Raw genomic sequence first — 63,638 nt, forward strand, 5'->3', positions numbered from 1 at the left:
ATGGATTCGGACTCCATACCTACTGGGTGGATGGCCTAAAGGCCTAGCCAGTCCACGGCCAAGAAAGTATCCCAACCCTGTCTGCTTGGCTTGCTTTTACCTAAGCAGTGTTTTTTTTTTTTTCTTTTGGTAGAACCCCCACCACAGTGGAGATTACTGCATGAGGTAACTTGGAAATTTTCCAAGCACATGCATGACTGTCACATTCCCCGGCACAATTCCCTGGTGCAGTTCCTTGCCACATGGTAACTTCTGCAGCTTCCAGTTTGTGCTCCCTGCCTATGAGTTCTGGGTTTCTTGCTCTGTGTATGGAATTGATTTAATTGCTTTTAATTTGTCAAGCAAAGCCTATTTCTCAGTATTTATCCAGTACCAAGGTGGGAAAATAAAGCAGCTCAGGACCATTCCTGTCACCACAACTCTGCAACCACGACATCTGCTGGACAAAAAAGATTATTACAACTAAAACAATTTACCAGATCTCATAACAGATAATTTAATAAATCAATATGGCAGACTACATTAATATTGAAACTTTTAGTAACTTTTTTGCTAATACTCTGGATTGTATTCTATGAGGCTTATATGGTTATGGTGATACTTCAATTTATTGAATATTGTGACTCAGTTTTTTTCTCCATATTATATCATTAAGAAAGAATGAGGCACTTTTAGGAATGATACACTCTTTACAGACTAATAATGAACAGCTAGTTGTCATGATTAATACTATCAAAAATCAAAAGTTACCTGAAAAATTAATACTATTAAAATGGATAACATTAATTTGACAGACAAAATTGAATCCATATCTAAGAGTATTGAGAAATTATCTGAAAGAATTTATACTGTTGAATTTGACAATCAAAATTTGTTAAAAAGTTATGATATGTTAGCAGATAGAGTATCTCTCCAGGATGGCAATGCGCATGCTATCCAAATAACATTCAAGGATAAGGTGTTATTTTTAAAGGTGAAACTTCAGACCTTGAAATCACATGTGCAGAATGAGGAGCTTGTTCTAATTTTTTGGGAGAAATTAATAGCAATTATACCCATAGCGATAGACTTAACCTTATAAAAAGAACTTCTTGGATTCTTCCCCAAATTTTATGTGATGCTCCAATAACTGGAGCCTGTACATTTTATACTGATGCAAGTAAACCAGGAAATGCAGGTTACAAATCAGAAGAATTAAGTAAGGTAGAACAAAGCCCTTATAATTCTGTCTGGAAGCCAGAATTATGCTATTCTCATGGTGCTAAGGGATTTAAAAGAACCTCTTAATATAATTACTGATTTACAGTATTCAGAAAGAATTGTCTTGCATATTGAAACTGCTGAATTCATACCAGATGATACAGAATTGACTTTATTATTTATCCAGGTGCAAGACATAATCAGGAATAGGCTTTGCCTGATGTACATAAAACACATCAAATCCCATATGGGTCTGCCAGGTCCTCTAGCACAAGGTAATGTAGAAATTGATCAGTTATTGATTGGAAGCATGCTGTAGGCCTCAGAATTTTATAAAAATCATCATGTTAATAGCAAAGGTTTAAAGAAAGAGTTTTCTATTACATGGCAGCAAGCAAAGGAGATTATAAAGAGATGCCCTACTTGCTCTTTTTATAACCAAACACCATTGCCTGCAGGGACTAACCTAAAGGGTACTTAAAGGAATAAAATCTGGCAGATGGATGTGTTCTACTTTTCAGAATTTGGAAAGTTAAAATATGTACACCACACCATTGACACTTATTCAGGGTTTCAGTGGGCAACTACTTTAAACTCAGAAAAGGCTGATTCAGTAATCACACATTTATTAGAAGTTATGGCCATCATGGGAATACCTGCACAAATAAAGACAGATAATGGTCCATCATATGTCTCTAAGAAAATGAAACAATTTTTGCTTATTATAATATTAAGCATATTACAGGTATACCACACAATCCTACAGGTCAGGCAGTTATAGAAAGATCAAATCAAACTACAAAGGATATGCTAAATGAACAAAAAGGGGTGGAAAATACCACCAGAAATAGATTACATAATGCTTTATTGACCTTGAGTTTTCTTAATGCAAATGAGGAAGGAACAACAGCAGTAGAGAGACGTTGGATAATAAAAAAGTCTTCTGAATTAAATCAATTGGTTTATTTCAAGGATGTGTTGACCTCACAATGGAAATCAGGAGATGTGCTACATTGGGGAAGGAGGTTCGCTCTTGTTTCCACAGAAAAAGAAAAAAAAATATGGATACCATCAAAATTAATAAAGATTAGCTTTGAAAAGAAGAAAACTTTTGAAAAAAAATGACAGCTCATCCACAATGATGACAACCATACATGTGGTAAGGAAACCTCATAAGGGCCGGGGCAAGGTTCTGCTCTTATCTTTATAGGAAAATACCATCTTGAAAAATTCAAGAGTCCCTGGATGTTTGGATGCTGACCAAAGGAAAAATAACTATCCAATAAGGATCATCAAGAAAAAGGAATACAACTTGTAAGGACAGTTGATCAAAACATATACATTATATATATGAATATATAGAGCTGGTTTTGGAGTTGGACAATGGCTATGTCCTTCTCTACATCCAAGCATGTTCTTAAAAGAAATATTCAGAGTTTCTGTCTCATGTCAACAGCTATCTGGTATGGGACAGAAAGAAGAAAGAATCTAGAAAAAATTTTACTTTTCTTCATACCTATTTTTGCCTCTATCATACCTTTTATTGAATATATATGTTTGTATATGTCTCTATAAATAATGTTTAAGTTTTCCACCATGAACAATGAATTTTCCTGTAGTAATCTTTGAAATTTTCAGGAAGAAGATGGGGCCTCACAACAACAACTCCATCTGGTTGATATGACATCATGATGCCGATAGCACCACTATTAGACCGTTTTGGGTACCAGCTGCTCAAGATGGTTCCAACTTGGTTAGCTGAAATGGTATACTTCTTTTTTTTTTCAATGTTTTGGCCAGAACTACAAATAGGAACCTCAGAAAAACCCTACCAATACTCAGAGACTATTTGCAATTATACCAGACAGTAATCTTGGAACTTAACTATCATTTTACTTTCACAGGATCCCATAGAAAGAATATCACCCCCATGACAGCTGGAAGTAATTCTCTCCCAACAAAGTTTGTTCTCAGGGTTAGGGACATCATTTAGGGGTTGATTATAATTGGTATAGGGTGGGGGTTGGGGGAAATTTTGTAGGCTCAGGGATCTCTTTGAAAAAAAAGGGGGGAAATTGGATTATTATTAGCTTATTTACACTAATAATAAAAGTGAGTAATAGAGTGAATACTTGTAAGCTATTATTTATAGGCAATTTACATTGGTATAGATTCTTGTATATTGATACAAACTTGAATTATATTGACTATGTTCCCATTTTTGTCTACAATATTTATATACCTAAGCAAAGTTATTTTGTCATATTTATGCATGCAAGCTTCTACCTCTGCTTAAAACATTTTTGTATATTGATACAATTTTAGATATAGTTATCATATTGCAATGTACATTTCTACATCTGATCAAGATACTTATACATTGTTTACATTTTGAGGTCATTGTCCTCATTTGTTGCACAGTTGTTTATTGCATAATCTTTTAATATGAAGTCTTAGTCTTTAAGTTATATAGGTATTAAGAATTATAGACCAATAGTCATCTATATTTGTCATACTTATAGTTAGACTAATCAGGTTCTTTAGATATATAGAGATTATATTTTGCATAGATAGATAATCTTCAACCACTTCAAAGAACTATAGAATATGGCATTTAAATAACTTAGGCTTCTGTTGGTGTGAGACACCATTGCTCCTGGCAACACCGATCTAGTCCTGCGAGAATGTTGAACACCAGACACTCCACTTGGAGCTTGTTTTCTTCTTGGCAAAATTGACTTTTGAGGCAAGGAACTGTCCATGCCTCAACCACTGACAAGGTACATGGTATCTGGAAATGGATAAGCAGGACACAAGGAAAAAGACTGTCAAATCTTGTCAAGGACAGGGTAAGACAGTTTTGAAAATTTTTCTGCCTCTGAAAATGGTCTGTCAGTTATGCTAGGCCTTAGCTAAAGTTGATTTCTTCAACACTACAAATGAGACTTTGGTTGATTGCCCAGGTAGCTTGTTTTCTTTGTTATTTGTTGTACATTTTTAGAAGTTGCTTGATTGCACTTCTTCCTTACCCAAGTAATATTATTTCCCTTCTAAGATCTTCAATGGGGTTGAAGACTAGATAGTTGTAGTTACTTTCCTCTTATGACTTGGCCAAGTTATTTATTATATAAGACTTCAACTCATTAGGATAGGAGAATTGGAATATTTATCATATATTTCTTGCTTGATATATTTGTTCTTATTGTATATAATTTTGCATTTGGCTTAGAACTATCTTATTTAAATAAAAGGGGGAGGTGCTGTAGAAATTACTACAGCTAGTAGCCTTTAAGTTATCTGCCCATTTGGGTGTGGCCTCTTATACTATTTATGCTGAAGTAAAGTGCTCTTCTAGCCTCTTTTCCAGCTGCAGGATTTGGTTGCTGTTCTCCATTCCAGCAGAGGATATTGATTTGTGAGTGTACCTCTAAATAAATAACCCTCTATTATTCTCAATTCTGAGCTAGTGTGGGATTTCTTTTAAATGTCCTTCTTCACAGGGACTTGACTTTGCTCTCTTTGATGAGCTCACAGCGCTGCAGTTGCTTGAGTTGCTGGTCCAGGCCTCTGATTTCAATTTCCACCATGGCCCACTCCTGCCTCCCACCCCCATGCAGGTCAGAGTCAGGCGCTGCCCCTTCCCGAGAGTCTTATTATTAATTATAAATGATCGGTCAATAGCTCAGGCTTATTACTATCTAACTTGTACCTTTAAATTAACCCACATTTTTTCTTTTTTTTAACCCATATTTCTTATCCATGCTTTGCCAAATGGCTTGGTACCTTTTTTTCAGTATGGCATGTTCATCTTGCTTCTCCTTGTTTCTGCTTACAACTCCTCTGACTCTGCCCTTCTTCCCAGCATTCTCTCTCTGTCAGGCTATTTGGCTCAATCTCTTCCTTCCCAGCTATCAGCCAGTCAGTTTTTTTATTAACAATGAGAATAACACATATTTACAGTGTACAAAGATTGTTACATAGCAGGGTTCTGTAGGATCTGTATAAAAAGGCCTTGATCAGAAAGTGAGTTTTTGTCCTTAGTCTTGTAAAATCTGTCCTGTGTAGAATGTTGATGTCGCCAAAGCAGAAAAGGCCATCAGGATGTTGAGAATAAGTGGAGGTTCATTTCTTACTATGAGGTTATTCACTTTGCTACTGAAACATCACACCCACCCTCCAGTATAGAGACACACAGGTATGTGTATATGTATGTGTGCATGTATGTACGTACATACACATGTATGTATGTGTGAATGTGTGTATGTATGTATGATGATATTGTCTGTGGAGAAGACAGAGAGAGGGAGGGAAGGGAAGAGAAAAAGAGAGGGGTAGGAGAGAAGGGAGAGAAAAGAGACCACAAAAAGATGGTCATATTTGTTTTGACTGACCATGTTAGATAACCAGGTAAGGGCTCCAGAAAGGCCCAGTAGTCAGGATGAACCCTTGCATGAAGGCAACATCAGCTCATGTAAACACCTTCAATGAAGTAAAAGTTATCCTGTTCGTCTAGCACCTACAAGGAGGAAATGTCGTGATGACCCTTGTAACTTTTTTTCCCACTGTGTCTGACTAAATTTGTATAGGTCAAACTTTCTCACCTCTGCGCAATTGAGTGTTCTACCTGCTGTTCCAGCAATCAACTCTCAGAACTTGGCCTTCAGACAGAGGTTCTGCTGGGTTTCATCTGACTACATAACCGCTATTGATGTCCTGCCAGCTACCAAGTGGAGCAGAAGTGCCCGTGAATCAGGATGTTTTACCAGTTAGTGTCAAGATGGACTTTGTTTTCATGCATATTTGACCTGTGCCTTTGACCCTTACAGTTGAGGTTACTGCTCTCTCTCAGGCAATGGTGCTTCCGAGAGGCACACTCTGTACTTGCCCCAGTTTTCAGGGTCAAGGGAAAATGTTCCAGGACTCAGAGTTTGCTCTTTGGAAAGGGTGTTTTGCTTTGCTTGTTTTGCACAAATCTAAGGGTAGGTTTTAAGTTAGTTGGAACCATATTTTAATTCATTCTCTCCTGTAATAGTCATAAGTATCAATACTGTAAAATGATGATTGCATTTGTTGTGGTGACCATACATTTCTAAATTTTGTGTTCATTTACATATTAACTTGCAATATTGTTCTTGATTGGCTTAAAGACCATATTATGAAATATAAAAGTGAATTTTTACTTCATAATTCCATAGATTACTTGGAATCATGTTCTTATAAAGCTTCAGTTCTCAACATTTAATAATGCCCCTGATTACTCTGACACACAATTTGTTTTTCTGACAGAAATATGACCTTAAGTGCTTCTTCAGACCTGACATGAAGGTCAAAAGAAAACTTCAAAACTTTTAGAAATTTGTGTCAAGCAATATTCTATACATAATTATCGTTGAATTAATAATGTGGGTATTATAAATCAGGAGCCCATTTCTATTATTTATGCTCATATGTATAAAGATCTTTTCTATACTATGTTCATATGTATCTTTCTCACATCTTATTATGCTTATTATTCCCCTCAGTCTTTCACATTGTTTAGGAATACTTATGGATATTTCCCGAAGGATTTTAAGTAAGTTCTGCATGGAGATTCTTCAGAAGGCCTAGGATCCCTCTCCACTGTAAGGTATATTTATTAGTTTCTCAATTTTTAAGTGATCTTTAAACTTGCAAATGAAATTGTATTTAGAGTTTTAAAAACCTGGAGCTGAGGATGAAGCTCATTTGGTAGAGTCTTACCTGTGAGGCACAGATCCAGATTTCAAACCCCAGCACCACACAGACTAAGAATGCACACCTTCAATTCCATTACTTGGAGGTGTAGGCAGGAGGAGCAGAAGTTGAAGGTCATCTTCAGCCATATAATGACCAGCCTGGGCTACTCAAGACCCTGTCTAAACACATGAACAAACAAACAAAACCAAAACCTAAAAGTTTGTTTACTTACAATTTGCAGGAAAAACAAAAATGGGCATTTTGGGTCCTATGTTTAACATGCTGGTAAAGTGTGACAAAGTCATGCGTGGTGAACAGAATCTTATTTTAAGTGTTCCCATTATTCGTTTTATACTTATATGTGCAGCAGCGAGTCACCCGTCTCAGGAAGGCACTACATCTGTCAGTCACAATTCCTTGTCTGTTTGCGCTCTCCCCATTGCATATCTCCAAAGCTTATCTACCTGTCAGACCCAGAGGAAACACCATTTCTCCTGATTCCAGAAGACAGAAGGAACAAAGGAACCTGTCTGTGCTGCCTGCTAGCATACTGACCAGAGTGCATGTTGGCTTCCAGGCTCCCTCAGTAACACAACGACCTGTTACACATTTCACCGTCCCTGCTAACCCCCTGCCATAAACTCTCCCAGCTCACAAACTTCCCCCAGCTACTCGTTCTCCTTATAACCCTGCTATTTTTGATATGCTCTCTTTCTCTCTCTCCTTCCCTTCCCTTCTGTTTCTTTATGTCTTCTCCCTTCCTCCATATCTCTAGTTTTCTCTACTCCCAACCCTCTCTCTAGCTCTCTGCACTGCTCCTGTTTTTCATGCCCAGGTCCAGTCAGCTGACTTTGTTTAGCTGCTCTGGACTTTCTCTCTCTCTCTCTCTCTCTCTCTCTCTCTCTCTCCCTTCCCTTTCACCATACCATGAACGGTCATGCTGTTAGTTTATACATTACCTTTTACACATCCCTGAATATTATGAGGGTGGGTCTCTTATTCTGTACCCCAGGAGTCAGTATCATAATTTTGAGGTTGATCCATATTGTTTTTGCATTAACTATTTGATCCTTCTCGTTGCAGATGGCGCCTCCTGTTTAGATAGTACATATTTCCTCTTCCATCTTATAAAGCTATCTGGGCTGTTTTCCCCCTTGACTCTTTTCCTTCAAAACAAAAGCTGGTACACCAACACCCCTGTAAAATATCCCAGCAGTCTCTGAAGTCTGAATTGACTTGGAAAAAAAACATCCAATTGAAGTGTGGTTATATGTACTCAAGCTTCAGGAATTAATAACTATTTTTAGGATTCTTGTTAAAGTGAAAGTTCACTGCATTTTGGTTACTTTTCGAGATTTCCTATTAAGGCTGACATCATTCACTCCTTCAGGCTTTATTCAGTGACATTGTCCTACTTTCCTATTGATGTGAGGGATAATCTGATAAGAAAACTTTGCTGTCCATCATGGTGAGGAAGACATAATAGCCATAAGCAAGAGAGGCCTGGTGTCAGGACCACCAGGTCCTCCCTCCCTCTGTTCATGCATCAAGTATCATATTTTGGGTGTATCTCAAATTGAATCCCAAGTGTATGTCTTCTTAAATAGGTAATGATGACTGTCATTATCTATAATTCATTTTTTTACAGGTCTCTTTTTCTATAAAAAAATACACGGAGAAAAATTTACAAATCTTTAATAGATATTATGTTGGAGAAATTCGTATTACCAGAGTAACTTGAGAGCTGTCAGCATCTGCCCTACACAGTACTACACAAGTGTGTCCCCTTCCTATGATCACAGGTTATTCCTTCTCATTACGGCGTGTGCTGCACGGGCCCTCGAGTCTGCCTTACTCCGCTCTGTGCTGTGGTTATGCGGTCACATTTCCCAGTGGAGCAGTGACTGTTCTTTTCCACTTCTGACACTAAGTCTCACCCACTGACTGCGTATCCCTGCTGAGTTTGCAGTCTTGAAAATTGTTCAGAATCAATGTGCTGAATTTGAGGGTACATGGAGACAAGTCGGGGGCCACCAGTCAAGGACATCATCAGAGCCATGGGGAACTCACTCAGGGGAATTGTCTTCATTCATCACTTCAGAATCTTAAAGAGTGGCATCATGAAACTTGAAAACTCCACACTGCTCATGTCTCTTTATCCTCCTCTTTAGCTTTCTTCAAGGACTAAGATGTGAGAATGTGATTATTTTAGAAGAAGGCCATCTTCTCTGTGTGTTTTGAAAGTTTCCTGATCTTTAAATAGTAAAAGTCACCTAGTCTAGGAGAAAAAATATGTGACTCGGAGCAATTGTTACAGTGTTGGATCCAAGAGCAGGTGGGGCCATGGTGAGCTGGGAATTGGCTTCATTCAGGTGCCCTCACACACAAGGCTAATAACGCCTTAGCCATGAGAGAAGCAGGAGGCCCAAGGTGTCTCCTTGGATTGCTGGTATCCACTGGAGCTGGCCAAGGGGAGGCAGCTCTCAGAGACTGATGCTGGCCTGTGAAGGATGGCTTTTTTTGGTAGCTGATGTGTTCTAAATATCTTAAGGTTTCTTATTTAAAATCACATCATCCCTATTGATCCATGTTTTCTATAACTTTTGCAACCTGGGTCTGAATTTCTTAGCTTCCCTAAGAAGCCTTTCATCGCTGCCTAGTTAAAATTTCTATATTATCCGTTTTCTTTTGCATAATCTTTCTGTGAACACACTTTAGCACATTATAAATGTAAGCTTAAAATTTATGCAGAGCTTGTTTCTGACCCACTTGCAAGCCCTGTTTCTTGGCTTAGAACCATCTCCATTCCCGTGGCATAGATGAAGAAACAGACTCGGGGCAGGAGCTGTAGCTAGGCAGAAAAATGGCTGAGAGAGACTTATGTCTGAGGCTCAGGGAAGTCTTGTAAGGGAGAGGAATAAGAGAAGCTTTGCTTATAGCCCAGATTCTATGGTTGGGTATGTGAGGCTGAGCCAATGTCCTTGTTTGTAGCTCAGTGCCTGTTTGTCACTTGTGTGGTTAGTCATTACTATAAGGACAATGACATCATCTGATAATTCTGACAGCTCATTGGAGATGGGGAGTGACACTATAGTTCTATGTCCAGGGTCTTGGGGGTACACTTTTATCATGGCCTATAAATCTTCTGAACCAAAAGCCACACTCCTCACTCTATGCCCACTCTGATCATGTGACCCTGTCTACAAGACCACTCTAATTAGACACTCTTTTGGGATCCAGTCGTAGCCCTACAGAATACCCTGCAGAGGTCCTTGCCCAGCACCATATTTAGAATCCAGAAGACACCACCTTCAATAAGAGTCTAAAGGCAGCAGGTCACATGAGAAATCATGTTATGTACGAAGCTGTGGAGGTGTTCCCAAGCAAGGCTGGGGCTGCTATATGTTCTGCTTGACTCTGTGCTTGCTGAATTGTATAATCCCCTGAGTGTGTGTATCTATCCAAGAATCAGGCAGATGTTGAAGGGAATCTCTCGATAATGACTTCCCTCTAAGGTGGGATAAAAGAAGAAAGGATGTTTCATTCCACAACTTCCCCTGACTGAGGACATTTCTCCTTCTGCTCTTCTTAACTTCTAGTTATACCAGATGGTCCAACCTCAGACCTCCAAAGGACCTGAGTGACAGAGAATCACAGAACTCAAGACCAGAAGGGGAAAAGGGCTTTGGGTCCCTAGAGAAGGTTATAGCGAGAAAAGAGATCCTATATGTAGAGGAATCTCGGCTGAAGAGTCCTGGGCCCTGGCAGTGAGTGAGTCCCCTGGAGGATGAAGTTCTCATTCTCATGCCTATGTTCACTCTGGAGGAAAGCCTGGGCTTAAGGCTTATGTCCTTGTGCAGGGGTAGAGGATACCTACATGATTCCTGGGTTCCCTGAAGCTGGGCCTCTCACTCACTCATGGTAGGTAAAGTTAAGTTAGGAAGCAGCAGCAGCATTGCTTGGGAGTGGGGCAAAAAAAAAAAAAAAAAATCCCGGACTCATCAAAAGCAGGAGGGACAGGATTGTTTGGCAGGTAAATGTTGTTACCAATTCGAAGCCGAGCTCAGTGGATTTCTTTCTGGACCGAGTCTCCTTCTGTCCCTCCATGTCCTGGCTGTGGAATGCATGTTCAGGGCTCCTCCAGAAGCTGCTGTCAAAGGGGAGAGTCTAACCCTGGAGTGTCTCAGATTGACAACTAGGATTATGGATGGAAGGCACTCATCCACAGAAGGCTGCATGGCTTCTTTAGGAGCAGGTCTTGGTTCACCAGCACAAAAGGCTCTGACTCTTTCAGGAAGTCTGGCTATGGAGCCAGACTTTAAATGGAGTTTGTGAGAAGTCAAACTTTCGTTATTTGCAGGTGATATGATAGTGTACATAAGTGACCCCCAAAAACTCTACCAAAGAACTCCTACAGCTGATAAATACCTTCAGTGATGTGGCAGGATACAAGATCAACTCAACAAAATCAGTATTCCTCCTATACACAGATTAATGGAGATGAGTTAGTTTAGGATATAAGAGCTAGCTAGAAATATGCTTAAGCTATTGGCCAAACAGTATTGCATATAATAATAGAGTTTTGTGTAATTATTTCAGGAGTTTGGGCGGCTGGGAAACAAACATGCGGCCTCCTCCAACAAGTGACCACACAGGATGCTATTCAGGTTAATATTTTATTGCCCACAAACCAGGTCTGAGAGCTCACTGTGGCCATCAGAAGGACAAATGACTCCCAGGAAGGGTGGTAGCTGAATTTGAAAACACAAAAATGTTGGTGGAGGGTCTTGCTTTCCTCTTCCAAACTTACCCTTGCTACAGTCCACCCCATATCCACCCCCAACAGTCAAAGACCTGTGTCAGGTCACAGGGATGCTTCTGATTTTGTTGCTGATCTCTGACTGAACTCCTTTATTCGAAGTTCCTTCCTTTTGATTTTGCCTGTGATGGTTTTGGGCAATTCAGGAACAAACTCAATCTGGAAGAGAAGAAAGTCATCCTGACTTAGGACTGCTGTGGCTTCCTTCGCGTTCCCATGCCCGGCTCCACCCCCACCCCCTGCACAGACTGGCACCTGAGGTGACCTCCATGGGCTCCACTGAGTCCTGCAGGTTTCTCCTGATTCCTGAAGGAGGGTGTAGTCATGTAACTTGCTTTGCCCCATGAACTGTGAGTGGAAGTGGAGTGTGTCCTCTCCAGTCAGAAGAGTTTGGAGCCAGGACGAGGCAGGCGCCTCTCTGGCCACCCTATCCCAGGGTGAGGGATGTGGGGCAGAGGTTGTAGAAGAGCCACGATAGACACGAACAAGAGACTATCAACCTCCATTGTTTGGGGGCATTGTGCTTGACTAATGTAGAAGGGTGGTCTTGTTGTCACACATCCTTTTGAATTCCAACCCTCCTCTTACATAGTGCAACCTCAGGTGACTTCCGTTTCGTCTCTATCAAACATGCGCACATGCTCTTGGACTGCGGTCAGGCTCGAATTGCAGTATTCTAGAACACGACACATGTTAGCCCTGCAGTTTTTTAACATGTGTGCCTTGGTGAACATGGGGATGGTGCAGGGGTGCACTACAGCAGAAGAAAGCAATGACTTTCTGACAGGCTAGTCTCTTCTTTTAAACCAGCAGGACAATACTACGCATCTTCCTTCAAAGCTTGCCTTTTCTCTTAATATACTGAGAAGGTGTTTTATGTCAAAGATAAAATAATATGAAACTTGACCTGATGGTTCATGCCCGTGATCCTGACACTCAGAAGGCTGAGGCAGGAGGATTGACAGTTTGAGGCCAGTCTGGCTACATAATGAGTTCTAGGCCAGCCTGGCTTACAAAGAGACACCGTCTCAAAAATAAAGGACAAAAATATAATGTAGCAGAATGATAAATAAAACAAAATTAAAAGAAACCTTTGCCACCCTCTGAAATTATAGGAAAAATTTCAATTAATGACTAAAACATTTCATTATTATTGGTTTTTTGTTTTACATACTGCACATGGCACTCGAAACGAATGTAGCAAAAGACGCATCCCAAAATAATTTTATGTTCTAAGAATAAATATTTTGTTTCTTTTTGTTTGCTTTATGTATGTATGTTATTGGGGTTGAAAATATGGTTTAATTTCTTACTATGAATCACATTTTAAAAGTATCAATTTTGACTTCTTAAATTTTATAGAATAATAAGTAACCTTAAAAATTCATTTTTTTTGGAAGCTTTTCTGATTTTTTTCTTTTGATTGGTGTGTATCAGTCAGTTCCTTTCTGGTACGGAGCAGAGACTTCCCCAAGAAACAAAACCTTTTGGCTGACTTCATTGTTCACCTCCACCTCACCATGGCTGCTCTGGGCTGGAGCCCAGAAACTGAAGTCACCATCTGGGTCCGTGTAGCCCGGCTCACCTTCCTGGGGTACTTGTATGGTGCTGTCACAGACTTCACATGCTGCTGCAGCTCTTTGACAAGCTTCTCCTGATCGCGTGACTGGAACTCCGGGGTCAGGACAACAAACGCCTTCACCACCTTCAGAGTGGGAGTGGAGGTTTAGATGCATGCCGGCTCACAGAGCTTGCTAGACAGTGTTTATTGAATGGACAAATCCACTGTAGCTTGAGTTGATGTTTGAGACTAAGGGTTACGTGGAAAAGGAAAGGGCCCGGTTCGAATCCGTGTCCTCCCCATTTCCACTGCATCTGACCTTGCCTCATCTTAACTTCCATCTCTGTGAAATGGGCACAATAGGAGTTTATTCCTTATGGGGGAGGTGAGGGTCGTAAAGCTTCTGTACCCCCTGGTGACCAAACTGTGTTAAATGCACACACACACACACACACACACACACACACACACACACACACCAGGAACCATTCTAGGTTCCCAGCTTCTGCATGCTAAGGCCTTTGAAGTCGCCCCACCCCCTTTCTCTCCAGTCCCTGCAAGCTGGCTTCTGTGTCCTCCTACCTCTCCTCTCTTCTGGTCCGGGCTGCCCACCACAGCCGACTCTGCCACCGCAGGGTGCTCCGCCAAGGCATTCTCCACCTCCGAAGGCCCGATGCGGTACCTGGAGAAGCAAGTGTTCTGAGCAGATGCCGGGCTGCAGAGAACGTAACCTTACACCTTGTACTTGAGGGTTATGGACACTTGACACCAAGGGTGGAGGTCATAGACAGCCAGAGACTCGATACTAATATTTTGGACACGCCCCCCCATGGAGTACTTAGTCCTAAAACTACCTGACTCAGGTGTTCCTGGGATGACTTTCTTGGTGTCTCTTGTGAAGGAGGTGGCAGAGTAATGGCTCCTTGAGGAGTGTGTGTCCCAAGCAGCTTCCCTCAGCACCAGAGCCCCTGAGATCCTCACGTTGTGTCCTAGAGAAGGCTGGGTCCTCTTAGCACCAGAACCCCTGAGATCCTCACACTGTGTCCTAGAGAAGACTGGGTCCTCTTAGCACCAGAACCCCTGAGATCCTCACATTGTGTCCTAGAGAAGGCTGGGTCCTCTTAGTACCAGAGCCCCCGAGATCCTCACACTGTGTCCTAGAGAAGGCTGTGTCTTCTCAGCGTGCTATTTCATCTTTTAGGCTTTGTTTCTCCTCCCCTCCTTTCCTTCCTTCCTTTCACGGTACTAGGGACTGACCTAGGCCCTCACACATGGAAGGCAAGCCCTTTATCACTGAAAGGTATCCTCAACCTCCCGTTAAAAAGTTGAGGTAGATAGTTTAGTCAGTTGTCCAGGTAGCCTTGGACTTGGGATCTTTTGCCTCAGTCTTGTGAGTACCTGGGATTATAGACCTGTGTCATTACCCTCTTGGTTCCTTCTCATCGCTATGGAATGTTTGATCCCCTTGAACTTCGTTTTAAATCCATCTTTGGTTACAGAGATGTGGAGGTGTCCACGCACCCAGGATATCTGAGACACGGCTCTGTGCAGAGTCAGGCTGATGGCCCCATCACCAAGGCATGAATGAATATCAAGCAGGCAAGGTGCCATGAGGCATTTGAGGGTGTCAAGAGCCAGCCCAGGGCCAGCCTCACCTACCCAGAAGCATTGATGACGTCGTCACCCCTGCCCAAGAACCAGAAGTAGCCGTCTTCGTCAACAGAGGCTCTGTCCCCGCTATTGTAAAAGTCTCCACACTCCACTTCAGCTGTCTTCTCCGGGTTATTCTGCACGGAGAGTGAAAGGAGTTGATGAGCATGGGGTCACATCTGGGTTTGAATTCTGTACCTGGTACCCGGACAAGTCCACACACTGTGGGTTGCAGCTCCAGCCATGAACATATTTAAAACACAGCATCTTACTTTTGTGGGACTCTCCACAGACCAAGTCTCCATTCTAGTGAGAACCCTGGTTTTATCTGCATAGTGCTGGGACAGCTGAGGGGGATCAGTAGACAGGAGAGAGTGAATTCCTTTCTCCAAGTGCTGCCTAACCTGATTCTCTGATTCTCGCTTGAATCCAGTGAGGCAGGGGCTTCATAACATATGCTTTCCTATGATACTACAGTACAATGTAAAGTAAGAAGAATAAGAACAGTACCTAGAAATTTGACATGCCCTTTATCTCGTTTCCTCCAATGGTAATGTTTTGCAAAGCTATTGTTCAATATCCCAATCAGGATATAGACATTGATCCTCTGATCTCTCTCAGATTTTCTGTGGTTTAAATGTGTATGTGTGTGTGTGTGTGTGTGTGTGTGTGTGTGTGTGTGTGCTATATAGTTTGCTCACAGGCATGGACTCCTCATCCTACCATAGCAATCAATGTATAAAGCAGCGCCATCACCAGGAGACCCTTCCCAAGGCTTTGGTAAGCACTCTCACCTCCCTCTGCTCCATCCTTCCTCCATTCACCAGCTCTAACCCCTAACAACAACTAATCTCTAGGTTTTTTTTCATTGATACATAATAACTGAATGTTTTGTGGGCTACAGCTGATAATTCAACACACATAAAATGGGTAAAGATCAAATATAGAAAAACAACTAAATTTAAAAAATTCACCGGGTTTTAAAAGCATATTAAAAAGGCAGAAAGAACTAAGTCACTGAAAGTATAGCAACTGAAAATAAAAAAATAAAATCCAAAGAGGAAAAAATGTAATGTAACAAAGTGAAGAGAGCCCAACGGACTTGTAGGATGCATCAAAGCTGCCAAGAATGCACTGTCAAAAATTTTGAAGAAGAGGAGGGGGTGGGGTGGTGTTCAAATACATTAGGGCAGAAAAAGCTTCCAAACTCAAGAAAAGTGAGATAAGTGTGCCACATGATCTCACTGCTATGGATTTTCTGAAACAGACAAATTCACAAACTCGGAAAAGGGCTGAGAGGTAATGAGATTTTGGGGGTGAGGGGTAGGCTGTGGGTCTATTTGTGCAATGAATACAGAGTTTTTGTTTAGGGTGTAGATTTTCTGGAGACAGATGATGTGAGGGGTTCACTCTGTCATGAAATCTTTAAATGCCACTGACGTGCACACTTGAAAATGGAGGAGTGAATTCTATATTCTAGTTTACTTCAAAACAAATTACAAAATGGAGGTCTCCTTGAAGAAGTGCTTAATCATGGAGCCTAGGGGGGCATTGCTTTATGTGATGGCTACCAAAACAAGAACATGACTCTTAGTCTTAATTCCCAGAAAAAAAAACTCTAAAAGGAAGGAAAGGAAAATTAAAGCACACAGACATATTATATGTTATATATAATATATGATACCTAGGTTTGGGAGCCATGGATGTGCATGTGTGTGTGACTCTCAAAACTGCCTATTGGAATAACTTGGGATTTATGAAAATACCCACAGTCATGCCCCTCGAGGCTGTGGTGTGAAGACAGCCATAGCTTCAGGTGAAAAGCATTTGGAGAAAGGAGATGGAGTCTGAGATTGGTTGCATTCTGGTCACCTATCCATGGTCCATCTTGAAGCCTATGAATCATGAATAATTTACATTGGTATGGATTTTAAGGTCAATTTTATTTTATGTATATGTATTTCTGATCTTGATTAAGGTATTGTGATCGTGTAGTTCATTTTAAAAGTATAATGTATAATTAGGAAATATAGGTTGCTAATGGATAATCATCAATAATAATAAAGCTTGTAGTCATGTTAGTTAGATTTTCTAGATATGCATAGATATATTTTAGATAGGCATTCTTCATATCTTTCAAAGACTATAGAACATGACATTTAAAATATTTTGATAACTTAGGGTTTTTCATGACAATGAGACACGTCTGCTCCTGGCAGCACCAGCTACTTCAAGAGGAAGATGGGCGTCAAAGAGGCTCCTTATGGAGTTTGATAGCCATTTGGACAAGAAACTGCTCTTGCCTGGACTGTTGCATGAACTGGACACAAAGAACCCACAGAGAAAGGACTGCTAAACTTGCCTAAAGATGAGATGGTCTTTTGGGGTTCCTGACTCATGAATGAGTCTGTGAGACATTCTGCAGGACACAACAGATAGTGACTAAACTGTCTTTGAAATTTCATGCTTCATGGAAATATCTGCTGGATACTATGGGCCTGTAGTCCAAAGATGGATACCCCAACGGTACAGAGGAACTTTGGGTGACTGTCCAGAAAATGAGATGTCTCTGTCATTTCTAGAGTTTTGGATTTCTTGTTTGCTTAGGTAATATTATATCCTTCTGGAGTCTTTGATGGAGTTAAAGAATGGATAGATAGTTGTAGTTTTCCTTAGTTATGATAAAAGTTAAAATAGATATAAATATTGTAACTGTAATTCTTACTTGATAACTTTTGTTATATGTAATCTTATTATGTTAAAGTGAAAGCCTTCTTTTTTGTTTAAACAGAAAAAGGGGAAATGATGTGGGAGTGATTTCTTTCTAATCTGTTGCTTTTATTGGTTAATTAATAAAGAAACTGCCTAGGCCCATTTGATAGGCCAACCCTTTGGTGGGTGGAGTAGACAGAACACAATGCTGGGAGAAATGCAGGTTAAGTTCTTTCCTGGTAAGCCAGCTCGTGGTGCTACACAGAATATTAGAAATGGGTTAGATCAATATGTAAGAGCTAGCCAATAAGAGGCTGAAACTGATGGGCCAGACAGTGTTTAAAAAAATACAGTTTCCGTGTAATTATTTCCGGGCATAAGCTAGCCATGCGGGCGGCTGGGAGCCAGGAATGTAGCCCCGCCGCTCCTATTACATCATAACCAGAATATCAGAGTTTGTTAGATTGGGAACTTCAGGAGGTTTTCTTATGGTTCAACCCAGCTTTCGGCAGTCCCCAGTTTCTCATTTAGGGCATGCATGACACCTAAAAGATGCATACTCTACTGGTCAGCTCAGTTGGCATGGGCAGGACATGTACCACTCCCAGCTTTCCCTCAGCAAAGGGACGGTTGGACTTAATGGAGGACCAGTCTGGTGATGCTGAAGACCATCCTCCTCCTCCCCCATCATTTAGTTCTTAAATCAGGAGTGGGCTAGAACAGAAAGAGCTGTGATAACGTGCCGAGGACTTAGCCTGTAGTTAAAATGGCTTTCTTCAGGTTGGTGTGAAGAGAAGATGGCTTGAAGAAGTCTCGGGATGCAGAACAACCTTGACACACTCTTGAGACAGGATGGGGTGGGATGCCATTACCTCATACTCCACAAAAAGGCCTAAAGGCCTGGTGGGCTTGATCCTGATGCCAAGGTAGCCTTCAGTGTTGGGTGGGAGGATGTTACCCTTCTCATCGATGATCTGGAACACAAAGTGACTCGCTCAGCCCTATGTGCTACTGGTTGGCCCCTCCCATGACCCTAACAGGATAAATGGGAACCACTCATGGAGAAACTGTCAGACAAGAGAATAAAACTGTCAAATTCTTTCAAATCAGGAAATATGGATCCCACCACCCGGGGTTCCTTGTTTCATGGGAATCTAGATATTACTGCCGTGTCTTCAAACTGGAAGACAGTATCCCTGGCAGGTATTATCTATTATTCTCTCACACGCATGTGCAATACATCTCCCTGCCAGACAAGCTGCATCAGGATCCACAGTAATAAATACACTTCTCACTGAAGCTCCCCCCGGAAATCAGGAAGAAATGGGAGGCAAGAACAGGGTGACCAGCGTGGGCGTGTGGCTGGTTCTACTACCTGCTGTCACACACAGCTCCAACCCCAGTTAAGCTATCCGCACCCAAAGACCAGACCTGGAAGTCGAAGGGTAATATGGCCTTCCCCATGGAGCCTTTCTTGATCTTCATATCCCGGAAGACACCAAGGCCAAGCCCCTGTTCACAAAAAAACACCAAGGTTGGCCAAAGCCAGGTCACACACATGACCTCTGATAGAAGCCATTTATTGAGATTAGGATTTAGGCTTGATATAAGCATTGACCCAACTCTATCCAATGGACACTTGTTATTCTCAATATGAGCTGCATCTGTACTATGTGTAGGGTTGATAGGCTCTAGTGACTAAGGGAAAGATAGAAACAAAGAGGTAAGACGGAGGCAGTGGCATTTCAGGTGGGGTGTGGAATGCCTACCAGGGTGTGTCAGTTTGCCACAGGAAGGCTGTGAGTCTGTTGACCAAGCATACCCCCTGGTTATTGGATAGTGATGGGGATCCTCCCTCAGCATCTTGGGGATAGGTTGAGAAGGTTTAGATTTTTATGCCACTCCCTCCCTCTGCCAGGACTCCTTGACATCATCTGCCTTCCCAGTGAATTCAGCTCTTCCCTATAGTTCTTTGTCTCTCTATTTTGAGTGCTTTCCAGCACACGGTAAAGTCTTTACCCAGTGGGTCTTCTCCTTTGTCAAAAAGAGGAAAGGGGCACACTTATTTCTCACTGTGCTTGAAAATGTATGAGAACAACTCTCCCCTCCCCCTTTCTTGGTATTTTGAGATAAGGTCTCTCTGTTGTGCCTAGGTAGGCTTGGAATTCACTACGCAGTGAATTCCAACTGGCTTTGAACTTGGGATCTTTTGCTTAGCCTCTTAAGTGACAGGCTATGAGTATACACAGCACACATGACTCTATGGGGAAACTTTTTTCATACAGCGTGAGGTACACACCAAACACCCAGTGAAAGATTATTACTTAGTATTATTAAAATCCCAAGGAGAATCCGTAGAACATTCTTATCCTGTGGTATTTTCTCCATACAGTATTTTTGTGCAGTTCAAGTTCACAGACGTTATGACTATTGTTTGGTTATCTGTTTCCTTCACTGGACAAGAATCCCCAGAGTGCTGACTGTCCCATTCACTTATGTACACTTAACATCTGGCACAACGCCTACCTAAAATACACAATGACCATAGTGACTTTTGTGTGACCTATGGGCTTAGCATTGCAGCCAGAACTTAATGTATGATGATTCATCAATAATAGCATTATAATAACTTCCACTTCAGAAAGCAGAGTGCTAACATTCAGAAAGATTGACCCACAGACCTATGGTCTTGATGTTTATAAAGGAAAGGGCTGAGCTTCTGGGTGAAGAAGCTGTTCACATCTGCTGTTCTATTGCTCTTACTGTAGGTCAGTGAGGCCACTGCTGTCACTGTAAGTGAGGGACAAAGGCATAAGTGAATGAAGAACACAGTGTGTTTGGAGGAAGAAAGTGCCATCTGCGCAAAGAAGCTGGAGTCACCAGTGAGGCACATTGTTCTCACCCACACTTCTCCTTGTCTCTCTCTAATATCTCTATAAGCCATTCATCAACAGGTCCAAAGTCATAACTATTTTTCAGGTTGGAAGCAAATCAACTTACTGCTTTGTTTGTTTGTTTTGGTAAATAAACAGCAGACAAATTTGTGAACAATGTCTCAAATGTTCAATGTATTTTAGGGCCTGAAATGGCAGATATTCCTTTATTAGCTCAAGGGATACTGGGAAGTGGCTCCACCCAGCTATTAGACCCTCTGTATGCTGTGAATAAAATAATAAAATAATAAAAAAGCTGTTTGGGGGCTGCATAGGACAGACTAGAGGCAGGCAGGGAAAACTAAACTGAATGCTGGAAGAAAGAAGGCAGAGTCAGGAAAAGCCATGTAGGCCCACTGGAGACAGATGCTGAATTTTACCCAGTAAGCCACAACCTCATGGTGATACACAGATTAATGGAGATGGGTTAATTTAAGATATGAGTTAGCCAGAAATACGCTTAAGCTATTGACCAAACAGAATTGCAAATAATATGGTTTTTGTGTGATTATTTCGGGGCTGAGCATCCGGGAACAAACAGGTGGCCTTCAAATAACTTTAGACATTAATGGTAAATGTGTTGGAATGAAAGACTAATGAAGTCTTTGAGATTCACAAGGTGCATGACACTGTAAATGCCATGACCATCTAGTTCAGTGACACTCTGGGATATCATTAAGTGTGTGCATGTGTATGTGCTCAGGAATACATGCTTGTATGCATGTGGTATATACAGAAAGTCTTTGATTAGTAATCTACAATTTCATAATTTAACCTGCATTGTCCTCCTCAACACCCAGACATGAACTTTGAAAGCCGGTTCCCAATCACCTCTTTGTGTAGTTGATCTAGGTTGTGATGGGGAAATTGGCAGGATCTGCTGATGGTCTCCGAACTACAGGAGAGATCATTGTTTCCAACACCTCATCTTCCCCATGTGGCTCCCCGAGCTAGCAATCCCAGGCACAGCATAAAAGTGTCTTTTTAACCTTCACCCAAGAACTTTCAATCCATTGGTTTCTCAGTAAGTTGATGAGATGTACATTTTTTTTCCCCTGCCAATTTGGGTAGCGTATCCTTGAACCCCAAAGCTCTCCACTGACTTTAAGCAGTGCTGTACACACAGAAGCACACCCCACCCCGGGTCATGAACAACCCATTGACTGTGCTCTGTAGCTGAGCCCATGCAAATGGTGCAGAAGGGGACTGCTCACCTACCATTTCTGACTGTCCGTACAGCTCATGAATGAAAATGCCTGTCCTTTCCTTCCATTGCTTGAACTCCTCGGGCAGGAGGCTCTCCCCGCCAGTGCTGCAATGCTCCAGGGTGGGAAACCTGAGACTTAAGGGAAGGCAAATATGTCAGGCATTGGATGCTCTGCTGGAAATACAAAGCATCGAGAGCTTGACGCTTTGTCGTTGAGAGCATTCTTCTGTCTGCTTGCTCACTTGTAAATCCACCTTCTGTCATGCTACTGATGGCCATGAATAGATGGATGGCACACCCTGTCTGTAAGTTAATGTCCTGTAAGTTACTGTTTCTGAGCAGGGACTCGGTGGGTGATGCTGAAGATGCTGGGGCATATCAATGATGCTTTGGTTAGGTTTGGATATTGATGTGACAAAGAGACAAGGGTACTCATAAGAACTCATGCTAGAACATTTTCCTATGGATCCAAATTGGACACCTTGATAGACCTTACGAGGAAGGGGAGGAGACCCCCAGGGACACTAGGGTGAAACAGAGCCATACTGCCTTATGTGGGGAGTGCGCGGTGCTGACTGAGGGTCTTTCTATTTCTGTGTGGAGGCTGAAAGTCAGGGCTGGAAAAGATTCGTGTAGGACATCATGGCAGGCTGGATCATTTGTAGGAAAATACAGAAAAATGACAGGAAACAGAATTTAAGAGAGGTCAGAAATCCAGAGAGGAAGGATTTCAGGGCAGCGCTTTAGGTGAGCATTTACCTTGGGTACATCATCATCTCTTTCCCATTTCCCTCATAGAATGTCCCTAGAGGGACGCCATAAAACAATAATTGGATTATTTGAGGAAAATGGGAGGGAAATATTGAGTTGGCTTGGTTTGGAGCCTATCCGTCTGTTGAGGTTAGAGAGGTATGGGCTTCCTAGTTCTAGAATATATGTACATACCCATATCCAGGAAGATTCCAAATTAGCTAAAGACCAACCCCCATCCCCCAAAACCAGGAAGTGAAAAGTAAAATTCCAATAAGAGAATACTACATATACATCCATTGGGTTGTCAAACATTAACTGATGGAAGCAGATGGTGAAAATAATGTGGACAATGGAAATCCTTTATCTCGATGAAGACAGCATAATATGGTGTAATACTTTGGAAAGCATTTAAGTTGTCTGGCATGACCTAGGGATCTGTGCCCTAGAAAAACATTAGAAAGCCTATTTATCTTCACCTGGGTTGCGAGGGCCACAGTTAAGTGTAGCACTGGTCATCAACAGCCCCAGGCAAAGGCTAACCCCATCTCCATCAAAGATTGTGATCAAAAATTGTAGGATGATCAAAGAAATTGTGATACTTTCATAAAACAGGATATTAAATAGCAACAAAGATAAACTAACCACAAAGGCACACAATATGAATATATCAGAGATAGATTATCACAAATAATAAACCCACACACAAATGAATAAAACTGCAAGGTTACAGGACCGGTTCTTTTTTTTTTTTTTTTACAGGACCGGGTCTTGAACTAACTAATTAGATTGAAAATCATTGCTAAACGTGCGCGTGCGCGCGCGCGCGCGCACACACACACACCAAAAACACAAAGGGGAAACAAACCATGGCACATCAGACACTTTAAAAATCCTAACCAGAGGGGGCTGGAGAAATGGCTCAGTAGTTAAGAGCACTGCCTGCTCTTCCAAAGGTCCTGAGTTCAATTCCCAGCAACCACATGGTGGCTCACAACCATCCGTAAGGATATCTGGTGTCCTCTTCTGTCCTGTAGGCACACATGCAGACAGAATACTGACAGTACTATATACATAATAAATAAATAAATCTTGAGAGAGAGAGAGAGAGAGAGAGAGAGAGAGAGAGAGAGAGGATCCTAACCAGAGACTGCTGTTCCCAGCCAGGGTTACATACTTGTCAACTTTCTGCTGAAGAATCATTCGGTAAACGGCAGGCGCAGCAAGGCACTGAGTGATGGGGTATTTGAACAGTGTCTGGAAATGAAGAGATAGGGAATTTTATTCTTGTAGCTAAGGTTACAAACATCAGCCAATTATTAACCCTTAGGTTATGATCTTTTCTCCAGGAAGGCCTACTTATTTTTGTGTTAATTCCTTTAATACGCGCACACTAGGCGTGGATTTCATACAAGGCATTGTGTCAGGTACTGGCAAGAACGAATCAATGTGCTAGACAGTGGAAAGGGTACAGACGAACAGAGGAGACGAAAAAGGCAGGCACGATAAGGTGGAAGTTGGCAGATGTCGTAAAAGAGATGTGGGGTTCTGTCAAGTACACAGCAGAGGGCAATGGATTGGGTGGGTGCTCCAAGCTTATGGAGGAGACAGCATTTAGTAGGGCATCATGAAACTAACATGGTGTTGACAGAGAGGTGGGAATGCTCATGCAACGGAGACAGAGGATACATAGGAAAGAAGTCTCATGAGTTAACAAACAATTCTCTCTCTCTCTCTTTCTTTCTCTCTCTCTCTCTCTCTCTCTCTCTCTCTCTCTCTCTGTGTATGTGTGTGTGTGTGTGTGTGTGTGTGTGTATGTGTGTGTGCACATGCATGTGTGATTCTATTTACGGCTGACTGGAAATTCACAGTATTTTATTCTCTGTAATCTGACCAATTGTGAGTCTCTGTATTGAGGGCCCCTGCAGCCACACACACACTGGCCATACTAAATGGTCTGGGTGCGTTAAAAAAAAAAAAGAGTACACAGGGTTGGGAGGGAGATGTGGTGAAGGGCATGGAAGGAACTGGAGGGGAGGCAGTGGGGGATGGATTTGACCAAAAGGCATTGTAAACATGTATGATATCAAACAAGAAATAAAAGTATATTTCAAAAGCCTACTCGAAAGGAAGCTAAGGCTGTGACTGGAAACTAACATGCTAACCAATATCAAAGGTGGAGTAAGAAGCTTGTCTTGTATTCCAAGGGCTTAATTTTTACACTTTGTTGTAATGAGTAGCACCCCACCCCACCCCCACACCTGCTACTTGGCCCTAGCAGAACAGCACCCAGAAATTTGGGCTCATCTTCCTTGCTTTAGTTTCTCACCATGAATATTATGCGTTTCCTACCCACAAAGTCTGATCTATAGATCTACGGAATAGCTAAGAAAGATGCACTTTTATTCTAGCTTACATTGCGACCCTGATACCGTGACTCTGCTTCAGTGTCCCACGTGGTGGGCAGCTCAAAACCAGGACGACTTGAATTACACAGTCTTCATGGGTTTACCTGAGCTGTGGGAAACCTGTATATCCTCTGAGAGGGTTTCGACTTTGGGAAGTTGGTTTTCTTACCTCTATAATGACTTTGGGGTCGAACTGAGGGAGGTGGTGGATGAAGATGGTAGCCCCTGATGCCCATGGTTCAGTGACGGCCCCCACGCTAGCCAGAATCCATCCTGGGTCTGACATGCACCACAGGATGTCAGATGTCTTCAGTTTCAACACATTCCTGCTAACTCCAAAAGACAGAGGCCTCAGCTATGCCACCATGGGGGCATGGTGACAAGAGCTGAGGAGCACTTTTAGCTAAGGAATCACCTCTTTCGCTCACTTCAAGTGAGCTGTGGGGAGGTGGGGGGAAGCGATCCAGAACACCAAAGGTGTTCCACCATGCCTTACTTCCTGGACAGAAGTCATTGAAAGCAGTGCTCTGACAATGGCCCCTTAGACCTTTGCTAGAAAAGCTGGGGCAAAGTCTTCAGCTGTCTTGCTGGGTCTGGATCAGTCACTGATATAACACTTGGGGACTCCGGAAGCATCTATGTGGCATAAACCATGGTGGTCTGGCACAATGAAAACCCAGTCTAACCAGAAATGCATGAAGCATGACTGTGGACTGCTTCTAGGCCACGAGCCAATACATCCTCCTATTTGTTCTTTGGCTTAAATTGTTTGGTTTGGGCTCTCCATCCTTTGCAAGGAGGAGGCAAGGAGTCAAAGGGCAATGACCGGGAGCTGAAGAGGAGGGGTTCTCGCTTGTCTGCCTTCTCCTGTTCCTGTTCTGGTTAATAAGCTAGAGATCAGTGCTCAGCCTGTTTGTTCTGAATATTGCCAGTTGGAGAGGAAGTGGGTAAGGGGTAGAGACAATCGGCTGAAGGTTATTGAAATGATTCACCAGGGCTCCGCATATTTTTGTTCAAAGCCAGAGCTGACGCCCTGCTGGAGTTCAGTTCCAGGTACTCCATTAGTGAGAAATGCCAGGTCTGTCTTTCCCATACTACAGAAGGGAGGGGGGTTCTCAGGACAGGTGTCTTGAGGACACAGCAACCTGTTACTTGTGTGGCTTGCAGAATGTCCTCCTGTGAGAGCGCTCAATAGGATCCAAAGGATCCTCTTGTGTTCCCCTGGGTCTCTGTCCGCTAGTACTCAGGGCCCCAGACTCTCCTCTCTCAGACCCTCAGAGATGGAGACACTTCTATTCAGATGACCATCTCCTCCACATGCCCATGGGCACACACCTCTTGCCTTAGAGCTGGAACCCAGCCCCGAAACAAGTGTTCTTTCCCTACCATGAAGTGACACAGGAACGGAAAGCAAGTCCCTGGTTGTGCTTTGCCATCTTGGGGTGACCTGTGGTCCCACTGGTAAAGAAGATGGCCATGGGGTCCTTCATCTTTGTATTAATGCAGTTGTGGTCCGCGGATACTGATCTGCAAAGAGAGTTGAAGCAAGAGAAGAAGAATCACACTGTTGCGTTCACATCTTCCAACAAAGCAACATGGAGCGTCCAGTGGGGAAGCCTGGTAAGCTGCAAGGCTGGAGGCTGGACTGGTGTTCCTGCCGGCAGACAGTAGCCTGGCTGTGGAGTGATTGGACAAATGGGGCTGGTGTGTCTTTAGTTGAAAATGGGAAAACATGTATGGACTAAGAAATTGCAGAACCCTTAGCTAGCACCGTCTGTACTGCAGCATATCCCAAGGGAGTGGGGAATGGGAACTTGTTCAATGCTCCCAGCAGGTCTGGGTGGTGAGCTCGGGAAGCTGTGTCCCTTTGGTCAGCTTGCTCTCGGGGATCTTCCCCACAGATGCTTCTGAGCCTTCTCTGATTGTAGAACAAGTTGTCTAAGTATTATTTTTTTTTAATCCTGAAGATAACTTTAACGCCGAGGAAACACCAGCACTGCTGGCTGTTAACTAGTGCACGGCACCACATTGGCACTGGGTAATTTGAATGATTTCCCAAGCATTTTCTGTGAAGTCTCTGGTTTTATGAGAGGTCATTCCTCTTCACTGTTGAAACAAATGGCTTAAGAATTGGAGATGTTACTCCAAGGAAGCAAGCCTCACATGGTTCATGGGTCCTGCCATGCTGTGAGTATTGTGGGATGCACCCCCATGTTCACAGGAGTTTTCCTGGGGGGGGGAGAGTCTTTCTCCAGTCCTTCCTTAGGCTTGCTAGTAAGATGCCCCCAAAGGCAACAAGGAGAGGGACAGTCTTTGCCCCCAAAGTTGCTATCCCACTGTCCCACTGACATTATAAATTCAGTTTCTTATTCTCATTCTCTTTTGTTTTTGAGAAATGATCTCACTGTTTGTACATCCTTGATTGTCCTGGAACTTGCTGTGTCTGACTTTGAGCTCACAGGGATCCGCTTGTCCCTGCCTCCCGAGCGCTGGTATTAAAGTCGTGCACTACCACACCGTCTCAAGGTGTTTTCAAGTTTCACATTTCACCTTGAAAACTCATTTTCATTAAATTTCTTCATATATGTGTTTATGCACACACACACATGTATGTATAAATGTTCCTTATTTACATGGAATAGGCAACACCCTTGTCCCTGATTTTATAATGCTCCTTTGTGTGGCTTCAGGGCTGAGCGTACATTTAATGACCAAACATGGAAGTTCAACTTCCTGATTTTACAAAGCACTAAGAGCTAAGGAAATCCAGGGAGGAGAAGCAAGATGCCCAGGGCTTCACAGCAGGTGGATAGCATGGCTAGGAAGAGAGTTTCCAGCACCCGGTCTTGCGGGCCTCCTGTCCTAGCTACTTGTCTCCAGTGCTCGGTTGTAGATGGTCTCCTCCCCCAGTCTGTTCAGAAACCACATTTATCAGACCAGAAACTCACTTCATCAGTGACTGAAAGTTGAGCCATCCATCATGGCTGTGATCAGACACCACCAGCTTGGTTTTCAGGGCAGGACACTCAGAAGCCACAGAATCTACTTCCGGGATGAGGCTCCCTGTGGTCACAATGGCTTTGGCTTGAGATGCCTGTAGTCGGTAGAGGATGTCCTTGGCTTTCAGCTGCGTAGTCCCAGGCATGACGACGATCCCTGGGGTTGAGAAAGGATGGCTTACTTTCACATCCAGGGGCTTAGGCCTGGGTCACCTGCTGAGAATTTCCACACTACTATGAAAAGTATGATCCACAGACCACCAGCCTCTACACCATGGGGAATACAGAATCTCACATCCTGCACCAAGTCAGCTCAGTCATAATCTGAATCTTAATAACTCATTTATATGAACATAGAGATCGCAAAGCTCTTCCATAGTCCTTTTTAGACGAGCTCAGACAGAGGGTGGCCGGACCCTGGTTTGCACACACTAAAGCCAGATCAGAGGAGAGTGTTGTTGATGCTTAGGGCTGGCTGCATCTCAGCCTGCGTCATTTCCTCTTCCTCTCATTGGTCCCTTGAAGTCATCTTCAAGTCACCTTTGTTCCTTTTACCTCAAATTTAGCCACGCTGTCCTGTGAGTGTTTCTGTGTTCTCTTTATCAATGCCAACACAGCTACCAGCAGTGAGTGTGCCTGTGTGCACATGCCCACTCACGCATGTGTATGTGGACACATGCATACTAATCCTGACTTTGCATGTGGGGAGCTCATTAAGGACAGCCTTTCTTTACTTCTAACCTTCTTTAATTCTCACCTCAGAGGACTCAGCTGCAGTCTTGGGCTTCCCACCGACCATTTCTTGGTTCTATAGATGCCTGTTTTTTTTCTATATTCTCTCTGTCTTTGCTATTAGTTCTTGGTTTCATATTACATTCTGTTAGATAATGAAAGGGAGGGAATATGGAAGGAAAGAAGGAAGGAAGGAAGGAAGGAAAGAAGGAAGGAAAGAAGTAAGGAAGGTACAGGAATATGCATGAATGGACGGAGGGGGGAGGACCTAGGACTTACCACAGGGCAGGGAACCCTGACTGCTCTTTGGGCTGGAGAGGGAGGGGGAGAGGAGTGGGGGGAGGGGGAGAAGCGTGGGAGGAGGGGGAGAAGGGTGGGAGGAGGGGGAGGGAAATGAGAGGCTGGGAGGAGGAGGAAATTTGTTTTTTGTTTTTTTTTCCTTTTCTCAATAAAAAAAAGTTAAAAAAAAAAGAAATAAGAAGGGTGATTTAAAATAGAGACTCCACAAGTCTTGCCACAGTTTGCAGATCAAGTATCCCCCAAAAGGCTCATATTTTGAAGGCTTGATTCCCAGTTGGCAGATTAAAGATTGGTGTTAAGGGGTATTTGGATGACAAGGTCTGTGAGTCAATGGTTAATCTATAGATGAACTCATAATAGAGTGAGTTTTTGGAGGTGATGGGAAGTGGGTCTTTGTTGAAGTAGGTCGTTGAAGGTTATCTTGTTCCTGGTCTCCTCTAGACTCTTGTGTTTTGCTTCCTGGTCTCATGAGGTAGGTTACTTTGTTCCAGCACATGAGCCCATAAGGATTTGCCTTACCTCAAGCAGCCATGGAACTGCCATGGGCTGGAATCATGAGACCAGGCAGACATTTCCACCTCTAACTAAATGTCTCCTCAACTATTGGCCACAGCAATGAAAGTCTAAAATACAAAGCCCCACATGGGTTCCAAATTACACATAAACATGGACAAGTAATTTTAAAAGGAAGGGGAATCCCTGTATGCGATTTTTAACATGTAGATGCCATGCTACAAATGAAAACCCTCCCTATGAGCCTACCATAATTGTACTCAGCATAGTTAAGAGCTATCAGTGCAGAGCCAAACCATATAGAAAGCCTATTGGGGAAAAAGAGTCACAGCCTCATGCAGGAGGAGTCAGGTGAATAGTGTCTGGCTTGAGTGTTGAGCCCACTTCACACACACGCTGACATGGTGCACCGAGGGAGACATAACCTGGTTTTGTAGGATTGCAGTCAAATACAGTTAAGCTGAAGAGAACTGCAAAGAAAGAATTGTAAGTCCAAAAACTGAGCTGTAGTCTGCCAAGCAACTGACTTGGACATTTGAAAAATGTTGCCACATAGAGAAGTCTGAAACACTGTAGATCAAAGGGGGTGGAGGGGACCTGAGAACTACATGCAATGCATGGTTCTTGACCAAATTTAAAGAAAGATTGGTTCTAAAGGACACTGTTTGGATAATAGTAGAATGTATGTTACTAAGGTGTATGGGTTACTAACTGCAGGGCACCAATGCTGGGCTTTGGGCTGTAACTCCATTGTGAGTTTATGAAGGGGACACCTTAGGTTTTAGCAGATGCTCACGGGTACTTACCTGGTGCTTGTATGCCCCACAATAATCACAACAGATTCTTGAGAAAGAAAAGTAGGGGTACACGCTATGTTTAGGGCATATTAATGCCAGTGTGGTAGGAAAAGAGAAGAAAGTGTGTGGATGTATTTGAGCAGAAGGAAGGACTGGAAGAATAAGGAAGGAACAGGGAAGAGGAAATATTTTGTCTGCACCTGAGATGTCGGCCCTCAGAGGGAGGGGCAGAGGCTTCCTCCGTGGTTCCAGCATAGACGCCAAGGCTGGAGCCCCAGAACTTCATCTGTACCCGGCTGGATGCAGGGCACCCACCATCCAGCCCTCGGGTCCAGTGGGTCCCGTGTAAATCACTTACCTGTTCGAAAGCAGGCCACTGTCACCAGCCACCACTCGGGCACGCGGGGCAGAATCAAGGCCAGGCGGTCTCCCTGCTTCAGGCCACAGCTCTGCACAAAGACGTTGGCGGTGCGGCGGCTTAGGTCCCTCAGCTCTCGGAAGCTCCACTTTATCTCATCTCCTTGGCTGTTCACCCACCACAGGGCTGGACCTGGGCCTTTCTTGCCCTCCTGGTTAAGATTATATACCAAGCATCACTTCCTGCTTCCAAGGAAAAGGACAATTCACTCCCACAGTTACACTCCACTGTGAGCCTAGCACAGTGAGATCCCATCTTAAGACATCAACAGAGAAGTAGGAAACCAGATTGTGGACTATCTGAAGTCAAATGTGACCTTGAATACCCTTAAAGCCTCCCACTGAAGACAAGCAAATTCCCCTCTCCGTGTGTCTATTCTAGGTTCATACAGGCCTGTGGCTGGTTCTCAACCTGTGGGTTGCAACAATTGGAAAACACATATTTCTGATGATCTTAGGAACTGAGACACTGCTCAACAGCAAAATTACAGTTATGAAGTAGCAATAAAAATAAATTTATGGTTGGGTGTTCCCAAGACCATTGGAAATATATGTTTTCTGATGGTCACTACTCACAGGTTGAGAACTGCTGATTAACACGGTGAGTTCCTCTCTCCACCTCAGTTTTCCCTCCTATGAAATGGGGACAACAATATTGCCTAAGCAATTTTAGATAAATAAACCACATTAATAGTGTTTGGCACAAAGTAGTTGCTCAATAAGATAGTATCCTAACAAAAGAAGAGAGGCTAAGGTAGTTCCTAAATGTTTGGTTAGTGTTTTAAAATGAAGGTATTTTCTAGTGGTTAGGATTTAAAGACGGAAGAGCCAAAGCCTACATATTCTTGTTTCCTCACAGGAACATCAAAGAAGCAGTAACAAATCGACCAAAGCAGCTTTGTGAGAACTCTCGACCATTCAGCAACTGCCCACAGTTAAAGCCACGCTTAGAATGTAGGGCATTTTGTGGCATTCTCCCTTGCCCCTGCTCCCGAGTCTCTGGTGTGGTGCAGCACAATCAAGGGGAAGCCATCCAATGCTGGCTCATGGAAAAGACTGGAACTGGCCTATTCAGGAGCCACTGGGTGAATGGGTTTTTCTGCTGCCTGATCTGGAGGCCACAGGGAAGCAGCACCATGGAGTGATTCTTAGGTAGATGTCTTTGTACCCGCAGTGGGGTCCACGATGTGTAAAGATTTGTGGGCACCAAACGCCAAGAGATGATGGAGGACGTCACTCGACAGAACTGCCAAGGCCCTGAGAAGAAGCACAGGCGAATTCCTAGAAGGAAGTAGGGTTAGTAGCCCTGGCCATGTAAATGTGAAAACTGTAGCATGGGGAGGACACACAAATAGGACCAGGGGAGACAAATGTCAGAAAGACTTGAGATGACCTTACGTCTCAACATGACCACATTGGTGACGATGGTCTTTCCTTACACAAGCTAGTGTGCATGACTGGGAAAAAAGGGGGGGGCTTTCCCTCTACATGTCCAACTTTCAACCAACGACCATAAGGCAAACAAAAGAACAGAGATGCTGTCTATTCAAAGGGACAAAACAGATCCCCAGACACAGAAGCCCAAGCTATGTCAACTTTAGCTGTTAGACAAAGATGGTTTCAAAGACCTGTGTTTAATTTGCTCCAACAGCTAAAGAAAACCCCAAAGATGAAAAGGAGAACAGAAACACTCCAAATGAATCAAATGGCAATATCAATAGAGGGGTAATCTTCTAAAAGAGAGATGAATTAAATTCTAGGACCAAAAGTATAGTTGTTGAATAATCATATGCTCGGGGTTCATCAGGAGATCCAAACAGGTAGGAGAAAGAATGGCTGAAGATGAATGCAGGTCATTTGAAATGGTTGAACCTAAGAAGCACAAAAAAAAAAAAAAAAAAACAACCCTGCAGTTTCCAGACCCATATTCGTATTTGTGGAGTCTCTCAGAAGAGTCGTTCAGTTCATCTGAGGAAATGATGGCCCCAAACTCCTGGTTTGAGGAAAGGCGTACATCATCTAATACAAGCGGCTTAGCAACTCCAGGACAAGCCCAAGGAGACCCCTGTGAATTGTAATTCAAATGCAAAGGCTGGAAACACAGGAGTGATCTACTGCTGTGGGATAATGCTTTTGTACACTGTAAAGATTTGTCACTTATATTGGTTTAATAAAATACTGTTTGGCTGGCTAGGCAGGAAGTGTAGGCTGGGCAACCAGACTAAGAGAATTCTGGGAAAAGGAAAGGCAGAGATGCAGTCACCAGTCAGATGTAGAGAAAACAAGATGAGAATGCCTCACTGACGAAAGGTACCAAGGCATGTGGCTAAACATAGACAAGAATTATGCGCTAATTTAAGTTGTAAGAGCTAGTTAATAATAAGCCTGAACTAATAGGTCAAATAGTTTATAATTAATATAAGCCTTGGTGTGTTTCTCTGGGACTAAACAGCTGCAGGACCAGGCAGGACAGAAATTTCCATCTATAAATGGCACCTGACATGGGGTAAGAATTTCCACATGAAGCCTGAGAAAGCTTTAAAAAAAAAAAAACAAACCAAAGGATTCTAGACAGACAATAACAGAGTCAAGCACAGCTTCTTGGTAACTGTCTTTGTTCAGGTAGGCTCTGTTTGCTGGACCCTGAGGACTGAACTCAGGTTGTCAGGTCTGACAGCAGCAAGGCCTTACCTGCTAAGCCATAGCACTTTTATTCTTTAGTTACATTTAAAAGACAATGGAAAGCCCACATTAAAGTGGGTACACTATAAAAAGGTGGAATTTGTGACATCAGGATCATCAAGTTGGGGTTGAATAGGATAGGACTGTGGAGGACTAGGGTTTCTTTCTTCTGTGTTTGAGGCTCAGCAGTTGATAGTTACAAATAGACTCTTGATGCACAGAGTGTTTTATGCGATCTTCATGGTAAGCACAAGGAAAGTAACTATAGAATACATGCAAAAGGAAATAAAAAGAAAACCACACAAGTTGCCATAGAAACTCCACATAAAATAACAAAGGACAGATTGAAGAAAGAAACAGAAAGTGGCAGGAAAAATGGAGCATTGTCTGTCTCTTTTACTGTCTTATCCCCATGTTGGGTGCTCCTCAAATCTTAATTCTATGAATAAACAATCAAGTGAAGAGTGTAAAAGACAGAATAGAAACAAGCTGATGTGAATGTGGTCTCTCATGAACACATCTGGGGACTGTTTCAGGACTCAGTAGAAACTGTATACATAAAGTGCCTGCGGATTTGATGATAATACATGCTTTAATTTCCAAGAACAACCAGGCTTATACATTGACAGCCTTAGAGTAACTGCATCCACTGTAAGCTGTATAGCTTACAGCTCAATTTTTGTTTTCTAATAAATAATCTGCCCAAATCCCAGACTATTACACAGGGGTACATTCTATCTCCATCTTATATCTTACAAGTTAAATACGTTCTAAAGCAAGTGGCGTAAACAGTGGTGGTTTGGGCAGAGCTGTCGAGTTAACCAGGGATCAGTTTCCGAGTGATGCCTACCAGAGGTGGTGCAGAAAGTGGCAGCTTTCACAGGAACGCCAACAAGAAGGACCCAAAGTCAACCCAACCCACAAGTGTTTCCACCAAATGTCACTCCAGGCTGACAGTGAACGGGTCTGAGTTACTAACCATGAGTGCGGCAGTTGGAAAGGTTGAAGCAGACAGATCCAAGATATTGGAAATGAATATTCATGAGAAGGGGTGCTTATAAATGGGCTTGGCGGTGTTGGAGATACAGATGATATGGCAGTAGCTGACTATGATATTATGAAATCCAGTCATCCTAGACTTCCCTACAGGAAGATTTGCTTGTTTGTCAATCACATAAACTGATTTACAAGCTCACTAACCTGAACTCTATGGAGAAAACACGGAACAAGCTAATACCATCGTCTCCTTATCGCCACTTCCTTCTTTCCCAACCCATCGCACGCTCTCAATATTCTTAACTAGACCTACGGTCTTGGCCTGTTTATCTCGGAAGCAGAGGTGCTCTGGCCTCTTAGAGACTAGGTTAGATTGTGGAATCAGTCGCCTGGATCCAGATCTTGTTCCCTTGTTTGTTAGATAGGTAGGCGTTTCCTGTGGGCCACAGAGATTGGCCTTCTGGAAAAATCCTAGAACCACTTGTAAGATCGTAGTCTCAGGGAGACTTGCCACCTTCAGTGGATGACAGGTGACATGATTTAGATAATTGTGGTAGATACTCCTGTGTGATTTCTGAAAGCCTGTCCCTTCTCTAGGCATGGCTCCCAGACTAGCCCGAGTGTGACGAGCTGAACAGTTCGACTCTCCCATGAACTGAAGCGGAGAATTCGGACCACCGGTAACCTGCCTATTGGAACTTTGCACTAGATCATAGTTATGGAAGAATAAACATTCATCAAATGATTCTACCTACGGTACAAGTGAGTTTTAAGAATAAATCTACCCCAATTTTGCAGAAAAACAAACAACAAACAAGTCCACTGAAGCTCAGAGGAGTGAGAAAAATACCCGGACTAGGAATCAAGTCCTCAGATGTAAGCCTTTTCCACGATACAGCTGCCTTGAAGAAGCTCTCCACCCCTCTGTCTCTCTTTACCTAGTTAGAGCAAGACAAAGCCACCAGGCCACTCCTGTTCCAATGTTCCATCACCATGGCCCCCTTACCTCCTCCATTTGAGCCCAGTAGTCCAGCACGTCTCTCGCAAAGTTAAATTCCTCAGGCGAATCATAGTCATTCCATCTTTGAGGCCATACTCCTGCTGTGGAGACGCTGTGTTGCTGAGACGGGCTTGAGGAGAAGCTGTGGAAGAACTTGTAGATGCTTCGCGGGATCTGAAACTTCTTCAGCCACAGCATATCGAGGTGGTCCTCTGGTGTGAAACACAGAACCTTCAAGTGACTGCCTGCCTTGGGAAGAGATGGTTTATATGCCCATCACCCCGCAGGCACCTTCTCCATGTAGTGTTGATGTGTGGTCACTATCTGTTGCTAGGCTTGCCTCTTGCTTCGGATGGGGATTTCTCTACCCAGCTGAGGGGCCACAGGGTGCAAAATGCTAGTGAATGGCTGTAGCTGCTACGTGGGATTGGGAAACTTTCCTGGAATTCCCTTGCACCTCCCTCTGATTTGATGTGGTATTCCCAATTGCAAATCCTGTCCCATGGGACAAGTTATCTTTACTCTGGAGAACTTTCTTCCAGTCAAGCCCAATCTTGTGGTTTCCATGGAAACTGTCATATCATCTAAACCCCATCCCCAACAGCTGATGCTGGGTCAGAATCTCAATAGTTTTCCCTGTGATTTTTAAACACAAGCTAGAGCAATCACAATACTTCTCAAAATTGTGTGTGTGTGTGTGTGTGTGTGTCTATATACTGTCTGTCTGTCTGTCAGTGTGTTTGGTACCAAAAAGTAGCTCAGACTGTCTCCTATTGGAACAGCCATAGAGCGAAAAGTTGGGGAAAATTCCTGAGGTTATGATATCTATCATGTGAAATAAATGAAGCCCATGCCAAGGGACATAGAGATGATGGTAGCATGAGTCCTATCCCTCTGTCCTTCTGCTATTATGAGCTTCCCCTGGGCTTTGCGGGCTTCTGTACAGATTCCTATAGCCATACACCCATCCTGGGAGCAGAGAGTGCTACTGTCTCAGCTCCTCTCCAAGATGCTCCCTAGGACAGAGTCCTGGGCAGCAGTTCCCAGCCTCAGAGTCAATATAGGCAATGAGCTCCACTGTCATTTCAGTGAGATCATGAATTCAAGCACAGCCTAGATGATAAAACCAGTCCTAGGATGGCCTGTGCTATACGGTAAGATCCCCTCTCCGAACCAAAACAAACAAATAAACAACAACAACAAAACCCTCCAAAACCAAAACTAAATCCTGTATTTGAAAGATCATGTAATTGGAGGTTGAGATTAGATGTTAAGGATTGGATGGAGTAGTCTTAACCGATGACAACAAAAATGGTTGGCTTCTTGGGAACTGCAGCATCCTTTAGTTCCACAGTGGAAACGAGTGTGCTGCAGGGGCAGATGCTGGGTACAGGCTCCCATTGGCCATTCTTTTCTACAGCGGCTATATTTCTACATAGATGTCTGCATGACCTCGGTTCCTCCTTAAATAGTGTTTTCCCCAAAGGCAGGGCATTCACTCACATAGCTCAGTAGTAGAACACTGGTCTGTTCCTGGTCCAGTCTCTAGCACTGCAAAAAAAAATAGTCAAAATAATCAAGTAGTGGCTACTGACTTAAACAAAAGGGTGAGCCAGAACGAGGAAATATAGCAACACTTTATCATGGGCTATTTCTGTGTCCTGTCTGAAGTATCTGTGGGAGTAGTAACCCCAATATTTCTTCTCAGTGTGACTGTCATTAGAAGTAGGTGCTTTAAAAAAGGAATTGAGTTCAAATGCGGTCTTTGGAATACATTATGGTTGACCTCCTTTTAAGAGAAGGAAGCAGGCATCGGTAGTGCACAGCTTTAATAACTTCTGCGAGTTTGAGACCCGCCAGGGATCCACAGGGAGGCAGTGTCGGAAAACAGGAAAAAGGAGATTAGCGTTCAGATGCAAGGTGGAGGCCAGTGCTGTGTGAACAGGGAAACAGTCATCGACAAGTCAAGAAAAGAGGCCTCGAGTGTTGACCTTAGGTGTTCGTTATTCAGAACTTTGAGAAAACAAAAAGAAATGTCAAGTCACTCTGTCTGTTCTAATTTTCCATGGCAACCTTCTTGTTCAAATAGAGAATAAATAAAGCTCTCTCACAACTAGTTTGCAGTTCTGACTTCATGTTTGTCATGTGAGTTGCCAAACACAGGAGTTACCTAGATAAGGAAAGCTGTGTGTAGCCCAGAGGGTAGCCTTTAGCAATCAATAGCACAGGTTCAAATTCCAGCCCCTCCGTTTGCCATCTATGTAACCTGGAGCAATTTACTTAACCTCTCTCTCAAATACAGATGGACCAACAGCACCTATTGACCTAAGCAAAGGTATTGAGGGACCGCTGACATTCTGCAAGGCCCAGCATAGGTAAGTGCTCCGTCGAGGACCAGTCTTGACAAAAATACTTCTTACCCAGGTAGGGGCATGGAAATTTTAGAAATATAGTAAAGAATATGAAGACACATTAAAAAAGTAACAGAACACAAACCATAGACAGTATTGGGAGGGCGTTCCAGTGATTGAAATCCTAAAATCCCTCCAGGGTTTATTTTTCCACAGCTTTAATACCCAAACGGAAACAAACAGGGGAGAAGGTAACAAAAGACTTTATTAACATAATACAAAGGATAACTCACACAGTCAATGGCTTTATCACTCTGAGACATTCAATCATTAGCATTCTGTGGTCTAGGTAGCAAAGGTGTTCTAGGTCAGGTATCCTGAAGACAACCTGTCCCCAGGTGACCTCATAGTTACAAAAGAAGGAAGAGAAGTACGTTTGTATATCCTGACCATCTGTCAGGATGGCAGGGATTTATCTTAATTCAAAAGAACCAAGCAATTGCATCCTGAGTTGGCATGCGCAGCTATGCTTGTCAGTCTCCAAACTCTCTGACCATCAGCCAAGGTGGAAACGGGTCTGCGTTTTCCAGCCTCCACAGTGCTCTAAAAGTGGGAGTTACTGATTGCTAATTATCTTTCCAGGGAAATTGGAGTCATTAAACCTGACCCAAACTAACATCATCTTGACCTCTGCAACAGGGTTAGAGCGAAGAAGTGGAGGCTGGTGCCTGAAGCAGATGGCGCAGAACAGCTTTTGCCCGGAAATATACAGATATATCACACGGCACAGCGCATGCTGCAGTTTTAAGAGACACTGTATCTATGCATTTCCGTGTGTCCTCCTGGGGGTGCACAGATCTCTCTCACAGCTGTGTCCATGTCTGTAACCATGTATCAATTTCTAAAATGGCATCTCTCTACATTACTATCTATGGCTATATACCAAGACAGCAAGAATCACATCAATGTTATTCTCTATATAGATAAATATCTATCTATTCACCCAGCATCTGTTAATGAACACTAAATAGTCAATGTAATGTTAGATTCTTCCCTTGTCATGTTTTGAAAAACTGGGGAATGGAAACTAGAAAGAGAAATTTTTATTTTGTCTATAGAATGTCTGAATCATAGAACAATTTCCCTTTCATTTATGAAATACTTATTATCAGGGCTCCACGTATGGATTTATATCCTGTCAACTGGAGGAAGGTCGACTCTCTTGGAGGATGAACGTTAAAGGCATGATAAATTGATTTTAAAGCCCAATGTTTTAAAGTCTATTTGGGAGGCAATTTGCCATGTGGATTTGAGTGGGGCTGGACCCGGGATTCTAGACTCATGCATTCAGTACCTTGAGACCTTCCTGGAATCAGCAACCCTTTGGACACAAAATGTTACTTAACATTCCGACACATTTAATGTGTCTGTCACAGGGGAGCTCAGTCTCAGAGCCAGTATTTGACTAAAAGCTCTGGCTTTACCACCGACTAGTTCTGTGGTTTTGGTTGCTGTAATATGAGGAACAACGGTGATAACTACCACACTGATTTTCATGATTATTAGTGATATAAACACTTTGCCAGTATTGGGCCTGGAGCATACTAAGAATTTAAAGATGTTGAGGTTGAGGTACCTTTTAACTACCAACAATTACGAATCTCTCTCTCTCTCTCTCTCTCTCTCTCTCTCTCTCTCTGTGTGTGTGTGTGTGTGTTTGAGTGTGTGTTTACATGCACACATGCTCACATATGTGAAGGTCAGAGGACAATGTCAATTGATTTCCCCAGTATCTCTCCACTTTAAGTTTTTGAGACATCTCTCACTGATCCTGAGGCTGGCTGATTTGGCTAGACTGGTTGGTTGCAAGCCTCAGGGATCCTTCTGTCTCTGATTTCCTGATCACATTATAGTGATGACAGCTTGCTTTCTGTTGCTGTGATAAACACTGTGATCAAAAGCAGCTTGCAGGGGAAACAGTTTATTTAATAGCTTACAGGTCCTGATCATGCTTCATCACCGAGGGAAGCCAGAGCAGGAACACAAACAGGAGTGGGAACCGTGGAGGAATGCTCCTTTCTGGCTTGTTCTTCATGGCTTTCTCAGCTGGTTTTTAGTACCAGGCAAGATGCCCAGGGGTGGCACCACTCACAGTGAGTTGGGTCCTCCTACATCAATCATTAATCATAAACATGCCAACATGCCACCACAGACTTGCTTACTGGTCAATCTGATGGCGGTATCTCCTCAGTCGAGGTTCCTCCCTGCTTCCTAGATGACTTAGCTTGTGTCCAGTTGTCAAAACAACTAACAAACATAAGGCACATGCCGTAGGATACCCTAACTGGACTGTCATATGGGTACCGGAGATCAAATTTAGGTCCACACACTTGCTTAGCACCTGATTTACCAGGTCAAAGGCAATGTGAACCAGCCTCTGCACAGAGTAGTTTGCTTGCAGTGACTCCTCCTGTCTCTTCTCTTCTCTGCTCATTTCCTAACACACCAGTCCCCTTCTATGAGCCAACCACCATGCTAAACACAGCTCACATATGTTTCCAGGTATTCCTCTCACCAGCATGCCCATTGTACTCGAAGAAAGAAATGTCAGAGAAGTTAAGTGATTTGACCAATGCCACACAATTTGTAGGTGGTGTTCCCAGAATTTAAAACTGCATTTTCAAGTTTAAGGCTTTTGTGGAATGTATAAATGCACACAGGCATACAGATAGACAGACAGACAGACAGACAGACACACACACACACACACACACACACACACACACACACACACAGAGAGAGAGAGAGAGAAGGGGGGGCTTTGCTTACCTGGTACTGTGAGGGAGACAAACGGGCTAGGTCTACCCAGGCAAGGAGGCCTGCTAAGTCTGCCCTCCGTGTGCAGTCCTTGCCAGGGCTCGGAACACAACAGCTGAACTTGGCCCCTGACTGAGGAGAATGTTGAGCAGAGAACTCTAGGAATTGGATGATGCTGTGAGGGGAGGAGACGTCCAGTGGAGAGGGCAGAAAGCAGTGCTGGCTTCCAGAAGGGACAGCCAGCTAGGGGAAAGGACTCTGTAGAACCTTCCCAGTGTTTGCGGGCTACTCAAGATGGGACCGGAGAAGAAAGGTGGAGTCTTCGCAGGTTTTCTGCAGCTAAAGTTCTCCCCTTTCCCAGTCTGCACCCTTCATTTTCATCTATACGACAGCTGAAGGGTCACATGGCTTACATAGCTAAGACCCACGCTCCAGAGTCATAGAGACTTAGTTCTGCCTGTGACACCCACCTCTTTGTAGATGATCCCCTCGCTCTATTCCTTGCTTTATTTGTAAAACAAAAATGATAAGTTCTAAGGATTTTGTTTTCAGGTTGGTGTTAGATGAGATAATTCTTGAGAGGCTCATAGCACCCAGGGATAGATTCTGTTGGCTGTTTCATTTGGGATTTTACTCATGAGAAATAATTTTATATATGGGCAGAAGGCAGGGTCCTTTGCAGTTCCAAAGGCTTAAACCCTGGATCTGCCACTCATAAGAAGAAACCCAGGGGAAGCCATTACATCCTGAACTGTGGCATCTCACCGATAAATAAGGTTGTGGAGGTTATTGCAAGGTTAGGTCTGTGAATCACTGAAAGCAATATGCAGCTACTGACTCAGGAATTTAGACACAGGATGGATATCGGTGTTGCACTGATTGCTTAATGAAGGTAGTCATACACAGTGCCTGTAATAGTCTTTTTCCATTGCTCCTGCTTGGAAGGGGATTGTTGGACAGTGGAGAACCTCCCTGGCTTTCCCAGCAGTCTCACTCCTCTAGTCTCTGCTGAATCTGTAATAAAAATGCCTTGGCTTAAAGTTACCACTAAAGAAGACAGAGTGTAGGGCAAGCCTGGCAGCCTTATGCTTCCTGGATGACGGACGTATGGTGGAATTTTTAGCACAAGGTAGGTTTTCTATTGGGGGAGAAAGATACAAAAGGGTAGAGTGAGGCGGCTGCCTCAGTAAGCTACATATTAAATGTCCAAAGTACCAAAGGGCAAAAGTCACGGAGAGTGGAGTGGGAGGGGCAGCAGCAGATCCCCAGAGACACTTTCTGGACCCAGCAGGTGTCTGCTGAGTGACCACACTAAAACATGGCCATGGGCCAGGCAGTCTGAATGAGTCTAACTTTCACCAGTTAGCAGCTTAGTGGCACTGTGACGGTTTCTATCCCTCTGCCTCCATGACAAGCGAGTCTGCAGTAGAGAAAGCTCATCTCTGAAGACTCCATGTATACCTCTCTTCTACCTCAGCCCTGACTGCTCTGAGCCTAACGCTACTGAACGAAAGTTATAGACAGTGAACCCTGCAGTGAACACAAACCACTCCCTGTCTTGGGCACATTAGGGGATACTTACTAAATCTGCCCTATCTTGTGATTCAACTCTACTGGAAGCTGCACAGAGACACGACAGCCTGAAGTGGCGGAGACACCATCGGTCTTCCTTTCTAGATGACCTTGTGGAATCTCCATCCTAGACTTTTCTCTTTCTACACACTAACTCCCGTAACCCAATAAGGAATCACTGATTCACTCATGGCAGACACTTCCTGAGCATCTTTTGGGTACAGACCTGGTGTTGGATATGCCATGCAAGGTTATTGCTTTCCAGAGGTGTCCATGCCTTGTGATAGACAGGCAGAAACACAACAAGAGTCTCAGGCTTTGACCTCTGCAATGATACGCACAGCAGTTCTTGATTTATACACAAACACACAGAAGTTGAAGCTGTTCCAGAACATTCCTAGAGACACAGGGGGCATGATACAAGGCAGGACAGGATTGAATGTTATTTTATCTAAGCTAATTTTTCCAGCTCAAGTCTCTCAATAATTTTCTGCTTCTGCGGTGTCTGCTGTGTCTCCATTCCTGATTTTAGTTTTTCACCTGGGGAATATATATATGAAGAACTGAGGCTGTTCTTCTCCTGAGGAGCCGGGCATTGGTTGGATGGAAAGAACTTTCATTGTCTTTCCATTCCCTGGTCAATCTTATCAACCAGGTCTGGGACAAACTGTCTCTGGAATAATACAAAATCTTCCTGTAGGTTGGTCTTTGTTGTGCCCATAATAAGAAATCAGTGGCTTTCTCATTCACCTCAGATTTGATGTGGAATAAGATTTGGAAGACACTTTGTTAGTCAGGCGTCTGTACTGGTCTGCCCTTGAGATCCTGACAGGATTTGTCCTCAGCTGCAGCCGCTAAAATCACCTCCTGTGCACATTCACTATGTTCCCGATTAAAAGAGCCCTGCCCATCTCCCATCTCTTTCTCTCTCTACCTGTCCCCCGCCCCCTTCTCTGCCTGTCTTCCTGCTTTTCCCTCTCTCCTCCTCTCTTCTTCTGCACCTGTCTCCAGAGGGGCGGGGCTCCTCTTGCCCCTCCCTCTTTTCCATTCCCTTTCCCCTAGTAAAAACCCCTTCAGGCGAGTTCTGTCACACCGTGTCTTTTTCTCGTGCACCACTTTTTAAAATTACAACACATTTCCTCACAGCAAGAGCTTTTCAAATGGAAGCTCTTACTTTGCAGAGACTTCAGACTAGACGTGCACAGTTGAGGTCAGAGTTCTATATGGATCCTTACTATACAACTGCTCCTATTTCCTCATCTGGAGATGAGAGCAACAGAATTGATTCCATATGATTGTTGTGATAATTAAAAGTTATATGTACATTATTTGGAGCATCTAATAGGTGTTAAGAGTGCTGTTATTGTTAATTATTCAGAGAGAGGAATAGAGAGAGGGCAGAAACAATCTGTTCCTTTTTTTTTATTTAGGTGTATTCATGCAACACACCAGAGAGTTGACATAAAGTTTAACGACTATTATTCACATCAATACCTTTGCTATTAGAGACCTACAAACTTCAAGATTTTCATTACTTAAATTTTAAAATTTATTCTCTCTCTCTCTCTCTCTCTCTCTCTCTCTCTGTGTGTGTGTGTGTGTGTGTGTGTGTGTGAATAAGGTGGTGTGCATGTCAGAAGACATCAGAAGTCAGTTCTTTTTTTTGTTTTCTATTGTCTTGAGGCAGACTTGCTTGTTTTTCTGCTAGCCCGTGTATTTCAGGATACCCAGCCTTCAAGCTGCCAGGCAAGTCTCTTGTCTTTGTCTTCCATCTTGCCTTAAGAGTATTGGAATGATGGATGTGTGGCAGCAGGTCTTGAATTCCAGGTAATCAAGCTTGCACGACAAGCAGCCTCACCTACTACATCATCTTGAGGGCTCTGCATGGTTTTTTTTTTAACATTTTTTTCTCCTTTCTTTTCTTCCTTCCTTCTTTCCTTCCTCCATCTCCCCTCTCTTTCACTCCCTCTGTCTTTTCAGTGCTGGAGACTGAACCCAAGGTCTTGTACATGCTGGGCAAGTGAGTACTCCACTACTGAGCTGCGTTCCCAGCCTCATTACTAATGACTATCCTCTCGCTCAAAGAAATTGTAAACACAGATCATTTAAACATATAGTAAGGCCTTATGATATGTGTTTTTTTTCATTGTCTGTCTTATTTATTTAAGACACCAAGTCTGAATCAACTTATAAAAGAAAGCATTTAATTTGGGGGTCATGGTTTGAGATAGAAGTAGAGTCTATGGCCACCATGGTGGTGAGTGTGGCAGCAGGCAGACAGGCATGGTGCTGGAGAAGTAGCCAAGAGCTTATAACTTACACACAAGAAAGAGGCAGAGAGTGGGCGGGGAAAGATTGGGCCTGGAATGAATGGGCTTTTGAAACCTCCAAGCCCACCTACAGTGCACACCTCTTCTAGCAAGGCCACACCTCCTAATCCTTCCTAAGCATTTCTAACTCTACTAGCTGGGGACCAAGCATTCAAATATAGGAATCTAGGAGGGCAACTCTCATTCAAACCACCACAGTGACTAAATAATATGGGCTTAGCTTGCTTCCACTCTTTTTACATTGCATCAAGTTACATCATAAAAGACTATATGGAAGTTACTATCATCAGCACCATTTTACTAACATAAATGTTGATATTAGGAACTCCAGTCAGATGGCTAAGCTCAATACAGACAGGAAATGATAGAGCATTTGTACCTAGTTTTATCTGGATGTAACTCTTAGCTGTTTGCCACTATGCTTACTATCACACATGCATCCTGGAAATAGCTCCAACTAAAGGAACACACAGCCCTTGGCAAAGCCTCTGTCTTGATTTCTATTGTCAACATGTCTTGTTCTACTGTCAACAGTTTGGGGAAGAACAAAGCTCAGACTGGAGTTTGTGCATTGACTGAAACAGAAAATGTCCTTTTATATTATTCGGGGCACCCCTAAGGTATTTTACTATACAATAGCATTTAGGGAGTTATTTTTTAACTTAATTAAAACTTATACATGGATAATGCATGCCATAGGCTGGAAGAATTTCATCAAAAAATTCACAGCTAGGAACAGAACTATAGCAATGATTTCTGTAAGATCAGCATTCCAGCGTCAGACATGGTGCATGCATGTCTTCAATTCCAGCACTCAGGAAGCCGAGGCAGGAGAAACTCCATGAGTAAGGGGTCAGTTTGATCTATATAGTGAGCTCTGGGTCATCCAGGGCTACACAGTGAAATCTTGTCTCAAAACAAACAAGCAAGCAAAGCAACATTCTAACAGATATCAGTGATTAACCATCTGCAATTAAGAACATCAGAAGGTATTCGTGAGCAACTGAAGCAGACAGAAATTAGAGTTACCTTCATGTGGGAGGAAAGAATGAATCCAAGTGGAGGTCTTACTGCATGGACAAAACTCAGAAAGGGAAAGCAAAAGAGAACCCAGGTTTTGTGAATAGACTTTGCACAAATTTCTAGTTGGTTTCTGATGTACAGAGTCTCTGTAGCCTTGAGGTGAAGGAACGGTGTATAATTTTAAGTTGCTAAACACTGCAAGGAGCAAACTGTTTTTGAACTATGTGTATGGCCAAATTCACTGCCTGTTTAAATCAGACAGACAGAGAGAGAGAGAGAGAGAGAGAGAGAGAGAGAGAGAGAATTTCAGAAGAACAAAATGAAACCTAAAACCTTCACTATTAACGATAAGGTTCAGCACAAAATCCAAGATTACTAAGGCTGGGAGTGTGGTAGAGTGTTTTCCCAGCACGGTCCTGGATTCCACCGTTCAAACCACAGACACTCAGTTGCTATAGATACACAGATGTATAGACACTCAGACACACTCAGATGCTTTAGATACACAGATATAGACAGACACCACAGATTTATAAGCACTACAGCTATTTCCAAGTTTTTCTGGGGAATCAAAGATCCCCTCCAAATAATGTAGGCTATTGCCTTGCCCTTGATTGCCCACCCCTACCAGACTTGGAAGTAAGACCCCATTGATGAGGAGACCAAGTATTTCAGACCCAAAATTAGGAGGGACTGAGTTGAAGTGGACCTGATAGACTCTTCCCTGAGGACTAGCTCTCACACTGTCTGAGTCTGTCAATGGCCAATGGAGGAAAGCATTGGATAGTCCTACCCAGCTCTAAAGCCTGCAAAACACAGCAATAACCAGCTTCAGGAAGATGCTTTCAAAGGCACAATAGTGGCACTTATAACTGGGGGCAACCAGCAGCTGTTTAATTGGACTTACAGCCTGCTCAGTAGGAGGGAATTCATGCCTAGTACTGCAACCTAGTCAACTGCCTGTGGGTGATGAGGTCACAGACCTTAGAGGAGAACCTGCTTCTGCCGCTTTTCTAAACCAGCATAACTTCCAGCTGCATTCTAAGTAGTTATCTTTAGTCCCAAAGGTAAGGGGTTCTTCATCCATGAAGCTTCTATGCGGAGCATTACAGAAATCCACAGCCAGTCCTAATGCAGAGAACAACTGACTGCAGATGTGCAACCCCAGCTGACACATCTGCTGCCCAGCTCTTACACCTCATGCTCAGGCACCGCTGCTGGGGATGGCATAGAAAGGCTGTAGGAGCCAGAGGACCGGCATGTCTGCAATGATACGGGGTCTTCTGTCTATGACAGGGAAATTGCACCCATGAAATCATAAAGGTTGCTTAGACAAGACCTGGAGGATGACAACATCCATTGACACGCCAGTGTTGGTGGGAGAAATCTTACAAGGTCCTATCCCTAGGCAAAGGGTTGTAGACAATGAATGGCTGCGGAGAGGGGGAGAATCGGAGATGAGCCCCCTCCCCCAATAGGTTATTAAATCCCAAGTGATCATTCCTAAACACACCCAGGCAACACTAAATGGGCTCATATCATACATCTGCCTGTGTGTGTAACAATAGTTTAAGGAGAGGTGGTGAATTTAAGAGGGAGTGGGGGGGGTATGGGAGGATTAGAGGGAGAGACGGAAGGATGGGAATGGTGTAAAATACAAAAACAAAACTTTAAAAAACATAACCCATTCTCAAGAAAAACAGGCATCGGCAGGTAAAATTGGTGACCTAGATTGGAATTAGTAGACAATAATTTTAATAAATGCTCTAGACTGTAGTGTGGTTTCTAATTGGTCTTAATAATAAAAGCCCAGAGGCAGATATTAGGGCTTGAAAGTTGAAAGATCAGAGAAGCAGAGCAGCCGGTCACTAGTTCTTACCTCTATGAAATCCTCAGACAGAATGGGGTATCCTGTCTCTACAAGTCCACAGACTGAATGCTGTCTCTAGGGAACCTCAGACTGAACCTGAGCTTCTGTCTCCTCCCGTCTTATATTCCTCTCTCCACCCAGCCATATCACTTCCCATCTCCCCCTCCCTACTGCTGGGATTAGAGGTGTGAGCCACCACTGTTTGGCTCTGTGTCTCTTTTAGACTGATTCAATCTTGTTTAGCCCAGGGTGGCCCTGAACTCACAGAGATCCATGTGCTTCTGTCTCCTGAGTGATGGGATTAAAAGTGTATGCCACCACTGCCTGGCCTCTATGGCTAACTAACGTGGCTATTTCCACACTCTGTGATCTTCTGGTGAGCTTTATTTGTTACAGCACAAAAAGAAATATCACACGGTAGAAGCTGTTTGAGGACTGAAGGCAAGTATGCTAAAGAGAAACAAAAACAACTTTTAGCAGAGAAATAGAATTTTTAATTGGGAATCATTAACTGGTTAAATTCTTCTTGTTACCTTAAATTAAAGATTAATTGCTCAACTTCCTGGCCTATTCAAGACGATCAAAGAAAGTCAGTGAACCTGAAATTAGATCAGAAGTGGTGGCCACTCAGAAAAATAGAGAGAACTTTGAAACTGAAAGTGGACCTTGGAATCATTAGTGAAGGGCCAGAAGGAAGCAAAAAGAGAAAAAATAATGGCCCAAACTATCTCAGATTTTGGTGAAAACATGAGTACATGGGCTCTTAGAATATCAGAAAAAAAGTACCAACAGTGGAAATATAAAAAGAAAACCACCTAGACATATAACCACTTTTATTTTTAATAAGAATAGAGATGGCAGCTGGAGAGATCTTTACAGAGACCAGATTTGGTTCCTAGTTTGTCAAGTGACTCTCAATACCTGTAGCTCCAGCTCCTGGGGATCTGGTTTCCAAGTGCACCCCCAAAACACACATGGATAGAGGGAGGAGGGGGAGAGGGGAAGTAAGGGAGACAGTGAGAGGGAAGAAGAGAGAGAGGGAGAGAGAAGACATAACTATTTTTGAAAATGGAGAAAGAGCTGTAAAAGCAGACAGAGAAAATAACACAAGGGGACAAGGAGCATGGACAAGGCTAGACCTCACCTGGGTAGTTCATGAGGAAGCCCTCCTTCACGTACCCAAAGCACTTCTGCAGAAGTCTCAGAGTTTGGGTAGGAGTTTGTGACACCCCAACGGTCTATGATCTGGACGACTGGTGTCAGTGAACACACTTTGCCCCAGGGTCAAGCTGTGGTGCAGGTTCTAGACCTAGAAATAACACCATCCACCTGTAGCCTTGGCTGAATCCTTCTGTGTCAAAAGCTTTGCCAAGGGAATAATGAGGGCTGATGAGACACCAAGGACAATGGCAGGGGGTTTTGATCCTACTTAATGTGCTGGCTTTGTGGGAGCCTAGCCAGTTTGGATGTTCACCTTCCTAGATATGGACGGAGAGGACCTAGGACTTAACACAGGGCAGGGAACCCGGACTGCTCTGTGGACTGGAGAGGGAGGGGGAGAGGAGTGGGGGAAGGGGGAGAAGGGTGGGAGGAGGGGGAGAAGGGTGGGAAGAGGGGGAGAAGGGTGGGAGGAGGGGAAGGGAAATGGGAGGCTGGGAGGAGGTGGAAACTTGTTTTTTGTTTATGTTTTTTTTTCTTCTTTTCGCAATAAAAAAAAAGAATTATAGGTTAATTCAAGTTGTAAGAGCTAATAAATAATAAGTCTGAGATAACAGGTTAAACACTTTATCATTAATATAAACCTCTGTGTGTTTTGTTGGGACTGAGTGGCTGTGGGACTGGGCAGGATAGAGATTGACATCTATACTGTACAAACAAAACATCTGAAGGAGAAGGATGACACATCAAAAAAAAATGTCTGAGGAAAAATAATATTAGCCTAATGATTTAGCACATTTCTAATGGGATACAATTTCACAAATCTTCTGAAATGTTTGTTTCTGCTCTTTTCTACAAATATATAAATCAAATTGTCTTTTTGTAGTTCCAATTCAATTAAAAATTAAAACTGCCTTTGGAATTGGAAAAAAAAAAAAGCTTTGCCAAGGGACCAGAAGTGAGTCACATTCATTAGCACTTAGGTGGTCTGTTTTATTCAGTCTCAATTGCACACATCTTGAAACGACACTCTAATTCGGCCCCAGCTTATCTCAGTTATCATGTGACATGAATCACTGTCACATACAGATGCAAAGAGAAATGAGCCCATGCTGGTCCTTAGGTCCGGGTTGTTAATCTTAGCACCTCAGTAACTCCTGAATAGGCCCCGAACATGTCTCTACTCCAAAATTAATCTTCCCTGCATAAAACATAGCTAAGACCTGGGGACACATATACCAACTTCAGTTGCAAAGCACATTTAAGGGACCCAAATCTCAACCCCTAAGCTGTGGTCTGGCAGCAACTCTGCCAAACTATGGCAGAAGACATACCCAGCTTACTCTTGAGGGCAGGCTTGCCAGCCTCCATTCCTCAGAAAACCCTAGAATAGTCCCAAATCTCAGCTCCACTTTCTCTCTGGTGCAGGTTGACAGCAGTCTGAACCTGGGTATATGCATGCAGAGACGGTCTTAGAGACTTTGTCTATTAGATCCTGAAGCAGCCCTGCAGCTTGCTTGTGGGCCCCCTTAGCCTCAGATTGCATTGGTACTGTCTGTCCCAGGAATCACTCCATGATCCAACAGCAGTCCTACCCGAGACTTAGAGGAAGTTACACTTGTCTGCAAACCTAGTAAGAGATCTGCTTCGCACAATGGAGCAAACCCTAATCCTCTTGTTTTAGGTCCTGGAGACAGTCTAGTCCAACCACAGACCATACAGAACCCAGGTCTACTGGGGTCCTTGTTGAAAAGGGATAGCAACCAGCAGTCATGGGACTGGTTCTAAGAATGTTTGCTTGTGATCCTAAAGGCAAGGCAACCAGCTCAGAGATCTAAGAGAAGACCCCAAATGGCTAAAACACTTTCTAAGGAATGGGAGAAATATTTTTTTCCTTCAAAGGTACAGGTCAACGTATCGAATAAAAAGGAATCAGGTAAACCTAACACCATTAGAGAAAAACATCAGGGTTGTAGCTGCCTACCACAGGAATTGGAGACCTGCGAGTTGCCAGAAGGAGAATTCCAAAGGCTCATCTTACAGAAGCTCAGGGAGATGGAAGAGAGCCTATGTTGACAATGAGATACTTTGAAGAAGAAAAATAAATAAATTTAAGGGGAAAGTCAGCATATTTGTCACAAAATGAAACAAACATATTTCCAGAGACAATCTTATAGTCAGAAACTATAAAGTATGAGACTATAATTTAATTTATGCAGAAATTAATTGATGAATCGAGAGTTAGAAATTATACATAATTTGAAAAATGATGTTGACAGCTACTGCCAATAAAGTGTCATGGTGCTACGAATTTTTTTTTTAATTTATTTATTTATTAAAGATTTCTGTCTCTTCCCCGCCACCGCCTCCCATTTCCCTCCCCCTCCCCCAATTAAGTCCCCCCCCAGCCCGAAAAGCAATCAGGGTTCCCTGTCCTGTGGGAAGTCCAAGGAACCCCCACCTCCATCCAGGTCTAGTAAGTTGAGCATCCAAACTGCCTAGGCTCCCACAAAGCCAGTGCATGCAATAGGATCAGAAACCCATTGCCATTGTTCTTGAGTTCTCAGTAGTCCTCATTGTCCGCTATGTTCAGAGAGTCCGGTTTTATCCCAGGCTTTTCCAGACCCAGGCCAGCTGGCCTTGGTGAGTTCCCAGTAGAACATCCCCATTGTCTCAGTGTGTGGGTGCACCCCTCGCAGTCCTAAGTTCCTTGCTCGTGCTCTCTATCCTTCTGCTCCTGATTTGGACCTTGAGATTTCTGTCCTGTGCTCCAATGTGGGTCTCTGTCTCTGTCTCCTGTCATCGCCTGCTGAAGGTTAATATTCAGGAGGATGCCTATATGTTTTTCTTTGGGTTCTCCTTATTTAGCTTCTCTAGGATCCCTAATTATAGGCGCAATGTCCTTGGTTTATGGCTAGAAACCAAATATGAGTGAGTACATCCCATGTTCCTCTTTTTGGGTCTGGCTTACCTCACTCAGGATAGTGTTTTCTATTTCCATCCATTTGCATGCAAAATTCAAGAAGTCCTTGTTTCTTACTGCTGAGTAGTACTCTACTATGTATATATTCCATACTTTCTTCATCCATTCTTCCATTGAAGGGCATCTAGGTTGTTTCCAGGTTCTGACTATCACACACAATGCTGCTATGAACATCGTAGAGCATATACTTTTGTTGTATGATAGGGCCTCTCCTGGGTATATTCCCAAGAGTGGTATTGCTGGGTCCAGGGGTAAGTTGATCCCAAATTTCCTGAGAAACCGTCATACTGCTTTCCAAAGTGGTTGCACAAGTTTGCATTCCCACCAGCAATGGGTGAGTGTATCCCTTTCTCCACAACCTCTCCAGCAAAGGCTATGATTGGTGTTTTTTATTTTAGCCATTCTGACAGGTGTAAGATGGTATCTTAAAGTTGTCTTGATTTGCATTTCCCTGATCGCTAAGGAAGTTGAGCATGACCTTAAGTGTCTTTTGGCCATTTGAAGTTCTTCTGTTGAGAATTCTCTGTTCAGCTCAATGCCCCATTTTATAATTGGGTTGATTAGTCTTTTACGGTCTAGTTTCTTGAGATCTTTATATATTTTGGAGATCAGACCTTTGTCAGTTGCGGGGTTGGTGAAGATCTTCTCCCAGTCAGTGGGTTGCCTTTGTGTCTTAGCAACAGTGTCCTTAGCTTTACAAAAGCTTCTCAGTCTCAGGAGGTCCCATTTATTCAATGAGGTCCTTAATGTCTGTGCTGCTGGGGTTATACGTAGGAAGTGGTCTCCTGTGCCCATGTGTTGTAGAGTACTTCCCACTTTCTCTTCTATCAGGTTCAGTGTGTTCGGACTGATATTGAGGTCTTTAATCTATTTGGACTTGAGTTTTGTGCATGGTGATAGATATGGATCTATTTTCATTCTTCTACAGGTTGACATCCAGTTTTGCCAGCACAATTTGTTGAAGATGCTCTCTTTTTTTCCATTGTATACTTTTAGCTCCTTTATCGAAAATCAGGTGTTCATAGGTTTGTGGGTTAATGTCAGGGTCTTCTATTCGATTCCATTGGTCGACTTCTCTGTTTTTATGCCAATACCAAGCTGTTTTCAATACTGTAGCTCTGTAGTAGAGTTTGAAGTCAGGGATGGTAATACCTCCCCAGAAGCTCCTTTGTTGTATAAGATTGTTTTGGCTATCCTGGGTTTTTTGTTTTTCCATATAAAGTTGATTATTGTCTTCTCCAGATCTGTGAAGAATTTTGATGGGATTTTGATGGGGATTGCATTGAATCTATAGATTGCTTTTGGTAGAATTGCCATTTTTACTATGTTGATCCTCCCAATCCAGGAGCAAGGGAGATCCTTCCATTTTTCTGGTGTCCTCTTCAATTTCTTTCCTCAAAGACTTAAAGTTCTTGTCAAATAGATCTTTCACCTCCTTGGTCAGAGTTACCCCAAGATATTTTATGCTATTTGTGGCTATCGTGAAAGGTGATGCTTCTCTAATTTCCCTCTCTGTTTCCTTATCCTTAGTGTATAGGAAGGACACTGATTTTTTGGAGTTGATCTTGTATCCTGCCACATTACTAAAGGTGTTTATCAGCTGTAGGAGTTCTTTGGTAGAGTTTTTGGGGTCGCTTATGTATACTATCATATCATCTGCAAATAACGAGAGCTTAACTTCTTCTTTTCCAATACGAATCCCCTTGATCCCCTTATGTTGTCTTATTGCTATTGCTAGAACTTCAAGCACTATATTGAAGAGGTATGGAGAGAGTGGACAGCCTTGTCATGTTCCTGATTTTAGTGGGATGGCTTTGAGTTTTTCTCCATTTAATTTAATGTTAGCTGTTGGCTTGCTGTAAATAGCTTTTATTATATTTAGGTATGACCCTTGTATCCCTAATCTTTCCAAGACTTTTATCATAAAGGGGTGCTGAATTTTGTCAAATGCTTTTTCTGCATCTAATGAAATGATCATATGGTTTTTTTCTTTCAGTTTATTTATATGGTGGATTACATTGATAGATTTTCATATGTTGAACCAGCCCTGCATCTCTGGGATGAAGCCTACTTGATCATGATGGATAATTTTTCTAATATGTTCTTGGATTCGGTTTGCCAGTATTTTATTGAGAATTTTTGCGTCAATATTCATGAGTGAGATACGCCTGTAATTCTCTTTCTTGGTTGGGTCTTTGTGTGGTTTTGGTATCAGGGTAACTGTAGCTTCATAAAAGGAATTTGGCAATGACTCTTCTGTTTCTTAATGTATTGTGAAATACATTAAGGAGTATAGGTATTAGCTCTTCTTGGAAGTTCTGGTAGAATTCTGCATTAAACCATCTGGTCCTGGGCTTTTTTTGGAGGGGAGATTTTTGATAACGGTTTCTAGTTCTTCGCGACTAACAGGTCTATTTAGATCATTCACCTGGTCTTGGTTTAGCTTTGGTATGTGGTACTTATCTAAAAAAATGTCGATTTCTTTTGCATTTTCTAGTTTTGTTGCATACAGGCTTTTGTAGTAAGATCTAATGAGTCTCTGAATTTCCTCTGTGTCTGTGGTTATGTCCCCCTTTTCATTTCTGATCTTATTTATTTGCGTGTTCTCTCTCTGTCGTTTAATTAGTTTTGATAGGGGTTTGTTGGTCTTGTTGATTTTCTCCCAGAACCAACTTTTTGTTTCATTGATTCTTTGGACTGTTTTCTGTGTTTCTATTTTGTTGATTTCTGCCCTCAGTTTGATTATTTCCAGTCTTCTACTCCTCCTGGGCGTGTCTGCTTCTTATTTTTCTAAAGCTTTCAGGTGTGCTGTTAAGTCTCTGATGTATGCTTTCTCTGTTTTCTTTAAGTGGGCACTTAGTGCTATGAACTTTCCTCTTAGCACTGCTTTCATAGTGTCCCATAGGTTTGAGTATGTTGTCCCTTTATTTTCATTAAATTCAAGGAAGACTTTAATTTCCTTCTTGATTTCTTCCTTGACCCAGGTGTGGTTCAGTGGTTGACTGTTCAGTTTCTATGAGTTTGTCGGCTTTCTGGAGGTAGGATTGTTGTTGAATTCTAACTTTAATCCGTGGTGATCTGATAAGACACAGGTGGACACTGATATTGTTTTGTATATGTGGAGGTTTCCTTTGTTTCCGAGTATGTGGTCAATTTTCGAGAAGGTTCCATGAGCTGCAGAGAAGAAGGTATATTCTTTCCTATTTGGGTGGAATGTTCTATAGATGTCTGTTAAGTCAATTTGCTTCATTATCTCCAGTAGTTCTCTTACTTCTCTATTAGGTTTCTGTCTGATTGACCTGTCCATTGCTGAGAGAGGTGTATTGAAGTCTCCTACTACTAGTGTGTATGGTTTGATGTCTGCCTTGAGTTTTAGTAATATTTCTTTTACATAAGTGGGTGCTTTTGTATTAGGGCCGTAAATATTCAGGATTGAGATGTCATCCTGACAAATTATTCCTGTTATGAGTATAAAGTGTCCATCTCAATCTCTTCTGATTGATTTTAGTTTGAAGTCAGTTTTGTTAGAAATTAATATGGCCACACCTGCTTTTTTCTTAGGACCATTTGCTTGAAAGACCTTTTCCCAACCCTTTACTCTGAGTACATGCCTGTCTTTGTGGTTGAGATGTGTTTCTTGCAAACAGCAGAATGTTGGATCCTGTTTTTGTATCCAATCTCTTAGCCTGTGCCTTTTTATAGGTGAATTGAGCCCATTAATATTAAGTGATATTAATGACCAGTGGTTGTTTACGCCGGATATTCTTATTGTTTTGGAAGTAGAGATTGTGTGTCTCCCTTCTTTGAGTTGTGCTAGTGAAGGGTCGCTAGTTGCCTCAGTTATTGTAGGCAGTGTTGGCAATGTTGGATTCCTTGGGTTGCGATTTTCCTTCTATTATTTTTTGTAGGGCTGGATTCGTGGCTACGTATTGTTTAAATTTGTTCTTATCCTGGAATGTCTTGTTTTCTCCATTTATAGTGAACAATAGCTTGGCTGGGTATAGTAGTTTGGGTTTGCATCCATGGTCTCCTAGTTTTTGCTGTACCTCTATCCAGGACCTTCTGGCTTTCATGGTTTCCATAGAAAAGTCAGGTGTAAGTCTGATTGGTTTACCTTTATAAGTTACTTGCCCTTTTTCCTTTGCAGCTCTTAATATTCTTTCTTTAATATGTATATTTTGTGTTTTAATTATTTTATGGCTAGGGGATTTTTTTTTATTTAGTCTGTTTGGTGTTCTGTATGCTTCTTGAATATTCAAAGGAATATCTTTCTTTATGTTGGGAAAGTTTTCTTCCATAATTTTGTTCAAAATATTTTCTGGGCCTTTGAGCTGTGACTCTTCTCCTTCTTCTATTCCTATTATTATTGGTCTTTTTATTGTGTCCCATAATTCCTGAATGTTTTGTGATGAGAATTTGTTGGCTTTGCAGTTTTCTTTGATCAGTGCGTTTATTTTCTCTATGGTGTCCTCAGAATCTGAGATTCTTTCTTCTATTTCTTGTATTTTATTGATTATGCTTGTTTCTGTAGGCTCTGCTCGTTGACCTAGATTTTCCATATCCAGCTGGTCCTCAGTTTGTTTTTTCTTCCTTGCTTCCATTTCAGTTTTCAATTCTTTTTTTTTTTTTTTTTTTAAAGATTTATTTATTTATTATGTATACAACATTCCTTCCATGTATGCCTGCAGGCCAGAAGAGGGCACCAGATCTCATTATAGATGGCTGTGAGCCACCATGTGGTTGCTGGGAATTGAACTCAGGACCTCTGGAAGAGCAGTCAGTGCTCTTAACCTCTGAGCCATCTCTCCAGCCCCAGTTTTCAATTCTTGAACTGTTTCCATTACCTGTTTGATCGTTCTTTCTTGGTTTCCCAGGGTATTATGTACGTATTTACTCATTTCTTCAAATTTTTTGTTATACTTCTCATCCATTTCTATAAGGGCATTTTTCACATGTTGTTTAAGGGACTCTATTGCTTTCATAAAGTCAATTTTTTCCACTTCTTCTGTGTTAGGGTGTTGAAGACCTTCTGTTGTAAGATCATTGGGTTCTGGTGTTTTCATGCTGTTTTTCAGATTATTGGGTGAATTCTTGCCTTGGCGCCTGCCCATCTCCTCCTATCGATGCTATCTAAGGGGTCTGTTAAACCTGGTTCAGGTTTCCCTGCTGGCCAGGGGCTCTTACAAAATGCCCTTGCTCTGTTTCCTGGTTCCTGCCGGGGGGCCAAGATCCCTCTCACCCCTCAGAAGGGTCTTCAGGAATAGGACCCGGCTCCTCCTTTGCCAGGGACCTCCCCAACCGAAGGCCTACCTCTTTGATTTAATTGTAGTGGGGCGATCTGCTCTCGGTGTTGCACGCGGTCCCTGCAGCCTGCTTCTGCTGCCATGATGGTTCCCGCCACCTGCGGCTTGTGTCCTCTGCTGCCGCTCTGGTTCCAGCCGGTCCCAGTCGGTCCCAGCCGGTCCCAGTTGGTCCCCGCCGGCTGCGGATGGCATCCTCCGGCTGGTCCGCCGTCCGCATGGTGCTACGAATTTTTATTAATTTATTTATTTTACTTAAATAACATTTTTTTTCATTTATTTTAATACTAACTGAAGTTTCTCCTCCTCCAAGACCCCCATACCTGCTTCCCACCTACTTGCCCCCACTTCGTCTCCATCTCTGCCTCCACCCAGAAAGGGGCGGGCCTCCCGTGGCTTTAAGCAAAGCATGGCTCCTCAAGTTGAGGCAGGACGGAGCTCTTCCCCTTGAGTCAAGGAGGGGCAAGGCAATCCAGCATCAGGAATGGATTCCCAAAGCCAGTTCTGTGAGTTTTATTGTATTCCCAATAAAATTATGGTTCATAGTTCTTATACCTGAAAGGCATCACAAAAAATAAAATACACTGGAATAATGGGGAAAGAAAAGACTATATGAATGCTTTCATGTCTCTATTCAATATAGTGATGAAGTCCTAGCCAAAACCAGGCAGGAGAACATGGAGGCCCCCAGATGAGAGATCAGGGTAGATGAGCACTGGCGAAGGCAGGGTTTCTACAGGAAACCATGCAGACTGTGCCACCATGCTTCCAGTGTTAATAATTTGATGAATTTACAGGGTGCAAACTTAAACAACAAAAGTAAGTACTACTATATTTATATGCGCTACCAACAAAATTATCTAAATTAAGCTAAGGTGGAAGAGGAGGAAAGAAAGAAGTTAACACCGTCATAGTAGCTTAAGAACAAAATAAAATCTTTGAAAATCAATTTAACTACAGAGGTAGCAGACCTGTGTACTATCCACAGTAAAATATCGATGGAAGAAGACACAGATAAGTAAAAATATATCCTGGATTTATAGATATGAAAATTATTGTTAAGATTTTCATAATATATACAGGGATCTGACGATTCAATTACAATACTTAAAAAATTCCAACCAACTCATGTGACCTTGTCTGGCTAAAGCAACTCTGAGTTAAAATAACAAAGCCAAAAGGGCGGCATATCTGACTTCAGAATGTGCTGCAGAACCTTAGTGATCAGACAAACGTAACCCTGACTTGATGGTGTATGTATGCGCGAGGGGAACAGAGAGGATCTTAGAATAAACCCACATGTTGGCAGTCAATTCATTTTAGCCCAGTTGAAACACCTCAGGGAAGAGAATAGATCTGAAGTGTCTAAACACACACACACACACACACACACACAGACACACACACACACACACACACACACACACACCAGGAAAGAGAATAAATCTGAAGTGTCTAAACACACACACACACATACACACACACACACACACACACACCCCTCAGGGAAGAGAATAAATCTGAATTTTCTAAACACACACATACACGAGAGAAAGTGATTATGCAAAGTGATTATGCAAAGTGATTATGCAAAGTGATTATGCAAAAATAAGCTAGTTAGCTTAATTTTGGTAGTCCACAATATATATCTGTATTAACGTATCATGTATATACCCTACATATATACAATGCATCAATTTATCAGTTATACTTCAATAACACTAAAAAGTTTCAAACTAAAACTAAATAAAAACTAAATACAAACCTGTCAAAGGCTTACAAATGTAGGGTGGTCATTGTTGCAAATTCTGGGCCTTCTATTACGTTTTTCACTGTCTCCTAGTCCTCATATCCTGCTTTAAGGTGCGGTGATAAAGTGACACAGGTTAGGAGACTTAAACCACAAGATGTATTGCCTCACAGCTCTGAAATTTAACCATATCCGGCAGTATTGGCATGGGCGGTTCCTTCTGAGGCTGTGAGGCCAGGCTCAGTCCCAGGCCCCTCTCATTAGCTGATGGATTGGCATCCTCATGTCCACCGGTGTTTCCTTGTGTCTGCCTGTATCTGTGTTCAGATTTCTCTTCTTGGTTACGACATCATTCTTAGTGGATAAAAGAAGCCCTCTTTACTCTAGGCAAGTAAAAACACACCAGGGAGTGGAGCCCATTCCTGAGTTTCTCAGTGACCCCTAACAGGGTAGGAATGATGGTAGAATCAGTTTTGAGTGTCAGAAACAAGAAAACTGCATGAAGCCAGTTAAGACAGGAAGCAGTCACTATCACAAATATCTCATTGCTTGAAACACAGGAACTTGCCAGTGTTTGTTAATTCTTCCTTAATTGTCTGTTGTGTGTTCCTCCTAGCACCTCTAACGACTACAGTTTAAATTCCATGGGGAAAAGGAACTTCATTTTATATAAAACTTTGATTTATTATTAGCCTCCCCCCCCCCACCATGCTCAGGTGTGTGCCACCATGTGCTTGTGGGTGTGGGCGTCAGAGGACAGCTCTCCTGGCTGTGCCCCGCTTTCCGCCTCATTTAGGCAGGGTCTTTCTTGTTTCGGCCAACCAGTGTACTTTTGGCTAGCTGGCTGGTGAGCTTCAGGACTATCCTCCTGACTCTTGTTTTCCGGCTCATAAGAGGAGTGCTGGGATTCAGATGTGCAAACCAGCCAGTTTTTATGTGGATTCTGGAGATCGCTATCAGACTTACTGGCGGAGCGATATCACCAGCCTTGTTTGTGAGACAGTATGCCCAAGGCACGGGACACTATTCAGAACCAAAACCCACCATTGGCAGCTGAATAAACAAAAGCGAGGACTTGAGCGCCGCCTGGTGGTCAGACTAGCTGTAAACCGATGCTTTTGAACCTTGAACCTTTCTTGGTCTGCCTGGCTTCAGCCTGAGCACCTTGCAACTTTGGGAAGGTTGGCAATCTGGGCACACCCCTGACCGGGACAACTGAAATCTTTGATGAAGGAAGAAATGAAACTTTGAAATCAGCAGGCTCACGTAAAAGACCGGAGCATTGAGGGAAACACTGATTTCTAGAAACTTCTGCCTTCCCGCTTGTTACTGTCACTATCCCAGGATGACCCCGGGGCGTCACAGAACTAGCTTCTCAATGCAAGAGATTTCCTTGGACTCTGCTCCAGCCAGGCTGCCAGGGAATAAAGAAAGAGCACTCTTGGAGACCAGAGGGCGCTCCAGTAGGGAACTCACAGGTAGTGTGTCCCCCCCTTAAGGAGGAAGAGGACCAGCTCTGCCTCCCACCAACCAGACCCCTCCAGACCCCCCCCCCCCATACAGTCAGAAAGAAGCACCAAACGCTGACATAATAGTTGTAGGTGGGGAGAGATGACAATGGGTAACGACTTAAAACGCTACATTAGCATCTGGAACAGTCTTTAGTATTCTATACTGGCAAAGGTAAACAAATGATGAAGCAACCACCGTACTTGGAGAGTTGTGTGTCACCCCCCTGGGAGTTCTTCCGTAGGACAGACTTTAGGTGTCATGCTCTTCTACCAGTCTCAATGCTCAGCTTGCTGGAAGAGCTGGACCTGTCGACAGTGGGCTGGGCCCTTCTTCACCCTGCCTACAGCCCCAGAGCACTCCTCTGTTCTGATTTTTAGGACCTTCTACTTTGTCAGTACCCAGCTCTTGTGTGGAGCTGGGACATGGAAAGAGTTGGTAGGACGTGAACAAAAAGACCGGATTCCATCAAAAGGGCGGATCCCAGTGTCCTCAAGGCCTCCTCCTGCCCATAGCTCCCAGGTCTTCTCCCCTCCAGCTCCCTTATGCAGCAGACAGGCTCTTGCAGTGGGCTGAGCAAAGAAAGCCGAAATGAAGCAGGCGGTCATTTTCTGACCATGCTGCGTGCAGCCTATTGGGCATCCCAGGAATCACTACCCCTGACGGGCGAGGGCTTCAGTTCCCTTGCCTTTGCCCCGCTACAGGGATCCTCACACATTCACTCTCTCCCGCTTGCTTACCAGAACCCGCGCAAAACTGTATCACTTGCTTTTGGCAGATGAGGAAACTGAGGATCTGATGGGCAGCGTATTCTTTGTGAGAAGAGAACTGGACATAACACCTCTAGCTCTGAAAGTGAGCTACTTTCCCACAATGCCCCATTGGCGTCCTTTTAGATAAGGCGACACCATATGCCCTGGGGCTTTTTGGGCTTCCTCTTTTCATGATCAATTATCTTGATCTCTTTTGACTCTGGTATTTCTCAAACTCTGGCTTACCTTTGTTTCACTTCCTGGTGAAATTGTTTTATACTGTTTACTTTCTTTTTCAGGGCTACAGATGGGGAGTGGGGGCTTGGTCCATGGTGTGTGTGTGTGTGTGTGTGTGTGTGTGTGTGTGTGTGTGTAGCAGGGGGTATTCAAGCGCTGACTATTTCTAAAAACCCTCAACATTTTTAAAAAGGAAAGGAATATTAAATCAACAAAACAACCTTCTATCTCAACTCCAGTTTTGAAGTGCCCCAAACAAGTGAAATTAAATACTTATGAAAACACAAGTTGTTAGCTTTGCTAAATCCTGTTAGGTCATAGTTTGCTGCCAAGTATTTGAAACTAGTTTTGCTACGAGGGAGAACATATTTTCACTAGATTTGTTGCCATGGTAGCTCTGCACGAACAGGCAACTTTCAAATCTCAGAAAGTTACACCAACGTAGCCTTTCCTTCCTCGGGTCAGCAGCTTCTGGGCAGGGAGCAGCTGTGGTCTCTCTTCTGCTTTATCAAGTCTTTGGTTGGGAGTAGCTCTCTAGTGCAACTTTATTAATGGGACAGGTGGTTGCAGATAGGTGAGACCAGGAGGACACAAGTGATAAGGACTGTGCTTAACTTCAGGGCCCCAGGAACTCTGCAATCTTCCCTTGGGGTGAAGGGGACGTTGATAATTGCAGAATAACAATAGACTTTGCCATTGAAATGTAGAGATGGCAGAGTGGAGCTTTCTAGTGGACTCTAGGAAGATGATTTTGGTTTAGCCATAACTCCTGCCCTTGTACTGGGCTCACAGCCATCCCCCACCCCAGAACCCATTCTGTAAAGCAGGCTGCCATCGCCTGCCTCTGCCTCCTGAGTGCTGGAATTAAAGGCATGCTCCACCACCACCCAGCACTCATGGCAATTCTAAACAGGCTTCTACAGAGAAGGGACTGGAGAAGGGACCGACTGTTGGGTAGAACACAGGAGAGTTTGCCACATTGCTCGAGCCCCTGCTTCCTTCATAGGTTGCAACCCTGAATCTTTAACTTCTCTCTCGCTCCTTTTTCCTCATTCACGTTTATTGAAAGTATAGACAGAGTTAGTTGTGTCTACCCTTTCATGTGCCACGGCTCAGCAAACGGCTATCAGTGTTCTGACCCACGTGCTGAACTGAATGTTGGTGTGGGGAGGGAGACAAGTGCGCAAATATTCTGCCACCGATGTAATGGGCCCTTTTCAGTTCTTGCTGTGGCTGTTCTTGGCGGTGCTGTTAGACTGTTTTAGGATTGTTCCCTTCCCTCTTTCTGATTCTGCACTGGCCTTTTGTCTCCTTTGTGTTCATGGGCTCGCCTTCTTCTTTGGAACCCTTACGTATTATGTTTCTTCAAGAACTTGCCCTCAGTAACCTGCCGCTCCCTTCCTTCTACATGTACCTTCCCCCATCTCAACAATCTCCTGGATTGAAAATTACCTACCCTGCATTCAAAGTCCCGATTTCTCTCTGAGCTCCAACTTAAGTTCCTGACCAATTCTTCAGTGCTATATATTGATACTAAATATACTAGACATTAATATTTAGCAACTAGTACTGTTAACCCGAATGAGCAAGGCCACTGAGTGAAACAATATTCCCACCGCTCAACCTGCCTTTTTCAGTAAGTGCTGAGACCATAAGCCCCAGTCTGTGGGGTTGAAATTCCAGAAGTATTCCCCTCCCTCAAACACTGTCATTAATTCAACAAATCCCACAAAGAAGAGGTTTCTCTAAGCCTCTCCCAATTCCCTTTTACAAATTCTCCTTTAGCATGTTTTCCCCTCAGCCGCCAAGGTAGTCATCTAAAAAGGCATAGTTGACTCAGGCTTTGCCCCGTGTTAGCTGTTTTCATGGTGTTATTTTTTAGAATAAGTCCAAATCCTTAACATGGGATATGATGGCCTCCTCTGCCATTGGACAAGTCGGCCACGGTTCTTAGACCACAGAGTCTCCAATGAGGTGATTCTCCTTCCCTGGGGGACGTTCTGTGTTAGTTCTCTCAATATGTGCTGGCAGCAAGTCTGTGGAGAAGACACCGGGCTTGGGTTCTGCTGTCCTATGAGTCCTTCATGTTGAAAACGTGAATGTGCCCTTGAGAGGAGGTAGGACCCAGAGATGGCCTAGTGGGGCATCTTCGGTCATTGGGGGCACACTCACAGTAGGGGGAGGAGGCTCTGGCCCTCCCTTATTCCCTTTCTGCTGGCTTGCTAGGTGAGCTGAGACATTTTGCTCTGTAATGTAAGCTTGCATAGGCGGAGGTGCTGCCTCATGGCAGGACTGAAACAGCGAGTCCAGCCCACCATGGGCTGAGAATCCTGAAACTCTGTGTCCAAACTAAGCTTTTCTCTACAGAAGTTGATTAATGCAGAGTCTCCGTTGTAGAAAAGAAACTGAATGCACCTTTAATCACACTTGTGTGATGGTGTGAAGCGGGGAAACTTCACACCTTCAACACATAAGCAAGTGCTTTACCCCTGAAGCTCCTCTGGAGCCAGAGAGGGCTTGCCCTCACTGCTTGTTGACACCAGGCATTTCTAGGGGAAAAAAACTAATTTTAAGAAGATTCATTTATTCTATTTT

At 43.1% G+C, this 63,638-nt stretch overlaps 1 protein-coding gene across 1 annotated transcript; it reads right to left on the reverse strand.

The window, feature by feature from the left end:
* Nucleotides 1-11,572: 11,572 nt before the first annotated feature.
* Acsm1 (acyl-CoA synthetase medium chain family member 1) lies at nucleotides 11,573-40,686 on the reverse strand. Its single transcript, XM_041666554.1, has 15 exons — nucleotides 40,572-40,686; nucleotides 36,895-36,942; nucleotides 35,398-35,603; nucleotides 30,655-30,865; nucleotides 27,904-28,111; nucleotides 26,342-26,482; nucleotides 25,125-25,284; nucleotides 23,725-23,804; nucleotides 21,809-21,932; nucleotides 19,089-19,169; nucleotides 18,530-18,631; nucleotides 14,955-15,082; nucleotides 13,878-13,977; nucleotides 13,320-13,439; nucleotides 11,573-11,893 (listed from the first exon to the last, which is right to left on the reverse strand). The coding sequence occupies exons 3-15, from the start codon at nucleotides 35,587-35,589 to the stop codon at nucleotides 11,780-11,782; spliced, it is 1,761 nt and encodes a 586-aa protein (XP_041522488.1). The 5' UTR covers nucleotides 35,590-35,603; nucleotides 36,895-36,942; nucleotides 40,572-40,686; the 3' UTR covers nucleotides 11,573-11,779.
* Between the last annotated feature and the right edge of the window lie 22,952 nt (nucleotides 40,687-63,638).

This window comes from Microtus oregoni, unplaced genomic scaffold (genome assembly GCF_018167655.1).
Source record: "Microtus oregoni isolate MIOR12 unplaced genomic scaffold, Mior012 000016F_ref0000370, whole genome shotgun sequence".
NCBI classification, from domain to species: Eukaryota; Metazoa; Chordata; class Mammalia; order Rodentia; family Cricetidae; genus Microtus; species Microtus oregoni.

Coding starts and splice junctions, on each gene's coding strand:
- Acsm1 (XM_041666554.1), bottom strand. CDS start 35,589: ATGCTGTGGCTGAAGAAGTTTCAGATCCCGCGAAGCATCTACAAGTTC. Junction 25,285..26,341: donor CGTTCCTGTGTCACTTCATG/GTAGGGAAAGAA, acceptor TTTTGGAGTTAG/CAGGAATGTGTTGAAACTGA. Junction 19,170..21,808: donor TGTACGGACAGTCAGAAATG/GTAGGTGAGCAG, acceptor TTTTGTGAACAG/GGGCTTGGCCTTGGTGTCTT.